We start from the raw sequence: 59,114 nt of genomic DNA, 5'->3' as shown, positions 1-59,114 counted from the left end.
AGTTGACCTTTGTAACGGCTAGAACCTGATCCCTTCTTGTTTCTTTAACAACGTATCTGGTTCCTCGTATTAATTTGTCAAATCATCAGAACATAAAATAGCATAACTTATCAAAGTTCTATTAGACCTAAAAAATATATGAATATCACAAATTAAAGATTATAAAGTAAATATACCATAGACATGTAGAGAGACTGGTATATTATTCAACTTTGAACTGATGTACAAATGAACTGAATTGATCTCCTACTCGACTACTCGTAGAGGAAAAGAGGTTGTTGTGAGGCTTTTTAGAAGCTGCTATCAAGCTGATACAAGTTATCTACTTGAGCTACTTGCAAGCTGCCTGCTTGATTGCAAGTCTGAGAAAGCTGTTACAAGGCTTTTCAGAAACCTGCTAGCAAACTGTCTACTTGAGCTACTTGTAGCTTATCCAAAAAATCGTATATTTAAATTGACATCCACGATACAATAAATTCATGACAGGAAGTGTATATAAGCGTGCACCAAAATCCTTTCCCCAAATTATATCCCTCCACCTTAAATTCTAAATAGGATTATATTACTATAAGGTGCCGTTTGGCCATAAAAATTATTCACCTTTTTCCGATTTTTTTTTCACTTTTTTCACTTTTGGGCGTTTGACCATAAATATTCCGAATACAACTTGAAGTTGTATTTCAGAATACCAAAAACTCAAAAAACTTGTTTTTAAAAAAAAAATCATTTTTTTTCACTTTTTTACAACTACATTTCACTAAAAACTATAATTTCAAAAATTATGGCCAAACACAACTCTAATTCCAACTCCAACTTCAAAAATTTCAAAAAAAGTGAATTTATTTTTGGTATCTATGGCCAAACGCCTACTAAATTTTGGGTCAAACTGCCTCACATTTTTCATGGAAGCAAAATGGATAATACCAAAAAAATAAAAATGTTGGAAACCAAAACAAAAACATAAAAAAAAAGAGTTATACTTCCTGAAGTAAATTATTTCATTCATTTTAGTCCCCATAAAAATGCTTTCCCACATTTCTCACACCTCTTCTTCCACCGCTGGTTTCTTCCTCTCTTCCACCGCCAAATCTCTTAAACCCAAATTACCTTTTTACCCTTTTCATTTCCCAATTCAACAAAAACGACACCGTTTTGTTTTTTCTCCAACTATGGCTACTTCAATGGATTCAGTTCTTGATGATTTAAAGAAACAAAACTTAAAAGGAACTGAAAATGTTAATATTAGGAGTAAATTAAGTCTTGAAGAACTTAATTGGGATAATTCTTTTGTTCGTGAATTGCCTGGTGATCCTAGAAATGATAATATTCCAAGACAGGTTTGTTTAATTTTTGTCCACTTTTTTTTTTTTTTTTTTTTTTTTTTTTTTTTTGTATTTCTTGGTTATGCATATTAAAGATTGAATTTTTTATTTGATTTAATGTAAAGGGTCCTTTCTTTTTATTGGGAAAATTACTTTTTATGGGGTTAAAGATGTTTATTTGACCTGTATATTGTATTAGTGATAGTGGAAGTATCTTACTTTCCTTTTCGGTCTGTCCCGAAAAGTGCATTTTTTATACTAACATTGTAGTAAGTTTAAAACTTAGTATCTTATGCACATCTTTAATTTAAGACGACAATATTCAGTTCTTGATGATTTGAAGAAACAAAGCTTAGAAGGAACTCAAAATGTTAATATTAGTAGTAAATTGAGTGTTGAAGAGCTTAGTTGGGATAATTCTTTTGTTGGTGAATTGCCTGGTGATCCTAGAAGTGACAATATTCCAAGATAGGTTTATTCTTGGTTATGCAGTTTAAAGATTGAATTTTAATTTGGTTGAACTTAAAAGGTCCTTTACTTTATTGGGAAAATCTCTCTTTACGGGGGTCTAGGGATAGTGGACGAAGATACTAAAATCGGGGTTGAAAAGTTGTTTGAGAGAAAAGATGTCTCGTAAAGGCTGAAAATTTAAATAGTAATGCATATTCAAGATTGATTTTTTGTTTGGATACTTGAGAAACTAGTTGCAATTTCTTGAATTACTCCCTCTGTCCCATTTTGTGTGACTGTACTTGAATTACAACAACAACAACATACCCTGTGTAATCCCACAAGTGGGGTTTGGGGAGGGTACAATTTACACAAGACTTATCCTTACCTCGTGGAGGTACAGAGGCTATTTTCAAAAGACCCTTGGTTCAAGTAACACATATCAAAGCAGTTTTAAAAAATAAAATACAGAAGTAAAGCAGACATAACAAATAATAGAGAAATCAGTACATCACATTCACAAAAATGGAACAGTAACAACAACAAAATAATGCGATAACCAAAGCAAAAAAACAACAGGTAGTAACAGAAATCGAAGGACAAGAAACTACGAGGCTAGCACTAATGCTACCGGTTTGCAAAGAGACAATACTCAACTACCTACTAACCTTCTACCCTAATACTGGATCTCCATATCCTCCTACCTTAGGTCATGTCCTCGGTGAGCCGAAACAATGCCACATAAAAGCTCTAAATTTAAGTAGTAACGCGTATTCAAGATTAAATGTTTTTTTTGGATACATGAGAAACTAGTTGGAATATCATTAGTTACTCCCTCCGTCCCATTTTGTGTGATTTTGTTTGCCAAAAACAGAGTTCAAGTTCTTTAATTTGCCTTTCTAAATTGTATTAGTGGCGGTGAAAAAAAAATGTCAAGTGAATGGTTGAAAAGTCAGTTTGATAAATCATATATCATATTTTAAATTTTCATACTTAAGGAAATTGAATTCTTGAAAGTTGTGTGAGAATGGAGTCAATTATCTTATATCCAAAAATACAGTGTGTCGTGTAAAATGGAACCCAGGAAGTATCATATTAGTGAGCGTCGAAGAAAATATTGAGTACTGGTTGAAATGTTAGTTTGATAGAGAAGCCGTCACGTTGAAGTGTTAAATACGATAAGTATAAATGTGTGATGAATTCGATTTACTTAAGTTGTTGGCATGGACAAATGGAATTATGTCAAATATTCTAGATGTCTCAAGGTGGAAAGAGTATCATGATGGAGGAATTACTATTTATTCGTAACTAGATAACAAGTTAAGTTTATAATTCGATTTACTTAATTATGGGGGAATAGGTGGGCTGATTGAGTTGAACTGAAGGCAAGTGGTACTAGGGGTGGTATTATCATTATTTGGGATAAGAGATATTGGAAGTGTTCCGACTCCTATCCAGGTAGCTGCTCTATCACTTGTTTCCTTGAAAGTCTTCATGAAAATTTTAGATGGTGTTTTACGGGGGTTTATGGACCCCACTCTAATGCAGAAAGGGAAGAATTTTGGGAGGAACTAGGAGCAATAAGGGGGCTCTGGGCTGATCAATGGGTGATAGGTGGTGATTTCAATGTGTGCAGGTTTGAAAACGAAAAATTTAATTGCACTAGAAGATCCCGGGCCATGGTGAGTTTCTCAGACACAATCTCAGACCTACAACTGGTTGATCCACCCCTTCAATGGGCTCAATATACCTGGTCAAGGGGGGAAGACACCCTCCAAGCTTCCAGAATTGCCAGGTTCCTCTTCTCGGCAGAATGGAATGACAGTTTCCAATCCATCAAACAATTAGCTCTACCAAGGGTTATCTCTGATCATAAACCCCTACTGCTGGAAAATGGAGATTGGGCAACAAGAAGTTCCTATTTCAAATTTGAGAACATGTGGTTGCAGCAAGAGGGTTTCATTGACATGTTAAGAGGGTGGTGGCAAAGCTATACTGTAGGTGGTTCCCCAGATTTCATCCTTGCTCAAAAATTGAGGAATCTGAAAAAAGATATTACCATCTGGAATAAGGAAGTTAATGGCAGGGTTGAAGAAAGAAGAGGCAGAGCTCTGGCAGAAATATCAGCTTTACAACTAGCTGTTGAGAACAGAATCCCCACTCAAATGGAAAAGCAAAGGCTTATTAATCTGAAGTTGGAGGTTCAGGATTTGGCCAAAGCTGAAGCAATTTCTTGGAGGCAAACGTCCAGATGTTTGTGGCTTAAAGATGGTGACCACAACACAAAATATTTTCAAGCAATGGCTAACTCTCACAGAAGATATAACCACATAGATAAACTCAAGGTGGATGGTGAAATAATTGAAGACAAAGTGCAAATTAAGGAGGAGATACTACAATATTACCAGAGGCTGTACACAGAAACTGAGACTTGGAGGCCTACTACCAATTTTGGAGATGTGCTCAGCTTATCAGGTCCTGATGGTTTCACTATGGCTTTCTTTCAAAAAACATGGGATTTTATCAAGCCAGAAGTGATGGGAGCTCTCAGCCATTTCCATCAGAATTGTCATATGGTTAAATCATGTAATGCTTCTTTCATTGCATTGATACCTAAAAGGAAAAGAGCAGTGGAATTAAAAGACTACAGGCCAATTAGCCTCATTGATAGTACATACAAGATTGTGTCTAAGCTGCTAGCAGAAAGGCTTAAGAGGATTATTGGCAAGCTTATTTCAACTCATCAGAATGCTTTCATAAAGCACAGACAAATCACAGATGCAGCATTGATAGCAAATGAAGTGCTAGATTGGAGGGTTAAAAGTGGTGAACCTGTGTGATGTGCAAACTTGACATTGAGAAGGCTTTCGACCAGCTCAACTGGTCTTACCTTATTTCTATTCTTAGAAAGATGGGATTTGGAGATAGGTGGATTAGATGGATCAGATTTAGTATTTCACAGTGAATAGAGGACCAGTGGGGTTTTTCTCTCCTCAGAAAGGAATCAGACAGGGGGACCCTCTCTCTCCCTTTTTGTTTATTATAGCAATGGAGGGTCTGAGCAAAATGTTGGACAAGGCCAGACAAATGCAGTGGATTCAGGGTTTTAGTGTGGGTTCCAGTCCTGGGGCCTCAATCACAGTTTCACATCTGCTATACGCTGACGATACAATCATTTTCTGTAAGGCTGACTCAACACAAATGCTATACCTGAACCTTACTCTCCTCCTCTTTGAAGCGCTATCAGGTTTGCATGTTAATGTGCTGAAAAGCATAATGTATCCGGTCAATGCTGTCCCAAACATTGAAGAGTTGGCAAGTATCATGGGGTGTACTATTGGAACACTTCCGACCACATACCTAGGTTTACCTCTGGGTAGCAATTCAAGAATGCTGAAATATGGAATGGGATCATAGAGAAGGTTGATAAAAGACCGGCCTCCTGGCAGATGCCATATCTATCAATGGGTGGAAGACTAGTCCTTATCGACAGTGTGCTTGATAGCATACCGACATACTACATGTCACTTTTCCCTATTCCTAGCAAGATCCTTGGTCGGCTGGACAAGATTAGGAGGGATTTTCTATGGAAAGGAAATAGCAATTCTCACCGATTCCATCTCGTCAAATGGGAAAAAGTTATACAGCCAAAGAACAAGGGAGGATTGGGCATTAGAGATTTAGCCTCTCACAACAAAAGCATGCTCATGAAATGGTTATGGAGGTTTAGTACAAATGACTCTAGCCTCTGGAAAGAAGTTGTTGCTGCTAAGCATGGAAGAAGGGACAAATGGAGCACAAATACTTCCAATTTACCCCATGGTGTTGGTCCCTGGAAATACATTAGTAAGCTGTGGAGCGAATTTTTTATGAAGGTCTGGTTCAAAGCAGGAGATGGCTCACATATTAAATTCTGGAGTGACAGATGGCTAAGTAACACTCCGCTCATGGAAGTCTACCCAAGCCTGTTTCAGATTGCTTGAGACAAAAACTCCACAATTGCACAGAATAGATGTGGCAATAGCTGGAGTGTAGTGCTCAGGAGAAATGTGCAGGATTGGGAGATAGGAAGTCTGCTTGAACTACTTGCTAATGTGGAGAAATATAACATGAATGACACATGTGCTGATACATTGTTATGGGGAACAAATAACTCTTTCACTGTGAAAGATTGTTATCAACGTATATGCTGCCAGAATCAGATCACCGAGCTTTGGCCCTGGAAACTTATTTGGAAGACCAAAATGCCTACCAAGATCATCTGCTTTTGTTGGATTGCCGTCCAGGAAGCATGTTTAACAATAGATAATCTGAACAAAAAAGGGCTCGAACTGGAAGATAAGTGCTATATGTGTCAGAATAGCCCAGAAACAGTCAATCACCTGCTCCTTCACTGTGCAGTGGCAAAGGACCTATGGAACATGTTCTGCTGTATTTTTGGCTTACAATGGGCCATGCCCCGAAATGTGAAAGAGGCTCATGCAGGCTGGAATTCATGGAGAGTTGATAAGTCCATCTAGAAAGTCTGGGTGATGATCCCTGGAGTTATTTTTTGGAGTTTATGGACTGAAAGGAACCGTAGATGTTTTGATGGGATTTCAACTCCAAACCACTCTCTTAAGGCTAGTTGCCTATTTCTTCTGTTCAGTTGGGTTAATCTAACCCCTGTATTTAGCACTGAACATTTTTTGGACTTTGTTAGCGCTCTAGTGCTAGTTTGACATATTGTAAAGAAGCTAACAACTATTCCTTGTGCTCTCTGAGAGCCCTTTTGTTGCCCTTGTAATTCTGCATCTACTTGATGCCTATCTATTAAACACCGTACTTCATCAAAAAAAAAAAAAAATCGATTTACTGAAGTTGGCATGTAGAAATGGAATTATGTCAAATATAATAGATGTCTCAAGGTGGAAAGAGTATCATGATGGAGGAAGTACTATTTATTCGTAACTAGATAAACAAGTTAAGTGTATAACAGACACTCGTGCTGGTTTGTCATAGAAGTTGTTCCTACATAGCAGAAAAAAGTGGGAAATGGATGTTACCTATTTGATAAGCGATGTAGTTTGCATTGGATTTGAAATGTAAGTAGCCGGAAAATTGAATCCTTTTGCTAGTCCTTTATCTGTGTCAAATATTGTGCTTGTAGGTGTTGCGTGCTTGCTACACAAAAGTGTTACCCTCTGTACCGGTCAATAACCCTCAGCTTGTAGCATGGTCAGAATCAATGGCGGAGTTACTTGAATTGGATCCTAAAGAGTGAGTTTTCAAAAGCTTACTGAATGTTGTTGTCATGCTAATTGTGGCTAGATGAAACTGATAGAGAGTTACTTTAATCTTTCAGATTTGAGAGGCCTGATTTTCCCTTTATGTTCTCGGGGGCGTCACCATTGGTGGGAGCGTAAGTTTCTCTAAGCTTGTCGACTTTCGGTGTGTTTAGTATGACGGAAAACGTTTTGCTATTTTTCCTTGTTTGGTTGCACTAAATATCTTGAAAAATGTATTCCTATGGAAAAGGTTTTCCTCAAAATCAGAGAAAATGGAGGAAAATGGTTTCCTTAAAAATTTGAGGGAAAACATTTACCGGATCGAAAGAACACACCAATGCATCCCCCACCCAGCCCCGCACTATCCACCCAGTCCACCTACTGCCTAACCACCACCTGAAGTTGCAATCCGAACTCAAAAACCTCGTAGTGTTTTGTTTTGGATATATGCAAATGCTCTTAAAATGACATTTTTTTAACTTGCATTTTTCAGAAAATAAGTTATTTTCTGAAATACTCTTTCTTGGAAAACATTTTCCGTCATACCATACGCACCCTTTGTCTTTGAATTTTTAGTAATGAGACAACATCTAAGGTTGGACTTGATTCTACAGGATACCTTATGCCCAAAATTATGGAGGACATCAGTTCGGCACGTGGGCAGGTCAGTTAGGGGATGGTAGAGCAATAACTCTTGGAGAGATTTTGAATTCAAAGTCGCAAAGGTGGGAGCTGCAGCTTAAGGGTGCCGGAAAAACCCCCTATAGTCGCTTCGCTGATGGTCTTGCAGTACTTCGTAGTAGCATCCGGGAATTCCTTTGCAGTGAAGCAATGCATGGCCTTGGAATCCCGACAACACGAGCACTTTGTCTAGTGACGACAGGAAAAAATGTCATGAGGGATATGTTTTATGAGTATGTTCCTCAGTGACTATTTTTTATTTTGGTTGATAAGCTGCATAATAGCATGTTTGGCCAAGATTCTTCAAGGCCAAGCGTACTTTCTTTTTTAATGCATTTTTTTTTTTTTGTTCAAAGTTGAGGTTTTTGGCCAAGCTTTTAGGAGAAGAGTAGTGCTTTTGAGTAGATGCAGAAACTGTTTTTTAGAAGCTGAAAAGTAGCTTCTCCCCAAATGTTCTTTTCTTAAAGCACTTCTGAGATATTTTGAAGCACTTTTAAAAACTTGGCCGAACACTAATTGCTGCTCAAAAGTTCTTTTCAAATTGATTAGCTAAACACAAACGGTTTTCACCAAAACTACTTTTTTGAAAAGCACATTTGGCAAAAAAAAAAAAAAAAAAAAAAAAAACTGAAAATAAGTTGATTCAAGAAGCTTGGCCAAACATGCTATAAATCAGCAAGAAATCATCTAGCTAGCCTTGAATTGCATTTTGTGTCATCTTAATTAACTAATAGCATAGAGCATGTTTGCCATCTTTGCTTCACAAAACAATTAAATCTTCTATCCTTTTAGAAGAACGATACTGTGAGCGGTTCTATCGATGAGGATGATTAGAAGCACCTATAGACATCTTTCGGGGGAGGTTTGGACTACATAGGGATTCATGTCTTGGAATTATACTCCAGATAATCATTACTTCGTCCATTCTAGTGCATTTTTGTTTCCTTTATTGATTATTGTCTTCCTTTTCGTGCAGTGGAAATCCCAAAGATGAACCTGGTGCAATTGTTTGCAGAGTTGCCCAATCTTTTCTGCGTTTTGGTTCTTATCAATTGCATGCCTCCAGAAGTAAAAAGGATCATGAGATCGTCCGTGCTTTGGCAGACTACGCCATTAGATACCACTTCCCCCATTTGGAGAGTATGAGTAAGAGTGAAAGCATATCATGCAACACGGGCGAGGAAAATTCAGCTGTGGATTTAACTTCAAACAAATATGCAGGTAAATATATAGGTTAATCTTGAAGAACCTAAAATTTTAGAATTCTAGTGGTCTTGTATGTATAAGTGGAAAGTGTTGATTGATGGATTAGTAGACAATCAGAGACAGTGGGATCAAAATTCCGTAATGACTTATTTCAATAATTTTCTCTAGTGGGGCTTTTTATATGGTCCTACTAATTGTCTGCCAGATTCTACCATCTAGATAATGATCAGTAAAGGATGAAACTCCTCTGTCCATGGCTTTAAAAGTTCTTTCCTCAAAAAGAATGGGAAGTTTCTTTATTGTTGTTGAAGATCATTGTTAGAGCTGATAGTGGACAATGCCTTTTCTGATTGCTAAGTATATGCTTCTGTTTAGTCCTATATTTAGCTTACCCTTGTAAAAAAGAAAGATAGGTGTTGAGGTCCATGCATAGTTTGACAATTTGCTTTCTCACATGCATTGATGAATGGGTGCATTTATTTCAGCATGGGCAGTGGAAGTTGCTGAGCGGACTGCTTCCATGATAGCCAGGTGGCAGGATGTCGGTTTCACACATGGAGTGATGAATACTGATAACATGAGCGTGTTAGGACTTACCATAGATTATGGCCCCTTTGGGTTTTTAGATGCTTTTGTTCCGAGTTACACACCAAATACCACTGATCTTCCTGGCAGAAGATATTGTTTCGCAAATCAGCCAGATGTAGGTTTATGGAATATTGCACAGTTTGTCTCTGCCCTATCTACTGCTGAGTTGCTAAGTGATAAGGAGGCAGATTATGCCATGGAAAGGTATCTTAGAATACTAGTATTTGGCCATTTGCTCGATTTTTTTCTCTTATCTTATTGTTGGTGATGTTTATCTGTTGACTTCTTCAGATATGGAAACAAATTTATGGATGATTATCAAGCTATCATGACTAGAAAACTTGGTCTGGCGAAGTACAATAAAAAGTTGATTGGTGAACTACTCAAGAATATGGCCATGGATAAAGTTGATTACACAAATTTCTTTCGATCTCTATCAGACATCAAAGCCGATCCTGCAATTCCAGAAGACCAATTGTTGGATCCTCTTACAGCTGTTCTCCTAGATATTGGTAAGGAACGCAAGGAAGCCTGGACAAGCTGGGTAAAGGCCTATATACAAGAGGTACATGACGGTGAATTTCTTTCCTAAGATAGTAGTGAAGCATATTTTGGATTAAGTATAATCATCTTGAGCTCAAGGTTAAACAGTATTGCATAAATAAGAGTGATATATAAGGTCCTTTGAAACTAGACTTTGTTCTAGGAGTGCCCATATGGTTATAATGGGAAGGGTCCAAATATGCCCTTAAAATATTCGAAAGTGAGCAGATATGCCCTTCTTTACTAGTTTAGCTCACACACGTCTTAAGCGTTTAATAGTTGTTCTATGCCCTTAATTTAATTGGAGCCCCCAATTAACCTAGTTTGCTGATTAGTAAGTGAAAAGGATAAATATGCCCTTAAACTATGCAGAAATGAGTAGATATGCCCTTCATAAAATCGTGCTTCTGACTTATTTGTGCAGCTGATTTGTGTATAATCTTTTCTGGAAATCATCAAGTTCGTATGTGAGGTATATAAGGTGTCACTTTTCTACTTTTTGCAGCTTTCTACAACCGGTATATCAGATGAGGAGAGGAAAGTTTCAATGAATTCTGTAAATCCGAAGTACATCCTCAGAAACTATCTATGCCAGAGTGCCATTGATGCAGCAGAACAAGGCGATTTTGGGGAGGTTCGGCAGCTATTGAAGGTTATGCAATGTCCATTTGATGAACAACCCGGCATGGAGAAATACGCACGCTTGCCTCCAGCTTGGGCTAATCGTCCTGGTGTATGCATGCTTTCTTGTTCCTCATAAGGCTTCCACTATGTAATACAAGAGTTTTAACTTGTATATAACAGAAAAAGTCAGTTTTTCATTGTTGTAGTAATATGTAAAAGGTATAGCTGCCTCTTTTGCCATGTTCTTGTTTTCTGGTCATAAGTACGCAACAATGTAATGTAAGTAGAGTGGTCTTGTAGCCCCGATTCATGGAGATTAAAGCTGTTTTACGCTAAAAGAAATCTTGTGATTGCATTTCCACGCACGGGTTGTTATGGGAGCTTTGATTTTAAGTCTAGATAATAATTTCGCCTTTACGTTTTTTTTCTTTTTTTCTTTTTCTTTCTGATTTGTTTATGTTTTCGATTCTCTATAATGCCAAGAGAAGAACTATAGTCTACATATGATGCCAGCCGATTTTTTTTCTGAGCTGTTGAATTTGCAGTATTGGTCTGATTTATAAGTATTATACTGAACTTCACGAAGAAAGAGGGATTAATTAAACAAAGAAGAGTATTTATTTAGAAGTTTAGGGCAATTCGCAGGAATGCCCCTTATTCTGGGCGGTCTTTAATTTTTGGCCCTCAAATTGTTGGTCTTTAATTCTTGCCCTTTGCGTAGAATATCATGAGGTTCTGCGTTCGAATCTCGGTTCAGACATAAAAATTTAAAAAAATTGCAAGACAAGGCTTTAGGAAAAGTATGCCTTAAGCGACATATGTTGCCTTTAGGCATAATTAAAGTTTTGCTGGATCCAGCAAAGGTTGCCTTATAAGTCAGACTTTTAGTTATGCCTTAAGGCGACCTCTACCGGAGACATCATAGGTTGCCTTAAGGCATAACTAGAGTTATGCCGGATCCACCATAGATTGTCTTATAAGGCGAACTTTTAGTTATGCCTTAAGGCAACTTATGTCGGATCCTGCATAACTTTAGTTATGCTTTGAGGCAACCTATGCCGCATAAGGCAGACTTATCTCAAGGCCTTGCCTTGCCAAATTATTTTTATTTTTATGCCTGAGCGGCAGGTTCAAACCCAGAACCTCAATATTTTCGGCTATCTTTTCAAGCGAAGGACAAAACTTAAAAATTACCATTTGAGGGCCAAAATTTAAAGACCACCCCAAAAGAAGGGCAATCCGCTCAAAATGGTTTAGTTTAGACAATCTTGTGATGTCTTGTCGAATCCATGTTATATAAGCTAACGATCTTTCTTCATGAATTTTTTTTTTGGTGGGGGGGGGGGGGGGGGGGGCGGATAGGACCTCACTATTTTTTTTATTAAGAAAAGCATAAACGTATAAACTAAAAATAAAAATTTCCACTATTTTTTGGTATAAAAATTTCCACGAATTATCATCATATACAATAGGGATAAATATGATGCCTTTAAACGATTATCTACCAGAAGTTTAACTGAAAAATGAAGAAATATTAATGTGATTTGCTAAGAAATAGAGGTCTGGTCTTTCACTTCCAGCAATGAGGAGAGTTCCCAATCCATAAATGTTGCTCCATTTATATACAGTGAATTTTTCAAGTAAGTTTATTTCTATCTTTTTCATCTATATTTAAAGCATAATAGCCATAATACATCTGTGTTACTGATCTCTATCTATAATGAAATTTGGACTGAATATCAGTTGATAATTGGAATGAGCACATTGCAAAAGTATCAAAGACCCTTTCAATTAGAGACTTTTTTTTATTTTCATCTTGCTTTACACCTCCAATGTAATCTTTAGAAAGAAAATGTAATCTTTATGAATCTTGGACCGATAATCAGATAACTTGGGAATAATTACATTGCAAAATGAACACAAAGCTCCTTTTTGATACTTTTCTTGTTGGAACAAATGCTCTACAAATATGTAGTCAAAGTTGTGATTTTTGAAGTATGGCTGTCCCCAAAATTTCAGTTTTCCTCCATATTACTTAATTATTGAATGAGGCTGAGTTCAATGTTTGTCACGCCCCGAATCATGGCCTGGACGTAACACGACACTCGGTGCCTGACTGCATGTGACCGAGCGAACCACATGGCTTGCTGTACTATCATGAGGCATACATGAGCGGAAATATAACGTGAATGCATGATGAGCCTTTATAAAACGTAATGAGTCATAATACTTAATAAAATACTTGTTAAACATGAGTGAGCCAAAATGGCTATACGACTCCAATTGTTTGGCATGACATAACTGACTTGTCTAGTCTATGAAACCTCTATCATGAGTCTGAATAGAAAACATAATTACTGGGACAAGGCCCCCAGCATACCTTTACATGCAAAACTAAATAGAGAGATACAATGTTTAAATCCCGAATGAGGTGGGGTTCACCAATAAACTGGTACGAGCAAATCCTAATGATCAGAAGCGTCGTCCTGTAAATCCGTACCTGCATCGTGAAATACAGGCCCCCGGGCAATAAAAGGGGACGTCAGCACATTGAATGTACTGGTATGTAAAGCAACCGGAAGAGACAACATGGAACGTGGAATAACATGATAAGAGCTGAAACTGAAAACTTAGACATGAACATGAACATGAGCATGAGTACTTATACATATATAACATGAGTAAAACATGATAAGTAGGGAGAGCATTTCATAAACCGACAACATGATATCACCACGTGGATACGTGGAGTCTGGTACCTCGCCGGACCAGCAGAGCCCCTATACCTTGCCAGGGTATAAGGTAATAAAGTACCTGATGGAACCATTCAGTGTGAAATTAAGGTATCATCCTAACTGGGCGGAGTGATCCTTGTCCTATGGTGGCTACATAGTTTCAGGCTATCTGAGCCTTCTCGGTAATTCGTGCAACTCCCAAAAACATGAACATAATATAGTTGGCTAAGAAGCCCATGAATTTCGTGAATTTACTTGTACTTGTCTTGGAATCACGATTTCACGAAATAACTTGTAAACATGGTTTCATGAAATAGCTTGTAAACATATTCTTGATTTATGAGAAATACAATAGTTCAAAATCATATTTTTGTAGTTGACTTGAAAACATGTTTATAACTTGTAAAATAACTCGTGCAGTTTCATATGAACATAATAAGAACACATGAGGAAGAATTCATGATTCATGGATTAAGCTAGGATTCCTAATGTCCGTAATGGAAAGTTAGGAACACAATGACGAACATATATATACGTAAATTCATGTACATACATACATAATCACGGGCTACCAATATGTTGGGTTTAATGCCCTAGGATTTGAACTTCATGGGTTTTACGAAACGGATCATAGGGAAGAACGTAGAGGTTCCCACATGTGGGTGGAAGTTCTACATACCTTAACCTCCCGCTTTTGAGCGTATCACAATGTCTTTCAATCCCTTCAACTTCAATCTATAGCAATACAAGTCATAGGAATTCTATATTAGCAACCATATCCATGTTTTGTTCATCTAAGCATTTTATCGAACACTTAGTAGGCATGAAACTTTATAACCCTCATTAATGGTGTTTTCTTCACCAAATCCCCATCCTTTTACTTCTAGCTAATTATACAATCTCCATTAGATGTAATTAACATCATTTTTTTCATCAACCATATGAATACAACAATCCCAAGTCAACAATCCAACAATTCTAGCATAGTTCATATAATCATCCTCAACAAACCCAATTATTATACTCCCAAGAATTCATCAATTCATAACTATAAGTGATTGGGGAGTAGAAATATTACCTTTTAGGTAGTCACCACGAAATCAACACCCCCAAGTCCGATCTTTGGCTTAAAATGACGGCAATAATTTGTACTACACTTTATCCTTCACGAGCTTTGGGATTCGGGGCCTTAAACTTGGTTGATTCTCTACTTTGTCTCTCTAGTTTCCCTTCTCTCTCACTTTCTCTCTCTAAAATCTGAATTTTGGAGAAGAAATGAGGCTTCTAGGGTTTGCTTTCCCTTAAATACCAAAGGGAAGTGGGTTGACCCAACTTGAAAACGGGTCGGGACTGTTCTGTCTTAAAACATCCATATCTCCCTATCCCGACGTCGCATGTGAACCCACAACCTATGGTTGGAAAGGTATTTCAATTATATACAACTTTCATTCTTTGAGTTTTCCCAAATTCTCAACTTACGATGGGGTTATGGCCTCCCGAAGTCAGGTGACCCGAAACTCAACTGCGGACCAAAACACGCCCATGTTACGGTCCCGTAACACAAAGGACGGACCGTAACTTGGCGTCGTACCTTGTTGAAAATTTCCAGAAAGTTTCTGGAAATTTTCCCCATGTTACGGTCCACTGTTACGGTCCGTAACACAAGGTACGGCCCGTAACACGAAGGACGGACCGTATCTTGGGACCGTATCTTGATGAAAATTTCCAGTGAGGTTCTGGAAATTTCGTCTATGTTACGGCTCACTGTTACGGCCCGTAACACGAGTTACGGTCCGTAACTCGTCACCGTAACGCAGACAGATTTTCCAGCGTACAGGCTTCAGTCAAATGGGCATAACTCTTTGCACAGATGTCCGTTTAATCCCCATAATATACCGTTGGAAAGATATTTAATAGGGCTATAACTTCCATCAAGGAAGTTCTTCCATATTCATAACGGATCAAGGAGTTATCACTGCCCGAAATAGGCCTATCAACTCACTAGAACTTTAATGATTTAAGCTTAACTCAGCTCCGAGATGAGGGGTGTTACAATATCTCCCCCTTGGGATCATTTGTCCTCGAATGATGGGTAATGGTTAAGAATATGGCTGAACATAGCTTGACTACATGAACGTGAAGGAAACATGACATGAAACATAGAGACTGAACTAACATGACTTGGTTACATGGAAACGTGAATACATGAACATTGAACATGAAACGTGAGACATGAATACATAAGGGACATGACATGAAAACTAAAGGTATTTACCTTGAAGTCTATCTGCCTGCTCTTCAAACAAGTGAGGATATCTGGATTTCATGTCTTCTTCGGCTTCCCATGTGGCCTCTTCAACCTTCTGGCTCCTCCACAAGACCTTTACTGAGGCTACTTCCTTAGTTCTCAACTTGCGAATTTGACGATCAAGAATGGCTATAGGGATCTCCTTATAAGTCAAACCATCCTTAACTGTTATAGTGTCAATAGGAACAACCAACGATGGGTCTCCTACACACTTCCTCAACATGGACACATGAAACACGGGATGTACCGCAGCCAAGTCTTGTGGCAACTCAAGTTCATAAGCTACTAGACCGACCTTTCGTAGAATTCTGTAAGGTCCAATATATCTGGGACTTAGCTTCCCTTTCTTGCCAAATCTCATAACACCTTTCATGGGTGAGACTTTAAGGAACACCCAATCATCAATTGAAAATTCTAAATCCTTTCGTCTCACATCTGTATAAGACTTCTGGCGACTCTGAGCTGTTTTCAAACGCTCCTGTATTAACTTGACTTTCTCCATAGCTTGCTAAACCAAATCTGGTCCTAACAACTCTGCTTCACCTACTTCAAACCAACCAATTGGTGATCGGTATCTTCGCCCACTCAGAGCTTCAAATGGGGCCATCCCAATACTAGCATGATAACTGTTATTATATGAAAACTCAATAAGTGGTAAGTGGTCATCCCAAATTACCTTTGAAATCTAAGACAGATGCTCGCAACATATCCTCCAGAGTCTGAATAGTACGCTCTGCCTGGCCATCCGTTTGTGGATGAAAAACTGTGCTGAGGTTCACCTTGGTACCCAATCCTTTCTGAAAGGATTTCCAAAAATTTGCTGTAAACTGAGCACCACGATCTGAAATAATGGACAATGGTGTCCCATGCAACCTGACAATTTCATTAACGTACAGCTTGGCATAATCTTCAGCTGAATATGTGGTCTTGACTGACAAAAAGTGTGCTGACTTAGTAAGCCGGTCAACGATCACCCAAATAGAGTCATGTATCCTAGCTGAACGGGGTAAACCTGATACAAAATCCATATTGATAATTTCCCATTTCCAAACAGGAATATCAATATTCTGGGCCAAGCCACCTGGCCTCTGGTGTTCGGCTTTCACCTGCTGACAGTTCGGGCACTTAGCCACAAAATCTGCCACTTCCTTCTTCATATCGTTCCACCAGTAAATCTCCTTGAGGTCATGATACATCTTAGTGGAACCTGGGTGAATGGAATACCTGGAATTGTGAGCTTCTGACATGATTCGCTCTCTGAGCCCATCTACATCTGGGACACATAATCTGCCTTGGTACCTCAAGGTACCATCATCTCCCCCTTGTTCAAAAACCGTTGTCTTATGTTTGTGAATCCCTTCCTTCAGCTACAATAAATAGGGATCACTAAATTGTTTCTCCTTGACTTCAACGACTAAAGAGGAAAGAGCACTATTCTGAACAACCACACCACCATCCTCGGATTCCAAAAGTCGAACTCCAAGATTGGCCAAACGGTGAACTTCCTTTGTCATGACTCTCTTATCCACATCCACGTGGGCTAAACTCCCCATGGAATGCCGACTAAGAGCATCAGCTACAACATTCGCTTTTCCCGGATGATAAAGAATATCCACATCATAATCCTTAAGCAATTCGAGCCATCTCCTCTGTCTAAGATTTAGCTCCCTTTGCTTGAAGATATACTGCAGGATTTTATGATCCGTGAAGATATCAACGTGCACCCCATACAAATAATGTCGCCATATCTTAAGTGCAAAAACTACAGCTGCCAACTCTAAGTCATGAGTCGGGTAATTTCTTTCGTGAACCTTGAGCTGACGGGATGCATAAGCTACAACCTTACCATGTTGCATTAAGACACATCCGAGACCAATTCCCGAAGCATCACAGTAAACCACGAATCCTTCAGTTCCCTCTGGCAGAGTCAAAATTGGAGCAGAAGTCAATCTCTTCTTCAACTCTTTAAAGCTTCGCTCACAAGCATCTGACCATTGAAACTTAACTTTCTTTCGAGTCAGCTTAGTAAATGGGGCAGAGATAGAGGAAAACCCTTCTACGAAGCGTCTATAATAGCCTGCCAGACCCAAGAAACTTCTTGTCACACCCCATTTTAACCGGATCGATTTAAGGAGTATGACGTATTGATGATTCCTATTTATTTTGTTTTAAGGAGTCGCCACCTAATTAATTTCACGGTGAATTAGGACACCTAGAGATTAACTAAGGTAAAGTTAAAACTAAACCTCCGTTAATAGTCTGCTTAACCAGTGTGATTCTAGGTAAGGGCTCTATATTATCCTAAAGGGAAGGGGTTAGGCATCCTTTAGAATCCGTTAACTTACGGTTATCCGACCAACTTAGGTTGATTAATTAAGGCTAGGGATGCAAATATAATATTTAAAGTTAAAGAAAATAGCTTATAAATACTACTGAAATTTTAAAAAAAATATAAACTGTTGCTTGATATAAGATTTAGAGAAAATATAATAATTTATATAAAGGAAGATTTCAAACGTCATTTTGAATAAAACTTATAAAATTGCTAAAAGGATTTAAATAATAATGCTTCTTAAAATAAGATTTGCATAGAATATACAAATAGAAGAAGACGCGGGTTTGTACAGTATTTTAATAAATATTTGAAACAAACCAAACGGAGAGATATTAATAATTCTTTTCTGTGATTTTAAGAGCATAAACAAATATAAAATAACTAATGTGAATCTTAAGTAAACTCATATTATATCAATACACTTATATTATATCAATACGGTGTTATAGAAATGCTTAGACTTATTTTTCTTTAGAAGAAAATTATGATCAAAAAAAGAACATAAATTTCCCTCCTTTTTCATTAATTTTTATTAATTATGTTTAGCTAAAATGATGTGCGATTGATTCCAAATTTTGAAGAGTTATTTATAAACGTAATACTTGATTTTATATTTTTACATACTAATGACATTTTGAAGGTTTAGATAAGAAGAACATAATTTCTTTCATTTATATATATATATATATATATATATATAATCATTTTTTATTTTTTTGCAAATAGATCTTTAAATAAATAAATATTAAACATTATAAATGGTTTTAACATGAAAAGAAAAAGAAAGAGTAAAATTTATAGAATTGTTTGTTTGTCTTTCTTGAACTAATTACCCTTTGCTAAAACTAACCCGCTAATTTATTAGAGTTCATCTAAGTTAAGAAAGCAAAACAAAGTAAAAGGGGTTAGTCGAATAATACAAACTAAATACATAAAGTAAAATAAGATAAAAAGGATGGAAATTAAATGGATCAGCCCGTTTTAGGGACTGCGGCGGCTGTTTTTCGTTCGCTATTGGGCCTTGGCCCAAAAAGTCTTCTATTTTGTTGCGGGTTGGCTGGACACAAGAGAAAGTCGTGTTGGGCTTTTAGCCCAACCAAATGTGGAGGAAAAGTGAGTCCCTCGAACTCGTATGTGATGATCATGCATAAGACGAAAGGAAAAGGATTAGTATGCAACCAACGAAATGGTGAAACATGTAAAAATATACACCAAAAATAAGTCGGTTAGGTGATATATAATAGGCATATTTCATGTATACGCAATTCAGCCGCTACATATTTACGATATATAAACAGGGCAACAAACAAACTGAATCAAACTATATGGCACCTATTGTGCACCACACGTATGAGAGTTCGGATACGTGCGACAACTGATATATGTAGAGTATTCAGAGTATACTTGGTATATCTGCAAGAGTATACGCTGATATGCGACCCTTGTATACACTTGGTGTACACCAAGGTTCATATATTATGTATACCTCGAGATATATTATACCACAAACAGAAAATCAGATTAGAGAGTATACGAAGATAAGTCAACGTGAGTGTTTGGAGCATCAGTATAACCAATCAGACAGCGGGCATCAAAGATTAATTTCTGATAACTAAATGAGTAGCCATTTATCAGGAATGCATATGAGATTTCAAACCAATTTTCAGATAAGGGAGTTGAAAGCTGCAGACAAAACAAGCAGAAGCCAAACTGGACTCAAAATACCCTTTCACATTTTACCATTCTACAGACCATTAAAAGCCTCCGCAAATTAAGAAGTAAGTTTTAAAACTACAACTATAGTAAGGAATTAACTGGAAACTAATCTTTCCCTTTAAAGAAAACAGACTATAGGCCTGAGTGCAAATTCAACTTGTTTCGAAGGAAAAGAAGAAAGAAAAAGAAACACAGAATCTATCTTTGATTCAAAAAGATATAAAATTGATTCTATACCCAAAAGAGAATAAACCAAATACGTAGTTGTCGTCTTCCTAAAGCAGTTTTAGAAGGCAAAAAGGCCTGTTTTCATCACTACCTATTTTCAATCCAATATACGAATTCAGGCAGCGTAGTACTTTGAATACACTGAGCTACTTTGGGCTCTTCCAAATAAATATTCAACCTCACGGCCACATTTCTTATCAACTATCTCGGGTAAACACACACATGGGCAGCTTCATTTCTTAATCAACAGGCCAATACAAGACAAAGAAACATACATTCGTCTAATCCTAATATTTGATGTTCAATCCAAATGCATATTAACATCTGCCTTTGTCCAAAAAAAAAGCTGACATTTGATCTTACTAAAACATGCTTTACACAATTTAACAGAGTACCTTACACATATGTGAACGACCTACAAACACATAAAGAATATAAACCAGCTTGAAACACATAAGGCAATGGCCACACACAGCCTTAAGATTGCTAATAATATTCAAACGATATACTGAGGATCAAATTACCCATCGGAGAGTGAAATGTACCAAACTCAAACTAAACAAAATAAAAACTAAACCAAACTAATCTAAGCAGAACTAGAATGACATCTATCAGTATTATCACATTACCTCAACCCATGAAAATGTAAGCACATGAAAGCAGATGATACCAAACAGAGGCTGATATAAGCACAACATCGATCAAACATGATTATTCAACATACCGAATCTCTACTAAACAAGGCCTAGGCTACCAAATAAGCAGGAATTAAATACCCTCAGGCATGATTAAATTCAGCCAATAAGAAGAACACAACCAACTTTCACATATGCAATCCTAATTTAAACTACCGAACAACATAATTATACTAACAAACTTCGACATGCCCAAATCAAACACCTGACGATTCTTACTCCTTAACTAATACTGAAACCGAACAAATACATGACGACATGGGAAACTAACTCCTACAAATATCACATCAAAAAAAATGAACTTCAAAGAAGAGGGGAAATTGCTGACCTTCTTCGGGTGCAGCGAAGTGGGTGTGGGGTTTCGATATCACTCGAACACTACAAACTCCGATCTCGAATTTATTCGGGCTCGAAAACGGTTGCTGGAAATGAAAGAGGACCAGAATAATCCTCTATTTCGAATCAATATCAAAACAAGATTAAAACTTATGAAGACTTAGTAATTTTTAGACGGGAATTTGAGGCGATTAAAAGAAACTCAAAACTTTAGGGGATTTCTGCAGCTAAACAAAATTGTTCTTGGGGAATTTTATAAATCAAAGATCTCGTTCCTGGGAGGTTCTTCCCGATCCAAAAAAAATCCCCTCTTTCTGAACCTACTCCATGACTATTTATAGGTTTTTTTTTGTGTTAAAAAAAAAGATAGAGAGAGGAGCGGGGGACAACTAACAGTGGAGATGACAGTGGGCGTGGGGAACAGAACGTGAGGGTGGTAGAGGTAGTGGAGGTGTCAGACACGTGGGAAGGCGGTGATATGGTGGAGGATGACGATGAAAGAAAGAGGACAAGATGTGGTGGAACAGAGAGATGGCAGAGGTATGGGAGTGGGGATAACGTGGGAGAGAGAGTGATGATGAAGAAGAGGAGGGCGATGGGGAGGTGGAGGAGGCACGGTGGAAGGCGGTGAGGAGCGGCGAAAAAATGGGGAGGAGGAGGATGAAGGGAAACGGCGGAGGAGGAAAAGATGGGGGAAACCTTCCCTTATTTTGTTTGCTACGGGTCGGACCCAGTCCATTTATGGACTGGGTTGATTTTTTTAGACCGAGTATTAAAAGGATGGCTAATAAATTAAAAAATGGATTGGTCTAAAAATTGAGTCAAAAATATGGATTGATACAAAAAAAATATTTATGAGTTGATTGGACTTCGATTTGGGATCCGGTAAGTCAAAATACGGACCGAGTGCAAGAAATAGTTTGACTTTTAAATTTGAACAAAAGGCCCATTTTAATTGACGATATACCGAGGGTGCTTAATACAAAAAATATGTTATTATTAGGATTCGGGTAATAGAATTATATGATGCTATAATAGCCGTGTAATTTTTTTTTTGAAAATCCACAGTAAAATAAATACTATTATTTAATTGTGCAAAAAAAAAAATGTGATGTGTGTGCGCAAGCTGGTAAAAATGCCGAAATGATAAAAATTGTGAATTATAATAAAGTAATAAATAATAATAATAATAATAATAGTAATAATAATAATAAATACGATAATAGTAATAATAATAATAAATACGATAATAGTAATAACAATAATTGATAGAATAATGCAGTGGCGGTATTGATAAGAGGCTAATAATTTAGTAAAAAATAACTATATATATTTTGATTTTTTTCTGAAATATTAGAAGCGTAAATAGGTATTTTGGAAGAGAGGCGGGACAAAATTGGGTGTCAACAACTTGTCCCTCTTTGCCCGGTAATGATGAAGAGAGTTGTCGGGCAAAGACGTTGACTCAATAGTCTATTTTATCCCGGCTAAAGGAAACTTGAGAGGATTATGACCGAACTCCGGTCTCTGAGTTGCCTACATATCTCGGGCTGTACGAGAATCAGGTCGAGTGTAGTTCTGGGACAATTACGACACCTGAACTAATGAATCTCGATTGCGCAATCTTTGCAAAATATTGTCCCAATGTCGAATCATGATAACACTGAGTATTATGATAGAAACTTGTGAATTCTGAAGATTGAATTGATAGAATGCAAAAGAATACTTGTGATTAGAGACGAGTGTTCGAGGTAGATCTTTGACCCGTGTCGAGAAGTCTGATTATCCTTCCCGACAAATTGCCCCAGTTCGCTGCCGAAGAAATAGTTCCACGATTTGATGTGTGATGCCAACTTTGATATTGTCAAAAGCCATCAGCTAAAAACAAATGTTAGCAATAAAGAAATATATGTAAATAAGGCAGGGTTGGAGAAGTTACACTTGCAACCCCTGCTTCGAAAGTTGAATCCACATTCGGAGGTGATGCCCGAACTGAAATATAAGATACCCGCATTCGGAGGTGGATGCCTGTACTGAAATATAAAATACCCGCATTCGGAGGTGGGTGCCTGAACTGAAATATAAAATACCCGCATTCGGAGGTGGGTGTCTGCACTGAAATATAAAATACCCGCATTCGGAGGTGGGTGCCTGCACTGAAATATAAAATACCCGCATTCGGAGGTGGGTGCCTGCACTGAAATATAAAATACCCGCATTCGGAGGTGGTGCCTGAACTTTGAATATAAAATACCTGCATTCGGAGGTGGGTGCCTGAAATAAAATATAAGATTCCCGCATTCGGAGGTGGGTGCCTGGACTGAAATATAAAATACCCGCATTCGGAGGTGGGTGCCTGAACTTGAAATATAAGATACCCGCATTCAGAGGTGGGTGCCTGAACTGAAATATAAGATACCCGCATTCGGAGGTGGGTGCCTGAACTTGAAATATAAGATACCCGCATTCGGAGGTGGGTGCCTGAACTGAAATATAAGATACCCACATTCGGAGGTGGGTGCCTGAATTGAACATTGAAATACCCGCATTCTAAGGTGGGTGCCTGAATTGAAAATTGACATACCCGCATTCTAAGGTGGGTGCCTAATTTGAACATTGAAATACCCGCATTCTAAGGTGGGTGCCTGGATTGAAATTGACACACCCGCATTCTAAGGTGGGTGCCTAAATTGAACATTGACATACCCGCATTCTAAGGTGGGTGCCTAAATTGAACATTGACATACCCGCATTCTAAGGTGGGTGCCTAAATTGAAAATTGACATACCCGCATTCTAAGGTGGGTGCCTATATCATGTCCACTTCCCATGGTGCAAAAATGTAAATCCACATCCACTTTCAGGGTGCAGAAAAATAAATCCAAGTCCACTTTCACAGTTCAAAATATAAATCTACGTCCGCATTTCACGGTACAAAATATAAATCCACGTCGACTTTGACGTCCGTATTATACGGTACAACAGTAAATTTACATCTACTTTCACGTCTGCATTATACGGCGCAAAAATAAATTCACTTTTACTTTCGAAAACATAAATCTGTATCCACTTTCTACAATTATATGTATATTTTTGTAATATAATTCTACTCCCACTCCCATGCTCGTATCCACAATATAAATGTAAATCCACGTCCACTTTAGAGATAATATTGTAAAAAGATATCCACATCTTACTCCATGTCCCATTGTGACGGGGGTTAAATCTATAATTAACCCCACAATTTGATATACGATGCCATATTTCGATCTGGTTATCTTATTAAAATACCTCATTCTAAAAGAATTTGATAATGATTTGAACATGTATGAAGTGATGATGAAATTGAGGAATTCTAACCAATAACAGGTGATCAAGGTCAGTGTCCATGATTATATGTATTCGATCCATCGAGGAATGTCACGAGCTAAAACAACTGTTAGTGATAAGAATAAATAGCTGGGTCTGAAAGAATTATACTTACAACCCTTGGTTGAGAAGATGAATTTGTGTCCACTGTTGCAATCGAAATTTCGTGATGAGTGGAACGACGTCCGCCGTTCGGCATAAGCTACCTTTGCATCCACGTTGAAGAATATTTACATTTTGAAGAAAGTTAACTCTTTGATCACGCTCATAATTTAATATATGCACCATGTTCATGTTAATTGGACCTGCCTCATCAAAGAAAAATCGTGAGTTTAAAAGAAAAATTAGTTGACTTGTGCGTGTCGGGGAACTTGGCCCTTGAATTGATCTTGTCTCGGTCGCATCCTTCATTCTTCGATGCTTCACCACACATTTTGCTTTGCCGGGGAGTTTCAGTTATACAAAATGTATTTTGAAAAATAAAAGTAATGAGATTTGGATGATTTTGAAAGACAATACTTAGTGGCTCTAATCTGTAAAATGACTTGATTTTTGAATTTATTTGCATTTTTGAAATATGGATAGATTTTTATTAAAAAATGGTTAAATATTTAAGACAACTTTTATGCCATTTCTAAAAATTTGTCCCAGTTTCAGTCCTGGAGATGCTTGATTCTGGACAATTGAAAAGCAAGAACTTATAATGAAAGTTTTTTAAAGTGATTTGACCGACTTCAAAATTTTGTCCCAGTTTCAAGTCCTGGAGACGCTTGGTTCTAAACAATCGAAAAGTGAGAAAATTGTAATAAAATTTTTTTGAAAGTGATTTGACCGATTTCAAAAATTTGTCCCAGTTTCAAGATACTAAGACACATGAATTTAAGCGGTGGGGAAGACCAAGTTTTGTATAAAAATCCTTATGTATTTTATAGGAACCAAAATGTTTGGACAAACTGAAAAATTTTAAAATAGAAGGGCCGAACCCGCCTCGGGTTGCCTACGTATCCCCAAAGGAATCAGGCCAGACGTAGTTCGTGATGAACATAAAGATTTTTGAGTTTGTTTTGTTTTTTAATAAAGGGGCCGAACCCTATGTGGGTTGCCTACGTATCCAAAAGGAAATCAGGCCATACGTAGTTCCACTCATACAACAAAAACACTGAAATATTTTGAAAAAGTGGCCGAACCCGATGTGGGCTGCCTACGTATCCAACAGGAAGTCAGGCCAAACGTAGTTCCAACCACAAACAAAGATACTGAAATAATTTGAAAAGAGTGGCTGAACCCGATATGGGTTGCCTACGTATCCAACAGGAAGTCAGGCCAAACGTAGTTCGTTACAAACAAAATGACAGAATCTTAATTTAAAAAGGCCGTAACAAAACATAGAGGCAACATGACAAAAGGAACTAAATGTTCTAGTTGATGTCTCCGGCCTACTACAAAAAGGAAATTTAAACTTAAAATACTGAAACTCCCGGCGAACCGGGGCTAAGATAGAAGTCCAATTTTGCAACTCAGGTCCTGGCTCACCAGCCTATAAAGTCAATATTTCAGCAAAGTCTTTGATTATCATAGCATGATCATCTTCATCTTCCACGAACAGGTTCTTGACTCCTTCCACGATATCATCATAGGCAACCTCAATAATCAGATCTGAAGGTTTTGAGAAAGTTTGATCAATGGTAGGAATAGGTTTCGGCAATGGAACCTCCTTCCTTTTATTCTTTCGTGCTTTCTTCACTTCTTCCTCAGTTGGCTCATATCCCGAACCGAATGTAAACTGTTGCGTAGGGAGAACGACTGGCTCAACCCGCCCATTTAGTGTTTTCCCTAGCCCAAATCCAGGTTGGTACCCATTTCTCACCATTTCTTTTGCAACCATAATTGCGGCACATGATCTTTTGAACTCTTGAGTTTGACATACTTCACTCTCCTTAGTGACATTCACAACCTCCCAAGCGTGGTAAACTGCTCCGTCGAACCCTCCTTCTGCCTCGACGAATGGGGTGGATTGCTCTAGATAGAAAGACGTGTCTCCTTCTCCGTGTATACATATTTGTTGCTGATCCCACTCGAATTTGACAGTTTGGTGCAAAGTAGATGGTACGGCCCCAGCCAAATGGATCCACGGTCTACCTAACAACATGTTGTATGTCGTGGAAATATCAAGTACTTGAAAATCTATAATGAATTCAACAGGGCCAATCAACACTTTCAACTCTATTTCCCCAATAGGGCGCCTTTGAGCCCCATCAAATGCTCGAATATTCATATCACTGGTCTTGAGCTCACTAACATTATATCCGATCTTCTTCAGACTTGCTAATGGACAGATGCTGAGTCCAGAACCCCCATCAATCAATACTTTAGCCACAAACATGTTGCGACACTTGACAGTTATATAGAGCGCTTTGTTATGCATACATCCTTCTGGCGGCAGTTCTTCATTATCAAAGCTGATTCGATGGCTGTCAAGTACGCGCTCAATCATCCCAGCTAATGCCTCACTAGTTGTTTCGCTTGGGACATATGCTTCATTCAAGATCTTCAACAGTGCATTTCTGTGCATATCCGAACTCAAAAGCAAAGAGAGAATAGGAATTTGAGCATTGGTCTTTTTCAACTGATCCACAACTGAATACTCACTAGCCTTAATCTTCCTCAGAAATTCTTCTGCTTCGAATTCAGTCACGACCCTTTTGGGAGGTACATTGGTTTCCTTAAATTGCCCCAATCTAACTAGCTCTTCTGGAGAATAGCATCTTCCAGACCTTGTCATTCTTGATGTCTTAACCTTGTCAGTGATCGTGTCCTTTCCTCGACATTCTATCACAGTTTGTTGATAATTCCATGGTACGGCTTTTGTATCGAGCACTGGTAACTGATTTGGTGCTTGAACTACTTCCACAGGCGTTGATGAAGCTCCTAATATCTCGACAGGCACACAACCCCTTATCACTACAGCCGGAGAAGCAACGGCTACAAAATCATGATCCTCCACACGATCCACAGGCACTATAAATTCGGCGGGGTCGTCAACATTTTCATCTATTCCAATCATATTTATCGTGGCCCCATCATGGGTCGGGAGTGGATTGTTAACCACATTTGGTGTTGGTGGTTTGACCGTGATCTGTTTTGCTTCAATAAGATCCTCAACCTTATGCTTCAATGCGTAACAACGATCAGTGGAATGGCCTTTTACCCCCGAATGATATGCACATGTTTTAGTGGGATCAAAGCTTCTGGGTAATGGATCTGGAATTCTACCTTCCACAGGATATACTAAGCCTGAAGCTTGCAGTCTTTCGAAACAACGCTCAGTGGTTCTCCCAATGGTGTGAAATTGCGAAACGGTTTATTTGGGCGAGGTGCGGATGCATTGTTTGGATGATGAGGTTGTGATGGTGGAGCTGGATATGTTGGTGGTCGTAGAGCTCGATATGCTGGTTGTGTGTTGTAAACGGGGTAGGATATTTGTGGTGATTGAGGTTGGTAAGATGACAAAGTTTGGTCGTATGGATATGGAGAATATTGGAAATATTGTGAGTGAGGAGCGTTAGGCTGGTATCGTGGTGGTTGTTGATGGCGGTACGAGGTGTTTCCCAAAGCCATTACCGAGGCTGCTTCCTTTTCTTTTTTCTTTCCGTTTCCGAGAGTACCTGTTTGTATAGCCCTACTAGTAGACTGCAAAGCCGCAAGACTTGTTATTCTCCCTGTCTTAATGCCATCTTCGATCATGTCCCCAGCTTTGATCACTTCTGCAAAAGTTTTTCCACCCATTGTCACCAAACGTTTATAGTATTCCGGTTCTAGTGCTTGAATGAAGAAAATAACCATTTCTGTCTCCTCCATGGGTGGGTGTACCCTAGATGCTTCTTCTCTCCACCGTATAGCATATTCTCGAAATGATTCGATCGACTTTTTCTGCAACTTTGTAATTGAGATTCTATCAGGAGCGATCTCAACATGAAACTTGTAATGATCCACAAAAGCATTTGCCAAGTCATCCCAAGTACGCCATTTGGTTGTATCTTGCTTGGAATACCACTCCAAGGCTTTTCCACTCAAACTCTGATTGAATAGTTTGACTCTTATCCCTTCATTCTTCCCCACACCAATCAACTTTTCACAATAGACCTTCAAATGGAAGAAAGGGTTCCCCGACCCATCAAACTTCTCAAATTTTGGAATCTTGTAACCTGGTGGCAATTCTACCTCAGGAAATGCACATAATTCTTCATATCTCACGCTTTGGTTACTACCAAGTCCACGCAAACTTCTCATGGCATCCTCCAAACTTTTGAGCTTTCTATTTATCATTTCATCATTAATTGACCGTGCCTCATTTTCAACTTCGACATAATGATCAACATCTGTGCGACATTGTCCCTGGATTTGTGTCATGGGTGGAGCTGTGGTATAAGTGTATATTGGTGGAACTTGATGCGTATTGGTAGCATCATGTGTCGTCGGTATGAACTGAGCTTTTGAAGAGGTGGCTGTAAACAAAAAGGGAGCATTTTGAGTGAGAGGTTCGGAACGAACTGGCTGAGAAGTGGTGAAATAATTTGCTTGGTTAAATTCGTCCAAATTTGGGAATGGAGGTGGCACAGGCAAAGTTTGTCGAACTCCCTAGGACGGAGTCATATGTGGCGGTGTTTGAGAAAATGACCGGTTATGAAGTACCATATGACTTAGTTCAGCAACTCGTCGCTCCAGACGAGCAATGGTCTCCAAATGTGTTTCTGGTTCATTAGAAGATGTGGGATCACTCGTGATCAGTAAACTAAGAGATGGCTCAGATGAAGTGGTTGCATTGATCAAACTTTGCTCCATTTTAGAACGAGTCTTTTTAGTTAACCAGATGATTAGTGATGAGTCAGAGTCTGATTTCTTGGCTCTAGACCGTGTGAAATATGGATGCTCCGCCAGTTCCCCTTTAGCACAAGTCAACCTTCTTCGTTTTGAAAATAAGTTTAAAAGAAAAAAGATAAAACAATAAAAGAAAAAGAAAATGAGTCAGTATACGGTAAGGACATATTATTGCATATAAACACATTATTGCACATAATACATCGCGTTCTATAATGCAAGGGACCTCTTTATGCCAGAGGTAGGCCTAACGAACATTTGAAGGACAAACATGTTTTTTATGTGTCATTCCATAACTCTTTCTAAACTAATTTACAAGAATAATAAAAATTTATTACATGCCAGTCAATAATACAATTCAAAATTAATCTAAGATATCTAATACTTCAACTCCACTAATTTCCTTTGGCTGTCTTAAAACCTCCGGCATTAATTTTGGATGCTCCACAACAACCTGCAACAAAAGGTTAGTTTCCTTGAAATATTTATCTATGGAGTATTAGGTCCACATAATCCACATATTTGTCCTTCAAATAATGCACATAAATAGTGAATAGTGTCACTTAGAGTCATAGACTCATTTGGACATTTGGTAAGGTTGACTAATGAACTTAATACTCCAAGGGTATTAAGCCTCCTATGTTTAAAATGATGCATGTCCTTAAAAGGTTTTAGTTTTCGCTCTACCTAGGTAGACTAAGAATGGTTTCCTATGACACAAGGCTCCCCAAGCGGACAACTTGGAGGTGGAAAGTCCGTGGCCGTCGACTGCACCGCCGATCGACTAAATCCACAAGACCAATCCAACTAAAGGGGTAATTTAGTAGTGCACGGGCGCAAACTGCGAAGCCGCTTTAAGTGTGTGAATATGTGTGAGTTTTCCAGGAGTGGAAAAAATATGAGCGGAATGCCAATTTAAGGAAAACAATAACATACATATTACATAGAAAAATGCATATAAAGAATAAAACAATAATAAAACATTTAAAAACATATAAAGCAAAAAATACAAGAAAAATAAAGCAAAACAAACAAAACATCCAACAAATTATTTATTAACCTAAGTTGTTATGGTTAGAGCCTAAAGTTCTCCAGCGGAGTCGCCAAGCTGTCACACCCCATTTTAACCGGATCGATTTAAGGAGTATGACGTATTGATGATTCCTATTTATTTTGTTTTAAGGAGTCGCCACCTAATTAATTTCACGGTGAATTAGGACACCTAGAGATTAACTAAGGTAAAGTTAAAACTAAACCTCCGTTAATAGTCTGCTTAACCAGTGTGATTTTAGGTAAGGGCTCTATATTATCCTAAAGGGAAGGGGTTAGACATCCTTTAGAATCCGTTAACTTACGGTTATCCGACCAACTTAGGTTGATTAATTAAGGCTAGGGATGCAAATATAATATTTAAAGTTAAAGAAAATAGCTTATAAATACTACTGAAATTTAAAAAAAAATATAAACTGTTGCTTGATATAAGATTTAGAGAAAATATAATAATTTATATAAAGGAAGATTTCAAACGTCATTTTGAATAAAACTTATAAAATTGCTAAAAAGATTTAAATAATAATGCTTCTTAAAATAAGATTTGCATAGAATATACAAATAGAAGAAGACGCGGGTTTGTACAGTATTTTAATAAATATTTGAAACAAACCAAACGGAGAGATATTAATAATTCTTTTCTGTGATTTTAAGAGCATAAACAAATATAAAATAACTAATGTGAATCTTAAGTAAACTCATATTATATCAATACACTTATATTATATCAATACGGTGTTATAGAAATGCTTAGATTTATTTTTCTTTAGAAGAAAATTATGATAAAAAAAAGAACATAAATTTCCCTCCTTTTTCATTAATTTTTATTAATTATGTTTAGCTAAAATGATGTGCGATTGATTCCAAATTTTGAAGAGTTATTTATAAACGTAATACTTGATTTTATATTTTTACATACTAATGACATTTTGAAGGTTTAGATAAGAAGAACATAATTTCTTTCATTTAAATATATATATATATATATATATATATATATATATATATATATATATATATATATATATAATCATTTTTTATTTTTTTGCAAATAGATCTTTAAATAAATAAATATTAAACATTATAAATGGTTTTAACATGAAAAGAAAAAGAAATAGTAAAATTTATAAAATTGTTTGTTTGTCTTTCTTGAACTAATTACCCTTTGCTAAAACTAACCCGCTAATTTATTAGAGTTCATCTAAGTTAAGAAAGCAAAACAAAGTAAAAGGGGTTAGTCGAATAATACAAACTAAATACATAAAGTAAAATAAGATAAAAAGGATGGAAATTAAATGGATCAGCCCGTTTTAGGGACTGCGGCGGCTGTTTTTCGTTCGCTATTGGGCCTTGGCCCAAAAAGTCTTCTATTTTGTTGCGGGTTGGCTGGACACAAGAGAAAGTCGTGTTGGGCTTTTAGCCCAACCAAATGTGGAGGAAAAGTGAGTCCCTCGAACTCGTATGTGATGATCATGCATAAGACGAAAGGAAAAGGATTAGTATGCAACCAACGAAATGGTGAAACATGTAAAAATATACACCAAAAATAAGTCGGTTAGGTGATATATAATAGGCATATTTCATGTATACGCAATTCAGCCGCTACATATTTACGATATATAAACAGGGCAACAAACAAACTGAATCAAACTATATGGCACCTATTGTGCACCACACGTATGAGAGTTCGGATACGTGCGACAACTGATATATGTAGAGTATTCAGAGTATACTTGGTATATCTGCAAGAGTATACGCTGATATGCGACCCTTGTATACACTTGGTGTACACCAAGGTTCATATATTATGTATACCTCGAGATATATTATACCACAAACAGAAAATCAGATTAGAGAGTATACGAAGATAAGTCAACGTGAGTGTTTGGAGCATCAGTATAACCAATCAGACAGCGGGCATCAAAGATTAATTTCTGATAACTAAATGAGTAGCCATTTATCAGGAATGCATATGAGATTTCAAACCAATTTTCAGATAAGGGAGTTGAAAGCTGCAGACAAAACAAGCAGAAGCCAAACTGGACTCAAAATACCCTTTCACATTTTACCATTCTACAGACCATTAAAAGCCTCCGCAAATTAAGAAGTAAGTTTTAAAACTACAACTATAGTAAGGAATTAACTGGAAACTAATCTTTCCCTTTAAAGAAAACAGACTATAGGCCTGAGTGCAAATTCAACTTGTTTCGAAGGAAAAGAAGAAAGAAAAAGAAACACAGAATCTATCTTTGATTCAAAAAGATATAAAATTGATTCTATACCCAAAAGAGAATAAGCCAAATACGTAGTTGTCGTCTTCCTAAAGCAGTTTTAGAAGGCAAAAAGGCCTGTTTTCATCACTACCTATTTTCAATCCAATTTACGAATTCAGGCAGCGTAGTACTTTGAATACACTGAGCTACTTTGGGCTCTTCCAAATAAATATTCAACCTCACGGCCACATTTCTTATCAACTATCTCGGGTAAACACACACATGGGCAGCTTCATTTCTTAATCAACAGGCAAATACAAGACAAAGAAACATACATTCGTCTAATCCTAATATTTGATGTTCAATCCAAATGCATATTAACATCTGCCTTTGTCCAAAAAAAAAGCTGACATTTGATCTTACTAAAACATCCTTTACACAATTTAACAGAGTACCTTACACATATGTGAACGACCTACAAACACATAAAGAATATAAACCAGCTTGAAACACATAAGGCAATGGCCACACACAGCCTTAAGATTGCTAATAATATTCAAACGATATACTGAGGATCAAATTACCCAACAGAGAGTGAAATGTACCAAACTCAAACTAAACAAAATAAAAACTAAACCAAACTAATCTAAGCAGAACTAGAATGACATCTATCAGTATTATCACATTACCTCAACCCATGAAAATGTAAGCACATGAAAGCAGATGATACCAAACAGAGGCTGATATAAGCACAACATCGATCAAACATGATTATTCAACATACCGAATCTCTACTAAACAAGGCCTAGGCTACCAAATAAGCAGGAATTAAATACCCTCAGGCATGATTAAATTCAGCCAATAAGAAGAACACAACCAACTTTCACATATGCAATCCTAATTTAAACTACCGAACAACATAATTATACTAACAAACTTCGACATGCCCAAATCAAACACCTGACGATTCTTACTCCTTAACTAATACTGAAACCGAACAAATACATGACGACATGGAAAACTAACTCCTACAAATATCACATCAAAAAAAATGAACTTCAAAGAAGAGGGGAAATTGCTGACCTTCTTCGGGTGCAGCGAAGTGGGTGTGGGGTTTCGATATCACTCGAACACTACAAACTCCGATCTCGAATTTATTCGGGCTCGAAAATGGTTGCTGGAAATGAAAGAGGACCAGAATAATCCTCTATTTCGAATCAATATCAAAACAAGATTAAAACTTATGAAGACTTAGTAATTTTTAGACGGGAATTTGAAGCGATTAAAAGAAACTCAAAACTTTAGGGGATTTCTGCAGCTAAACAAAATTGTTCTTGGGGAATTTTATAAATCAAAGATCTCGTTCCTGGGAGGTTCTTCCCGATCCAAAAAAAATCCCCTCTTTCTGAACCTACTCCATGACTATTTATAGGTTTTTTTTTGTGTTAAAAAAAAAGATAGAGAGAGGAGCGGGGGACAACTAACAGTGGAGATGACAGTGGGCGTGGGGAACAGAACGTGAGGGTGGTAGAAGTAGTGGAGGTGTCAGACGCGTGGGAAGGCGGTGATATGGTGGAGGACGACGATGAAAGAAAGAGGACAAGATGTGGTGGAACAGAGAGATGGCAGAGGTATGGGAGTGGGGATAACGTGGGAGAGAGAGTGATGATGAAGAAGAGGAGGGCGATGGGGAGGTGGAGGAGGCACGGTGGAAGGCGGTGAGGAGCGGCGAAAAAATGGGGAGGAGGAGGATGAAGGGAAACGGCGGAGGAGGAAAAGATGGGGGAAACCTTCCCTTATTTTGTTTGCTACGGGTCGGACCCAGTACATTTATGGACTGGGTTGATTTTTTTAGACCGAGTATTAAAAGGATGGCTAATAAATTAAAAAATGGATTGGTCTAAAAATTGAGTCAAAAATATGGATTGATACAAAAAAAATATTTATGAGTTGATTGGACTTCGATTTGGGATCCGGTAAGTCAAAATACGGACCGAGTGCAAGAAATAGTTTGACTTTTAAATTTGAACAAAAGGCCCATTTTAATTGACGATATACCGAGGGTGCTTAATACAAAAAATATGTTATTATTAGGATTCGGGTAATAGAATTATATGATGCTATAATAGCCGTGTAATTTTTTTTTTGAAAATCCACAGTAAAATAAATACTATTATTTAATTGTGCAAAAAAAAAATGTGATGTGTGTGCGCAAGCTGGTAAAAATGCCGAAATGATAAAAATTGTGAATTATAATAAAGTAATAAATAATAATAATAATAATAATAATAATAGTAATAATAATAATAAATACGATAATAGTAATAATAATAATAAATACGATAATAGTAATAACAATAATTGATAGAATAATGCAGTGGCGGTATTGATAAGAGGCTAATAATTTAGTAAAAAATAACTATATATATTTTGATTTTTTTCTGAAATATTAGAAGCGTAAATAGGTATTTTGGAAGAGAGACGGGACAAAATTGGGTGTCAACACTTCTTATATCAGAAACTGAGGTGGGTCTGGGCCTACTCTTTACGGCGTCAATCTTTTGAGAATCAACTTTAACACCTTCACCCGAGATCACATGGCCTAAGAATGCTACTGATCCGGAAATCTATACACATACGTAAAGAACCATCCTTCTTTCGGACAAATAGGACTGGTGCACCCCAAGGCGAAACACTAGACCTAATAAACCCCTTATCAAGAAGATCTTTCAATTGGGCTTTTAACTCTTTTAACTCCGCTGGGGCCATCCTGTATGGCGGAATACATATCGGCTGAGTATCGGGAAGTAGATCAATTCCAAATTCAATCTCCCTGTCAGGAGGGACTCCTGGGAGATCTTCTGGGAAGACTTCCGGAAATTCATTTACAACTGGAACAGATTGGAGAGTTGGAGTCTGAGCATCTGAATCCTTGACTCGAACTAGGTGATATATATAACCTTTGGAAATCATTTTTCTGGCCTTTAAGTAAGAAATGAATCTACCCCTGGGTACTACTGAATTACCCTTCCATTCTATGACTGACTCATTAGGAAACTCGAATCTTACCACCTTAGTTCTACAACATACTGTGGTATAACATGAAGCTAACCAATCCATACCCATGATCACATCGAAGTCTACCATTTCTAATTCCGCTAAATCAGCTATGGTTCTGCGGTGATAGACTAAAACTGGGCAACCCCTATACATATGTCTAACTGTGAGTGATTCCCCAACGAGGGTGGACACTTCAAAGGGTTCATACAATTTTTCAGGTTCAATACCAAATTTCTTAGCAACAAAAGGGGTTACATAAAATAGGGTGGATCCTGGTTCAATAAGGGCATATACTTCGAAAGTGAAAACTGTTAGAGTACCTGTAACAACATCTGCTCGAGCTTCTGTATCCTGACGGCCTGTCAATGCATACATGCGGTTTCGCCCCCCGCTTGTGTTCCCAGACCTAGCTGCATTGTTCCCCTGCTGGGCCTGATTATTACGAGGGACTGCTGAATTTATGGGTGGCCTCATATTACCTCCAGTACCCTGCCTGGTTGATGGACAGTCTCTCTGAAAATGGCCCTTCTGACCACATTTAAAACAGGCATCTGTACCCACACGACAATTACCTAAGTGTCTCTTGTTACACTTGCCGCACATCGGATAAGTATAAGTCGACTGACCCCCACTAGCTTGAGAGTACGAGCTTGATGGCCTGAAATTCGGCTTCTTATCATTGCGGAACTTAGGAAGTGAGGCACTTGCTGTGGGTGGAGCAGGTACTGCTGACCTGTTCTTAAAGAAATTCCTGTTTCGGTTCCCGCTAAACTGTCCGGTATACTTGACCCTCTTGTTGAACTCCTTGTCTTTCTCTTTTTGTAAGGTTTCTTCCTCCTTTAGCCTTGTTTCCTTGCCCTGCACAAAAGCAACCATCTTGGAAATAGTCATGGTCCCATTTTGTGCAACAATATTGGCTCCATCATACAAATGGGAATCAAGACCTCCAACGAATCTTCTCACTCTTGCCTTCATATCCGATACCATGTGTGGGGCATGCTTTGCCAGGTTAACAAACTCCAAATAGTATTCTTGAACTGGCCTGCCATTTTGCTTGAGTTTCAGGAACTGTTCAGCCTTAGCCTCTCTGAGCTCTACTGGCATAAAGTGGTCTAGGAATGCGCTAGCAAATTCATCCCATGTAGCATCAGGCGCATTCTCACCTCGGGACAATTCCCAAGATTCATACCACGTGTTAGCAATGCTCTGTAACTGATGAGCTCCAAAAGTAGCTGCTTCGATTTAGGTAACTGTCATAATCCTGAAGATCTTTTGGAGAGCATCAATGTAGTCCTGAGGATCTTCATCCTTTTTTCGTTCCCGTAAATACTGGGGGATTCATTCTGAGAAAATCCTTCGCCTTAGAAGACTCTCCGTTACCCCCTGAACTTGACCCAGTTTCCTGACGTTGGGCCTGAGCTGCTACCAGCTGGGTGAGCATGTTGATAGCACTCCTAACATCCCTATCTGAAGCATTAGGAGGTATAACAGTAGAGGCGGTTGGAGCTGTTTCCTGAGTCGGAGCAGTATCTTCGTGAGCTACTTCGGCGGCAGCCCTTTGGCTGGTGGCTGTGTTTTTCTTCTTGTAAGTTCTTTTGTAAGGCATTTTCTGAAAACACGTACACGCACGAATTAGGAAGCCATCCTAAAAATACTGCTCTAACTGCACGATCTAGATTATGAAAGAAATGAGACAAATCCTGAATGTCTTGGTGGTCAACTGTTTATATGCGTGGGGCCCTCACACATATAAAAGAGACCCCACTAGACACGGTTTCATATACTCCCTAAAGACACTTGAACCTAGGCTCTGATACCAAGCTTTGTCACGCCCCGAACCATGGCCTGGACGTAACACGGCACTCGGTGCCTGACTGCATGTGACCGAGCGAACCACATGGCTTGCTGTACTATCATGAGGCATACATGAGCGGAAATATAACGTGAATGCATGATGAGCCTTTATAAAACGTAATGAGTCATAATACTTAATAAAATACTTGTTAAACATGAGTGAGCCAAAATGGCTATACGACTCCAATTGTTTGGCATGACATAACTGACTTGTCTAGTCTATGAAACCTCTATCATGAGTCTGACTGGAAAACATAATTACTGGGACAAGGCTCCCAACATACCTTTACATGCAAAACTAAATAGAGAGATACAATGTTTAAACCCCGAATGAGGTGGGGCTCACCAATAAACTGGTACGAGCAAATCCTATTGATCAGAAGCGTCGTCCTGTAAATCCGTACCTGCATCGTGAAATACAGGCCCCCGGGCAATAAAAGGGGACGTCAGCACATTGAATGTACTGGTATGTAAAGCAACCGGAAGAGACAACATGGATCATGGAATAACATGATAAGAGCTGAAACTGAAAACTTGGACATGAACATGAACATGAGCATGAGTACTTATACATATATAACATGAGTAAAACATGATAAGTAGGGAGAGCATTTCATAAACCGACAACATGATATCACCACGTGGATACGTGGAGTCTGGTACCTCGCCGGACCAGCAGAGCCCCTATACCTTGCCAGGGTATAAGGTAATAACGTACCTGATGGAACCATTCAGTGTGAAATTAAGGTATCGTCCTAACTGGGCGGAGCGATCCTTGTCCTATGGTGGCTACATAGTTTCAGGCTATCTGAGCCTTCTCGGTAATTCGTGCAACTCCCAAAAACATGAACATAATATAGTTGGCTAAGAAGCCCATGAATTTCGTGAATTTACTTGTACTTGTCTTGGAATCACGATTTCACGAAATAACTTGTAAACATGGTTTCATGAAATAGCTTGTAAACATATTCTTGATTTATGAGAAATACAATAGTTCAAAATCATATTTTTGTAGTTGACTTGAAAACATGTTTATAACTTGTAAAATAACTCGTGCAGTTTCATATGAACATAATAAGAACACATGAGGAAGAATTCATGATTCATGGATTAAGCTAGGATTCCTGTCACGACCCGTCTAGGGGCCGTGACGAGTACCCGATACTTGTACCGAGCACCCCTTGTCTATCGTTTTACCTTTACCTCTTAGCAAGCCATGTAAACAGAGCCATTTTTTTTTTTGAACATTAACATTAGCGGCGTCATTCTGAACATAGACTAATAAACTTCGTTATCACTTATACATCAACATTAGCATGCCAAAACACCATATACCTAACTATACTTAACTGACTGTACATATCTGTCTACGAGCCTCTAGACGTAGTACACTTATACATAGAAAGGGCTGAGTACTGCCATGCCCGAATATATATACACAAAATAGTACCAAGGAAGTGAGGCTCCGGAATAACTGGAGCACTGTCAACACTGCTGGTAGAGCTTCTAAGGATCAAATCCGCCTGTCTGCTGACCTGCGCGGCATGAAACGCAGCGTCCACAAGAAGGGACGTCAGTACGAATAATGTACCGAGTATGTAAGGCATGAATAGTAATATACAGAAAATATGAATCATGTATAATGACATAAGAGAGTTACAACACATGTCCTGGGATAGAAACATAACCTGTATATATATATACCCTTGGCAGGTGCTATGCGTACTTAGCTTTCCTTTAAGAATCTTTCCTTGTTCATATACATATACATATAAAATAGGACATCTCATATTGCCGAGGCGTCGGCAGCCGATCCATTCAACCATAAATATACACATCCCGCGTCCGGGCATCTCGCGTCCGGGACGATATCATATCATGTAATGCCAACTGATCAGGTGGATATGCGTTCATAACGCTCTGCCCTTACCTCCATTTTCCCCGTATACACATGCATATATCATGTACATATATCAGCGTCTATAGCGCTCTAGCTCTTTTATCATATACATATACGTGTGTCGTGTAGGTACATCAGCGTCTATAGCGCTCTAGCTCTTTCGTCATGTGCATGTTTTAAAAAAATATATACACATATCTTACATACATTTACATGTCTTATATGCATTTACGTATCCTATATACATATGTCTCATAGGCACGCAGGAAAGCCCAAAGAAGAATCATGTAGTCATCGGAGTGACGTAAGGTCGGTGACCTCTAATTATATTATAGAATACTCGTGATCGCTTTGTCTCACCTTGAAGGAACGAGTATTTTAAGGTGAGACTACCAACGGGGAATAATATTAAAGTAAACGTAGAATGAAATCGGGGCATCATAGATGACGGTTCATAGACTTTGAAATCTTTTAGAAAATAAAGTCATAGCTAGGAAATATAAATAAGATTCAAAAATTAGTTTATCATTTTCATGTTTACATAAGATACTTAGCTTAGTCATCTTAGTCATAGAGTCGTTCCGGTAGTACGTATCATAGGCATATTCTCTTATCTAACATCATTGTTATCATTATCGTCATGGAAGTGCCCTCGTTAGAGGAGTCATAGTATTTATCATTTGGTATCGAAATCGGGATCAAAGGTTCCCTTTGGATTCACTTCAAGTAAGTCAAGCAAGACTGTAAGGAAAAATTCGAGAGTAGCGGGCCCACCTCGGGCCGGATGAGGTAGCGTATACGATTTACGTATGTTACATGTCATAGCGTTACTTGTGAGGGTCTTAGGGTAATCGGGTCCCATTTATACAAGTTCTAAGGGTGTAGGAGGTTTTTCCAACAATTGGCACACTTTCTAGTTCAATTCTATTGAACAAAAAGTGGAAAACTTTAGGTGCGGATTCCGGGGAACCGAGTTGTCCCCGAGGCTCGTACCCAACTTATTTCAACTAAGACATGCCATAGAAAGAAGGGTGAAGCCTTACATACCTCTTTCCGCTTCTTTTGCTATTCCGAATTCACGTTGCAATCTCCTCAAAATCTGCAAATTGGTCACATTTACCCAAACTTTCATTAGGGTACTTAGAGTTAGAATCTTAAGGAACCACTTGGCTACCGAAATTTCGGCAGCACTTCCTCTGTAAATATACCATCCTCAACATTCAACATAGCCAAATTCTCATCAATCACAATCCGGGAATTCAAACCCGGCCAAACTATTAACATAATTCAACAATCACACTAAAAATTCACATATTCCATTCAAGGTGCATTCCAACACTTCAATTAACATTCTACCTCCTTCAATACTCTCCAATTCCAATGAAACAACAATAACCTTATAATACATATATTCCAACAACATCATAGTAATACCATTACATGTCTTCCATACAAAAACATTATTTTCAATTTACACAAACTTCCAATTGCCAATACTTCACCAAACTTGTCAAGTCTTTATTTGCGATATAACATCTACAACACAACGATTAAGATATTAATTACAACTCGCTCATTATTCTTTCACAACTCACCAATATACACGACTATACATCAAGTATACACGGCCACATATACCATGCACACTCACACGGCTCCAACATGTATACACCACTACAATCTCTCCAAACTCATTCAACTTCCATTTTCCACATATCATTCACAACAATAACAACTAAACACTAATTAAAATAATTGAAGCATGACTCCCACACACATATATATATATACACGGCCATATACTATATTTCTCTCCTTCATGAATTTCATCCATTTTAGCATACTACAACACATATAAACCATATATAACACATAAAACAAGATCAAAACTCACCTTTCTTCTTCAACTTCTCACTTGACTACAACTTGACAACTTGTATGATTTTGAATTTTTCTTGCTCCAACAACAACTCCACCTTGTTAATCACCCTTTACTTGGTAGAAAATGATTTTTGGAGAATTTTTGCAAATTTTTCTTGTGAAAATTGCTCTTGGCCGAAATGGCCTTAAGTTTTTCTCCTCTCTCTCTTGTTCTTGCTTTTCTTGAAATTTCTAGAACATTATGTGGAATAAGATGACTTAGTCATCTTATTTATTGACCAAATTTTATTTAATATGGGCTTGGGTCATAACCATGGCCGGTTTGGTCCCGAGTTGGGCCTAGCCCACTGACCTTTCGACCTTAAAACGTTCATATCTCCTTGTACCGATGTCACCTGGGCACCCACGACCTATGGTTGGAAGGCTAATTCAATTATCTACAACTTCTAGTTCTTGGTACTTTTCCAAATTCCAAACTTATAATACCGTTTTTGCCCCTTGAAGTCAGATCACCCGAAAACGTTTTCTTAAAATATTCGTTTGGAGGACTTCCACTTTGATTTGGCCCAAGGGTCCTTCTTGAGTTGTGTTTAACTTCTCATATGTGATTCATATGAGTTTTCAGATGTCCCAAAAAAAATCTCGATGTGTGGGTCCCATCTCAGCAAATAATCTGACGTTCAAAAATACGGGATACAACAATTCCTAATGTCCGTAATGGAAAGTTAGGAACACAATGACGAACATATATATACGTAAATTCATGTACATACATACATAATCACGGGCTACCAATATGTTGGGTTTAATGCCCTAGGATTTGAACTTCATGGGTTTTACGAAACGGATCATGGGGAAGAACGTAGAGGTTCCCACATGTGGGTGGAAGTTCTACATACCTTAACCTCTCGCTTTTGAGCGTATCACAATGTCTTTCAATCCCTTCAACTTCAATCTATAGCAATACAAGTCATAGGAATTCTATATTAGCAACCATATCCATGTTTTGTTCATCTAAGCATTTTATCGAACACTTAGTAGGAGCTTTATAACCCTCATTAATGGTGTTTTCTTCACCAAATCCCCATCCTTTTACTTCTAGCTAATTCTACAATCTCCATTAGATGTAATTAACATCATTTTTTTCATCAACCATATGAATACAACAATCCCAAGTCAACAATCCAACAATTCTAGCATAGTTCATATAATCATCCTCAACAAACCCAATTATTATACTCCCAAGAATTCATCAATTCATAACTATAAGTGATTGGGGAGTAGAAATATTACCTTTTGGGTAGTCACCGCGAAATCAACACCCCCAAGTCCGATCTTTGGCTTAAAATGACGGCAACAATTTGTATTACACTTTATCCTTCACGAGCTTGGGGATTCGGGGCCTTAAACTTGGTTGATTCTCTACTTTATCTCTCTAGTTTCCCTTCTCTCTCACTTTCTCTCTCTAAAATCTGAATTTTGGAGAACAAATGAGGCTTCTAGGGTTTCCTTTCCCTTAAATACCAAGGGGAAGTGGGTTGACCCAACTTGAAAACGGGTCGGGACTGTTCTGTCTTAAAACGTCCATATCTCCCTATCCCGACGTCGTATGTGAACCCACAACCTATGGTTGGAAAGGTATTTCCATTATATACAACTTTCATTCTTTGAGTTTTCCCAAATTCTCAACTTACGATGGGGTTATGGCCTCCCGAAGTCAGGTGACCCGAAACTCAACTGCGGACCAAAACACGCCCATGTTACGGTCCCGTAACACAAGGGACGGACCGTAACTTGGCGTCGTACCTTGTTGAAAATTTCCAAAGTTTCTGGAAATTTTCCCAATGTTACGGTCCACTGTTACGGTCCGTAACACAAGGTACGGCCCGTAACACGAAGGACGGACCATATCTTGGGACCGTATCTTGATGAAAATTTCCAGTGAGGTTCTGGAAATTTCGTCTGTGTTACGGCTCACTGTTACGGCCGGTAACACGAGTTACGGTCCGTAACTCGTCACCGTAACGCAGATAGATTTTCCAGCGTACAGGTTTCAGTCAAATGGGCATAACTCTTTGCACAGATGTCCGTTTAATCCCCATAATATACCGTTGGAAAGATATTTAATAGGGCTACAACTTCCATCAAGGAAGTTCTTCCATATTCATAACGGATCAAGGATTTATCACTGCCCGAAATAGTCCTATCAACTCACTAGAACTTTAATGATTTAAGCTTAACTCAGCTCCGAGATGAGGGGTGTTACAATGTTCTTTTGTCATATTCTAGTTTACTGAATTTTTTTATAGTAAAAAGTCAGATAATATGGGAACAAGTTATTTGTGTCTACCTTGGATGAAAACCCCGGTTTATTATTCTTGTTTCCATCTTTGTTTTACAATCTCAATTGTGGGACAGAGATTTTTTAAAATCTGCAGTCAATTAAATTAATACAATATTTGAAGTATGATTGTCCCCAAAACTTGATTCTGATTTTCGTCCTCCCACTGTCGCATTGATAAGTGATGTATCTTCTCATTCTCCTTTGAGGCTGCGAGATATCAGTTTGACTAAATTTTTTGTTGAATACTTTTGTAATCTCCATTTTCCTTTTTGTAATAGAACCTTGTATTAGCATGAATATTAGTGATCATGTCGTTTCCTAATTTACTCTAAAAAGGGCAGCCCGATGCACAAAGCATGCATCCCACTTTCACGTCAGGTCCAAGGAAGGGCCGCACCTCAATGGGGTGTGATGTAAGCCTACTCTGGCGCAAGCATTAATGGTTGATTCTATGGCTCAAACCCGTGACTTATAGTCACCCGGAGACAACTTTATGTTGCTCCAAGGCTCCCTTTGTTTCCTTATGTACTCCAATACACATATTATAGTCCATCTCTAAAATAGTACCAGCATTCTTGTCTACAATAGCCTATGCATCTTTTATCAAATTATAGCAATATGCATCTTATCACTATCCTGCTGATTGTGAATCATCTTTCCACTCTGCAACAAACAGGTACTTGCTAAATATTCCAAAGCTTTCGATGATTGTTCTGTGATTCACGTGAAAAATGAGGCGTAGCCTAGAGGTTTGGAAAATGGGCACTGTGAACTACCTCGAGGCACTGAAGCTACAAGAGAAGCTGGCAACTGATAGAAAAGCCCTTAAAATTACCGATACCTTATTATCTCTCCAACATCCACCAACATACACCGTTGGCAAAAGGCAAACCGTTCACAATCTACTCATTCCTGATTCCGAGTTCAAAGCTATAGGAGCAGAACTTCACTACACACAAAGGGGAGGAGACATTACTTTTCACGGCCCTCATCAAGCGATCTTGTACCCAATTATCTCATTGAGAGATATCGGTTTGGGAGCTTGAAAATACGTGGAGAAACTTGAGCTAACGATGATCGAATTAGCATCAATGTATGGTGTGAAAACACAGGTTGGACAAAGATGTGAAACAGGAGTTTGGGTTGGTCATAGAAAGATCGGCGCGATTGGAGTTCGGATTTCATCTGGGATTACATCTCATGGATTACCATTCAATGTGGATCCAGATTTAAGCTACTTCAAGCATATTGTGCCTTGTGGGATTGCAAATAAAGATGTTACATCTTTGAAAAAAGAGGCAGATGTTGGGCGTCCTGCTCAAGTGGTAATCCAGGAACAGTTGATTTCTTGTTTTGTGAGAATATTTGGGTACAGTAATGTAGTTTTTAAAGACCTGTAATTTGATAAGCAGCACTGTTGACACACATTGTCATAGACAAAACTGTACTTCTTGTAAAGAAAAATAAAAATGCTGGTCAATCTATGAACACTTCTTCTGCTAGTGATCATATAACACTCGGCAGGAAAAATACTTACTTGGACGCGGTGCATACTGCAAGAAAGCAAATAATTGAATGCAATGTGTTTTCTTAGATAAATTTTATTGTTTCATCGTAGGTAATTTTAGCATATATGTTTACCTTAACTTATCATCTAACTATGGAATTAGCTTACTATAAATCGATGCATATTCCTTTCTCGATGGATCCATTAGGGGTGTTTCTGCCCCTTAGCCTACAATGCGATCGTTGGAAGACCTTGGATCCGCAATATTGCAAGTCCTCCCACGGACATACCATCAAGTGATCAAGTTCAAGACGCCCGGGATCCAGGAGATACGGGGATACAACGAGTCGCTCATGACTGCTACATGGCGACCCTCAAACCATGTAATACAAAGGATGCTGCAACTATAGTGATGAAAGAAAATAGTTGGAATGAGAAAACGATTTTTAGGAAACAAAGTTGCAATAATCATGAGAGTACGTGGTGTGGAACAACGTGACCCATCAAAGTGGAGTGTAGACGGTGGTACACGATTTTGCACGAGCGCTGTAAGTTTATTTGTTCAAAGGAAACCTTGGAGCAACAGTAAAGTTTTTTCTGTGTGACCTATAGGTCATGGATTTGAGTCATGAAATCAACCACTGGTGCTTGTGTTAGGGTAGGCCGCCTAAATTACACTCCTTTGGGGTGCGGCCCTTTCCACGACCCTGAGTAAATGCGGTATGCTTCATGCACCAGGTTTCCCTGTGGTGTAAGCGTATTTGTCACAATTCCTCTGAAAAGTAGGTCTTTCAGACTGATAATTTTTGGTATGAATGGAAAATTCTAGTTGCATTATAGTTATTGGGATGAAGGGGGTAATTCTAGTTGCGTAATATGATACTCCTTATGTAATATGTTGTTGTAGAAAACATGTACTTCTTAAAGTGGTAGCCCGTATACAGTAGTTTTATGATCAGTCTCTTCTTCAGTTATCCTCATATAGATCTTCAGCAGGTAAACTTTTTCATCTTTTCTGGAAGTTAAATACCAGGCAAAAACAACAACATACGCAACAGTTACAACTGCAACTACTCCAAGAAAATCATGCTTGAAACCGAAGTAACGTCTCAAGAATTGCTCCACAGTTTCGTCATTAGCAAGTTTGTTTTGAAGGTCCCCGAATTGTGATGCAACCAAACCATACAATGTCCAGGCAACAGGATTAGCCCAATAGTACCATCTCCACCATATGGGCATACGCTGTTTTTAAAAAAACAACGAAAACATGTCATCATTTTCAAGCTCTAAATTGATGTTCATTTGAACAAAATGAAAGTGTTTTAGTAACTTACAGGTCGTGGAACAATGAATCCTGAGAAAAGATTCCATATGGCATAGCAGAAGACAGACAATTTGTGCGACATTTAGATTGGGGGTAATAGCAACAACCATCATACCTGTAACATCCCGTACGTTTACGTTAAGATGCGTTACGAGTTGATCAATATGAATTCAGAGGATTAACGTCGTACATGAGGTTATATATGTAAGATCTATAAGTTTGACGAGTTTCGAAACTATTATATATAGCCTTGATATGGTATGTTCTTTTAAGTGAAACCTTTTAGTAAAAATTTGAAAAGTATGATTTCAAGTACTTACTATTATTGATACTACTTTTTGAATATGCTTTAAATTATACACATGATATGAGGAAGTTTATAAATGAAATTTTCCTTATTGTAATGATAGAAATTATTTTCTCATAAGAAAAGAAGATTATCTTTCTACCGTTTTGAGAATTAAGGATACAAAAATTGGTAGTCTTCATATGAGATTGGGAAAATTAGAAGTTGATAAAATATATGTATTTTTACATGGATGTTTTAACGAAATATTAGTGTATGTATTAATTTTATATGATACCATGATTCATTAATATTTTAATAATAGTACTTGAGATAAGGCTTATATTCTTTAATTGTCTCATGGTGTATTCACGTGTCATGTCTACATAATTGACATAAATGTAGTATGTTAAAGAATTAATGGATTCGTACCAACATATGCTTTCCACCGCCTAATTTTTCATCAGTACTAATAGCAAGTATCTTTGTTTTCTTCTTTCAAGTTCGTTGATAGCAGCAGCAAGTATCTTTGCTTAAATTAATCAATAGTATCAGCAAGTATTTTATTCCTTCTTTAAATTTACACTGTAGCAGCAACTGATTCTCTTCCTCTTCAAATTAATGAAGTGCTACAGGAACATTGTTCCTTCTTGGAATTTCAACGTAGTGCAGTAGAAACATATTAAAGGTTTCTTTTATGAAATTTTCTCAAATTCTCTCAAGCCCATCCAAGATCAAGTATAACTTTATTCCTTCATCGATTTCATGATTATAACTTTGGTCCCCTCCGAATCTTAGCAATTTCGGGATTTATTTTGTGTTGAAGTTGAAGTTGAAGCTGAAGCTTTTTCTAGGTGAAGTATCCTAAGATTAAGGCTGTTCTTGTGTGAGTGAGGTAAGATTACATCTTTTCTGTATGTCCTTCAGTTAGTTGGATCATTAGTCAACTTGTGAGATAAAGATATTGTGGAGGACAATTTAGGATACATGCTAGAGCTATTGTTAGTTTTATGGGCTGATTTGGAATATGATCTTGAGGCATTATGGCTGGATTTTCTAAAATATAGGTAGGGGTTGACGTTATTGTTAAGTTGTTGTTCTTGAATTTGGAAGAAGAAAGTGTATAAATATATCGTATACGAGGCATATATTAGGCTATTTTGGTGTATATCTTTGGAAGATGATGTCTTGAGTTTAAAGAAGCTTATATGAGGTTGTTTCTCTTCTTGTTGTTGGTTGTTGGTTGTGTTGTAGTGATTAGGGAATAGGGGAAATGTTTCTCGTTTCATTTTAGAATCGATTTATCTTTTAATATACGCGATATACTAGTGTCGTCTAAGATCATATATGTATCCCTTTGTTATAGGGTTGGCACGCTAGTTACGACGAGTTCATTATTGGATCATATTTGATACACGAGGTATGTTAAGGCCATTACTTTTATTCTTTTGGCATGAATCATATGAGAAAGAACGAAACGAATGAACGAGCGTTATCCATAACGATTCCATTCTTAGAATGTTAGAAAGCTTATGTTTCTTTGAACTCCTGATAATGTTATTGCTTCATGCTTATGACTCTCATGATCATTGATCCAGTAGAGGTAAGAGATGTTGATGATGTTAAATCCATAGCGACATTTGGAGGTTATCGACTCTACGTCACTTCGAAAAGTTCAGATGTCATTTTCATGAGTCCTTCATGCATTTATATATATGTATAGCTATTTTCTCACACCGTGCCGCGCTATAATCGGCCGGGCAGGCACGTAGATGTGCACACCACTGCAGTGGGCAGATTATGATGATACCCCAAATGCGAGATGATATGATATGGATCGGGCTGTACGTTCCTCAGCACTAACAGTTATGATATATGTATATGATTTTTGAAAGAAAGCATGCATGTCATACGCCCTCAGAGGCACTTCCAGTTATACAAAGTTATACAGACACTTTCAGATATACAGTCATAGAGATATAGTCAGACATACAGATTGACTTTCATGTCATAGATTCCTTTTATGATTCTTGTGTATATGCTATTGTCATGCCTTACATACTCGGTACATTATTCGTACTGACTCCCCTATTGCTTGGGGGGGCTGCGTTTCATGCCCGCAGGTCTGCAGATACAGGTAGGTGATCCATCTATTAGGATGTCAGCTCAGCAGATGTAGTTGATGCACTCCATTCGTTCCGGAGATGCCAGGAGTCAGCAGGCCATATGTATATATAGATATGTACGCACCTATGTATGGGTATGGCAGGGTCCTGTCCCGGCCACGTTGTGTTATGTTTTCCAGTAGAGGCTTGTAGACAGTTATGCACAGTCAGATGAGGTCCAGACTTGAGATTTCATATGTCATTACAGATGGTTATGATAGCCTTACCAACTCATTCAGTATGTTCAGTATTTCACAGACGAGTCTTTCAGAACAGTTGATACATGCATGTTACTTATGAGAGTCATATGATGGCCCTACTGGCCCACCTATGTTTATGTTGTTGTCACAGATGTATGTCAAATGGTACTTAACTAGTACGGTCAGGTACCCGTCATGGCCCTTCAGTTTGGGTCGTGATAATACCATAGAAAGTGAAGTATAAGAGAGTGAAATACATGATGAACAAGTACCAAAAGAACTTGCTTACTGTCCATTCAAATCCAATCATGGCATAAACAATGACACCATAGAAAATTGCTTGCATAAAGACATACGACATTTCAATGAAAACCTGCAATACAGAAAGAAAAAATTATAAATAATTTAGAATTTTTAGATTAGAAATTGACTTATAAGAAGTTAAATCCTCTGCTCAGTTGTCCAAAGGCATAGGGACTGGCAGAATACATTCCAACAGCTCTTTCTCTATAGAATATTGTACGCTCAATGGCTACAACAGGCATCACTGATGATGCATTTTGAAAACCAATGAAGAAAACAGAAGCATACATTGATCCCATAGCGTTAAATAGATCTTGGCTCTTTCTCCTGTAACAAAAACAATAAGCTTTTAGCATTAGGAACTAAAAGTATTTTCCAAATTATATGAGTTTCATCTTATGTTTGGGCTTACACTTTAGTACCAAGATCCCAAAACATTGTCCTGATGGCCAAGGCGATGAAGATTGTAAAGAGAAATCTTACTTCAGTATAAGCAAGATTACGCCAGTATGACCAACGTTGCTTCCAAAGGCAAGCCATACATTGGGTCCAAAATGACTGTGAGTATTGATTGTCGAACTGAATTCACTAATCAATGCTTTATTCCTCCTGTAAAGATCGGATTTCTTGTATAAATCAGCAAAATCAACCCCCAACAACATTTCCTGAGCCGGGGTTGTGACTTCTAGCATCCAAGTTGCTGGATTATAGCCATCTTGTATTTTACTTACCCCAGAAATTGGCTGAATACAAGAGGACTCAGTTCAATATTTGATCATATTAACTCGAAAAAAAAGGAACATTCATTGCTGGCTCCATTTTGAACCAAACAGTCTATCAAAGTTAGAATGTTTGTACCAAAGTTTAAAAGCTAAGGATTATTATATAGTAGCAAGTATAAAAGAAGGCGGGCTATTTAATAGTACATGGTTAATATTTCTATTTCTTAAGAATTCACATTAATTGGAACTTAAAATATTATTTTATTCCGGTTTATTTATGTTGGGTCTAGCATTTTAGTCTACTGTAAATCTTTTAAAGATATGCACAAAAGTCTAAACAATCTATAAGAGTCTATAAACTTGGGTTCACCTATTGTTAACATTGCATATCTGCGTATTCTTTCTTAATCAATGGCGGCTCAACAGAATTGGCAGTCTAATTAGAGCCAAAATTTAATAAAATGTTTTAAACCTTCTTAATTAAAATGGAAAATTATTGAGATTTTTATTTTTGTTTCGAGCTTTTGCAGATGTAAAGTTGTTGATAATTTTCTTTTATAGTCAATTTCTTTTAATAATGTTTTTCAATTGCTAATATAGCCAATATATCCATTTAATTACTCTTGAGGCACTATTAAAGACCACCAATTTGAGGGGTAAAAAATAAAGACCACCCCAAAATAAGGGCATTACAGTGAATTGCCCGATATCTATTACTACTTGTAAAAAATTGGGCCTCTAAAATTTTGAGGCCTGAAACGTTTGCTTTATAATTTGTTTCAAAAAATTGTGCGAATTGGCCTTCATATGGTCTTGTCTTTAATTTTTGCCCTACTTCTCATTTAATGAATTTGTGGGCCAAAGTATCCTTATTCGCATCTATGAAACCAGAGATTCTTGGTTCCAACCCCATCAGAGTAAATTACGCAAGACAAATGTTTCATAGCAAACTATGTCTATTTGGGCAAGAGTATCCTGCAGAACTATGTGGACAAGGCAGAAAATATGCTTTAAGGCATAGTTCTATAGTTCTGTAGGATAACTTAATTTCTACCGAACCATACCTTAAGAAATTATGCCTTTCTGTAGGATAACTTAATTTTTACAGAATGATGCCTTAAGGCATAACTTTACTCTGAACAGACATAGTTTGTTATGAAACCTTACCTTGCGATTTTTTTTTAAACTATGCTGGGATGCTACCGAAGTTATGCTTTAAGGCATAACTGTTGTCCGAATAGATATACTTTGCTATGAAATCTTGCTTTGCATTTTTTTTTACTGTGTTGGAGTTTGAACCTAAAACCTCAGAATATATTTTCTTCCACTTTTTTAGATGAAGGGAAAAAAATTAAACATAACCAATTTGAGGGGAAAAAATTAAAGACCACCCCACCCCAAAATAGGTGGGTCGGTCTCGTTATAGCTTTATGGATATGCAATGTCATATCTCTGCACCCCCTTAATTTACTATATTAATTTATGGGATTCTTATGCAGATATACAATTCAAACAAATAGTTGACACAGTGCATAGCCTTATAATTATTTACATTTGGACTAGTCAACATGTATTTACATTGAAGCTCAAGGAGTCAAATCTCTCTCTCTTTTTTTTTTTTTTTTTACCTCTTAGCCACCCAGAACCCTCTTCACTTATTCGTTATCCATTTCTTAAATCTTTCTAATATGATGTATAACATTGTATATACGCATTTATACATTTTTATGCAATACTGATACACCCTTATACATTATATATATAGTGTATCAATAATGTGTATGTGTTGTATAACCATGTATAAATTATATATAAATAGAGTATGCCCGTTGTTATACACAAAATTTTAGATCTGGAGAACCCAAATTCTTCGAAACATGCAAAAATAATTTGCAATCCGGAGATCAAAAAACGATTAAAACTAAATCGGGAACCTTGATTAGTCAAAGGCTACACATGATGTGTGTAAATTCAGAATTAAGTGCTATAAGTCTCTGGATATCATAGCACCATCCCACTAATTACACTTTCCCTAATTAATGGAATGTAAAATTGCACTGACGATTTTGTATTGAATAGAAAAGACGAACTTGGGAAAGTAACTGAGTATAAAGAGGGAGAGGCGAAGTGCAGAAAGAGGATTGAAGAGTTAATTTTTGTCCATACTTCTCATTCAATAAAATTTTGTGGGTCAAACTACCCTTATTCGCGTCGAGGAAATCAGAGATTCTTGGTTCGAACCCCAGCTCAGTTAAAAAAAAAAAACAATTTCGCAAGACAAATATTTCGCAAAAGTTATGTCTTAAGACAGAACTTCTGTAACTCTAAGTTATGTCTGCTGTAAGTATAACTTTTGCCCATCTGATGGGGTCCAAACCAGAATGCCAGAGATATTTTTAGTCACTTTTTTATGCAAAGGAAAAAAATTAAAGACCACCAATTTGAGGAACAAAAATTAATAGGGACAATCATGTGAATTGCCCCATGTACCAACTCTACTGACTTTGTTCTCGTCAACTTTTTTTTATTATACAAATTCAAGACATTTTGTTGGCGGTTAGGCCAGACCCTACCTCATACATTAATAACAACCAGAAGCAAAATACATATACGAGAAAAATATGTAGTTTGACCTTTTCAAAAGAAATGGTGGTACCAAATGCTCAATAGTCAATTATCTATATTCCGAGGATGATGAGAAGACACTTCTGATCATAAAAAAAGTTTAATGTCTACCAAAAATGTTAAGCAAGTGCAAGCTATACATGACGTACATTAGCGTATACAATGACTAGTTTTAGTGGTAGCGTCGTTAATTTTTGGCTGCTTCTGGAAGCTCTAGCATGGACAGTGCTCATATCATAGGAGAAACAAAGTTTTTGGAATGTTCGTCTTAGTTTCTTATGACCTTTTTTAAGAAATTGATCGTTTAGAAGTTGTGTAGTTAAGATTTATCTCAGCACAACAATGACTACTTTAGTGGTTGCAGCGTTAATATCTACCTCCGATCCTGTAATGTCTTTAATTACCGGTTTATAAAAGTTCTTCGTTTCAGCAAAGAATAAAAATGTCAAACAATGGTAAGAATGCAAAATTTGGAAGAAAGAAAAGTAGTAGGAGTATCATACAATTGCGGTACCTTACATACATTTTTTTCTGCGTGTTTATGTATATCGAATTGTGGAGGGTCTTTCAGAACAACTTCTCTATCTCCGTGAGGTAGGAATAAAGGTATGCGTACACTCTACCTCTACCGACTCTGCATGTGAGAATACACCGAGTATATATGTTATTGTAGTTTTTATATTTAATTGAAGAAACTTTTGAGTTGATCTTTTTATCTACAAGTAGGCATCCCCTTCTCAATTGTAAGAGTCTGTTTGGATGGGCTTATGCCTATAAGCTGTTTGCAGCTTATAAGCTAAAAAAAATAAGTTGGGGTAGTCTAACTTATTTTTTTTGGCTTATAAACTGTTTTCAACTTATAAGCTGTTTTAGATAAGCTAAGTCAAATGGGCTCAATTATTTTTTTGAGCTTATTTTAAGCACAAAATGGCTTTAAGCTGGCCAGCCAAACACTCAAAAAAGCTGAAAACAGCTTATAAGCAACTTATAAGCCAATCCAAACGGGCTCTAAGTCATCCCTCATCTATTTGCCTAACATGCTTCCCAACATAAATATGCGATGAAAGAATCATTAATTGAACGTCCTTTCTGAAAGAGATTAAGTCCGTGATTATTCTCATTGATGGAATTGATAAATATACCATAGTTACAATGTCCTATTAGGATACAAAATATACTAACCTAAATTAGAAGATTTACAAAATATTCTATGACTACATATTTACATCATTTATCATACCCCCGCAGTCGAAACGGGAGGTTGACGAACGCTGAGACTGTCCTGAAAATCCTCAAATAAGACCTGTGACAGTCCTTTAGTGAAAATATCGGCGAGCTGATATCGAGACGGAACATGAAGGACGTTACTTGGCCGCGCGCCACCTTCTCACGAACAAAATGGATATCCATCTCAATGTGCTTGGTGCGCTGATGCTGGACTGGATTCCCTGACAAGTAAATAGCACTGACATTATCGCAATACACCAAAGTAGCCTTAGGGATCGGACAATGTAGCTCCAAGAGTAGGTTACGTAGCCAGCATGATTCAGAGACAACATTAGCAACCCCCTTATATTTTGCTTCCGCACTGGAGCGGGGAAAGAGTAGGTTGGCGTTTGGATGACCAATATATCAAATTGTCTCCCAAAAACACGCAATAACCCGACGTTGAACGTCGTGTGTCGGGACATCCCCCCCAGTCAGCATCAGTATACGAAACCAAATCAGTAACCGAAGATGGATAGAGATGCAAACCATGATCAAGAGTACCCTGAATATACCGAATAATCCGTTTAAGAGCAAGCATATGCGTATCTCGTGGAGCATGCATATGAAGACAAATCTGCTGCACGGCATAAGAAATATCCGGTCTGGTGAAGGTAAGATACTGAAGAGCACCTGCAAGACTCCGGAAATGAGTGGGATCTGCACAAAGATCGCCAGAAGCGGCACTGACCTTCAGTTTAGTGTCAACCGGAGTGGAAGAAGGCTTACACGAGGACATGCCTGCTCGCTCAATAATCTCCGTAGCATAACTTCGTTGTGAAAGAAACATACCACCCTTGTCACGGGTCACTGCAATGTCAAGAAAATAATTCAAAGGACCTAGGTCCTTCATTGCAAATTCTGAGCCAAGAAGGTCCATAATCGAACAGCGGAGAGTATTTGAAGAAGCAGTAAGAATAATATCATCCACATATAGTAAAAGGTAAGCCAAGTCGGGACCTTTGCTGTAGATGAACAATGAGTTGTTGGACCTGCTATTAACAAAACCAATGGAATAAACAAAGTCAGCAAATCTTTTATACCAAGCTCTCGGTGCTTGTTTAAGCCCGTATAAGGACTTGCGCAACAAGCACACATAATCGGGATAAGATGGGTCTCGAAAACCCATTGGCTGATGCATATATACTGTCTCCTTGAGCTCGCCATGAAGAAATGCATTTTTGACATCCAACTGATGAATGGGCCAATGCTTAGAGAGAGCTAGACTTAAAACAGTGCGAATTGTAGCTGGCTTTACGACCGGACTGAAAGTCTCACCACAATCAATGCCAACCTGTTGTGTTTTGCCATCACCTACAAGACGGGCTTTATGCCTCTCAAAATCACCATTAGACTTTTCTTTATGAGTAAAAATCCACATAGACCGAATAACATTCACATTAGGTGGACGGGGTACCAACTCCCACGTCTTATTTTTAATAAGAGCATCATATTCATCATTCATGGCCAATTTCCAATTCGGGTCACGTAGCGCATCCAACGGATTACGAGGTATGGGGGACCTGGTAACTGCCGTATGTAGATTAAATGGGTGCTTGGGCTTAAAGATCCCGCGCTGACTACGAGTGACCATGCGCGTTTGGGTAGGGGGCTGCTGGATAGGAGGAGTAGTGGTGGAGTTCGGTGGGCTGTTGGCAAGCTGGCTGGGCATATGTGCGGGCTGGTCTAGCGTGGAGGACGGGAGACGCTGCTGCCCAGCCGAAGGTGGCGTGGGCAGCTGGCCTAGAGCAGGCGGAAAACCACTGGGAAGCGGGGGAGGGGGACATGGCTGCGGTGAAGAGGGGCTAGTGGCGAGATGACGGATCACGTAAGGTGAAAAACCATCATCAAGGAAGTTATACGAGGTGGGAGTGGAAGTGTGGATTTTAGAGAACGGAAATTGAGTGTCATCAAACAACACGTGACGACAAATAATGATTTTATTTGAGGATAAATCAAAGCATTTGTAGCCACGATGGCTTGGTGGATATCCCAAAAAGACACATGGAGTTGACCGAGGTTGCAACTTGTGAATATTAGTAGACGGAAAGAGGGGATAACATAAACACCCAAAGACCCGGAGATGAGAATAAGATGGTTTCCGTTGATAAAGGACCTCTAAAGGGGATTTGTAACCCAACAACTTGCTTGGTAGAATATTAAGGAGATAAGTTGCCATTTGTAATGCATGATGCCAAAACGATGGAGGAATGGAGGCATGAGCAAGAAGAGTGCGGATGACATTATTGATGGAACGAATTTTTCTTTCGGCTTTCCCATTTTGAGAGGATGTATGAGGACATGAAAGATGGAAAGACATCCCATTGGACGCACAAAATTTTCCGAATTGACCATTATCATATTCTTTCCCATTATCGCATTGGACATTTTTGATAGGACGTTCAAATTGAGTAAGGATATGGGACTTAAACTCTATGAACTTTGAGTAAACCTCAGATTTTCTAGCCAAAGGGAAAGTCCACAAAAAATTAGTAAAATCATCCAAGAATAAAACATAATAACGATGCCCCATAGAGCTCAAAATAGGAGACGTCCACAAATCACTATGAATAATGTCAAATGGAAATAAAGTTTCGGAAATAGAACTAGCAAAAGGCAACTTAACATGTTTACCAAGAACGCAAGAATGACAAATACTAGATGAACTAGAACTATTACATTCAATGCTCTTATTGCGCCTAAGAAAATCCAAAATAAAAGCTCCCGGGTGGCCCAAACGATCATGCCAACACGTAGAAGACAAGGCAGCAAAAGTTGATGGTGAATGGAAGTGGTGTTTGAGGGTGGACAATGGATAAAGAGCACCCCTACTATTACATCTCATGATGGCCATCCCCGTCTGGAAATCCTTCACAGAAAACCCATAAGGATCAAATTCAACACTCACAGAGTTATCAGTAGTAAATTTACGAACCGATATTAAATTCTTTATGAGTTTTGGAGCAAGAAGGACATTATTTAATAACAATGGAGGGTTCGGGGGAGGCAATTTAGCACGACCACAACCTCGAATTGGAATTGACTTACCATCACCAACAACAATGCCAGTATTATGATCGCTCAAATTAAAATAAGATGAGAGAGTACCTTTTGTGGATGTCATATGGGATGTGGCGCCGGTATCCATATACCAATTTGGATCGGGTTGGCTCAACGTCATCGTGTGCATGGCCTATTCAATATCAGTCGGAGTCCACGGCGTCGTTGGGCCTGCTGCTGTGGTCGCGAGCCCAATATTCCAGGTTGGGCCATCGACCTGCCACCAGAAGAAGGTGGCTGCGTCTGCGGCTGCCACTGCTGCTGTGGCCGAGCCCACTGCTGGGTGGGATACGGGCAAGGGGGAGCCCATTGCGGCATCCACCCCCATGGCCACGGTGAAGGGGACTGCTGCCACTGCTGTAGTGGTGAAGAGGACTGCTGCCACTGCTGCTGCATGGGGGCCTGCTGCCGGTCACGACCACCATGGCGACGGTGTGCACTGCCGCCGCCAGAACCACGGCCACCGCCGTTATTTTTCCCGCCGCTAGAGCCACGATTTTTGTGGTTATTTTTGCCCCTATGATGGTGAGCACGACCAGAATTTTCTATAGGAGTGGAGTCATCAAACTCACGTTGGGAATTAGCCACCATAGCCGAGGGCGAGTCATCATGCATTTCAGCCAACGCCTTTTCCTCAAGGCACAGACTTGACCGAGCTTCGGAGAATGATGGAAGAGGCTTACTTTGCCGGATGTAGGTTCCCACATTCTTGTACGCTTCGGTGAGGCCAGCCACCATTTGAAGAACGTGGAGGTTGTCGGTCACCGGAGCCCCCACGTTCTTGAGTTGATCGGCTTGACAATACGCCGAAGCGTTTGGAAAATCCCGCAACTTGACATGAGAGAAATCATGTTCCAATGCAACGACACGGGAGTTTTTGTTGTCTTGAAAAAGATTACGGAGGCGATCCCAAGCCTCCTTCGCCGATAGATCTTCTTCGATGATCGTATGCAATAAGTTCGTGGAGATGGTTGCATACACCCATTGAAGTACCATGGCATCCAAGGTGGACCACAACTCCTTTTCTTCGTTGGTGGAAGGAGCTTTCTCTTTTCCGGTCGGGAGAATATGGGAAAGGACACGGTGAGACCGGGCATGAAGCTTGAATAATTCGGCCCAAGCCGAATAATGATCCGTTTCCATCTCAAGAACAATAGGAATGTGATTCTTGATGTTGGAGACAGCCATAGCAGGATGAAACTTGGTGTCTGCCATTGAAGAAGAGCAAGAAGGTGGACGGAAAAGGAGAAAAAAAGAAGGAAGGGGACGACGGAAAAAAAATTAGGGTAGCGGAAGAGGAGGAAAGAAAACCCTAGTATCTGATACCATGAAAGAGATTAATTCCGTGATTATTCTCATTGATGGAATTGGTAAATATACCATAGTTACAATGTCCTATTAGGATACAAAATATACTAACCTAAATTAGAAGATTTACAAAATATTCTATGACTACATATTTACATCATTTATCACTTTCACCTCCTTTCTTCAATCTATTGATTTATGATCCAATTTTTCTTCAAGGGTTAACCATAACTATTCATCAATGATCAAAATTTAATTTGATCCACCTAGTAGGCTAGTTCAATTTGACTTTAATTTTACAAGTGCTAACTTATTTTTCTTCACTTTTTCATGGATAGTGAGACCTTTGACTCTGGAGTTGTTCTATCAATTAGGTTTCCGTCACAATCCCACAATCAATAGACCAAAAGTTATTTGGAAAATAGCTTGGAGTACACCTTTCCTTGCAGCCTATATAAATTTGGCTTACTTGGTGTATTTGTGATCATCTTTTATTGAGAAATTTTGGTGAGTGGCCGTCGGTTTTCTTTCCCTCGAGGGTTTCCCACGTAAAAGTTGTGTATTCTTTCTTTTCGTTATTATTTCTTTCATTAATTGTTGTCTCATAACAGTTCATTTTCGAGTCACCAAAAACACGACGGAAATTGTACTAACTATATATTTCAGCTTTTTCCTTGGCCGTGCGCAGGACCAAGACGATAAATCGATACTGGCATCATGTCCATATATAGAGAGAGATAGAACACTTCAGAGCAATAACCCTTTC

At 38.2% G+C, this 59,114-nt stretch overlaps 1 protein-coding gene, 1 long non-coding RNA gene and 2 pseudogenes across 2 annotated transcripts; 3 read left to right on the top strand and 1 right to left on the bottom strand.

Annotated features, from left to right (window-relative positions):
• The first annotated feature begins 993 nt into the window (after positions 1–993).
• LOC132604606 (uncharacterized) lies at positions 994–11,056 on the top strand. Its single transcript, XM_060318178.1, has 8 exons — positions 994–1,337; positions 6,922–7,031; positions 7,117–7,173; positions 7,654–7,953; positions 8,697–8,941; positions 9,412–9,718; positions 9,806–10,079; positions 10,563–11,056. The coding sequence occupies exons 1-8, from the start codon at positions 1,023–1,025 to the stop codon at positions 10,815–10,817; spliced, it is 1,863 nt and encodes a 620-aa protein (XP_060174161.1). The 5' UTR covers positions 994–1,022; the 3' UTR covers positions 10,818–11,056.
• A 1,072-nt stretch (positions 11,057–12,128) lies between these two features.
• LOC132602708 (octanoyltransferase LIP2, mitochondrial-like) lies at positions 12,129–45,119 on the top strand (annotated as a pseudogene).
• An 891-nt stretch (positions 45,120–46,010) lies between these two features.
• Positions 46,011–57,631, bottom strand: LOC132602003 (pleiotropic drug resistance protein 1-like; annotated as a pseudogene).
• Positions 47,163–49,114, top strand: LOC132602707 (uncharacterized). Its single transcript, XR_009567868.1, has 3 exons — positions 47,163–47,594; positions 48,066–48,119; positions 48,823–49,114. It is a non-coding gene; the product is annotated as an uncharacterized LOC132602707 (long non-coding RNA).
• Positions 57,632–59,114: the final 1,483 nt, after the last annotated feature.

This window comes from Lycium barbarum, chromosome 7 (assembly GCF_019175385.1).
Source record: "Lycium barbarum isolate Lr01 chromosome 7, ASM1917538v2, whole genome shotgun sequence".
Lineage (NCBI taxonomy): Eukaryota > Viridiplantae > Streptophyta > Magnoliopsida > Solanales > Solanaceae > Lycium > Lycium barbarum.
The sequence above is the reverse complement of the archived record's forward strand: the minus strand, read 5'-3'. Positions and strand labels throughout refer to the sequence as shown.

Coding starts and splice junctions, on each gene's coding strand:
- LOC132604606 (XM_060318178.1), top strand. CDS start 1,023: ATGCTTTCCCACATTTCTCACACCTCTTCTTCCACCGCTGGTTTCTTC. Junction 7,174..7,653: donor GCGTCACCATTGGTGGGAGC/GTAAGTTTCTCT, acceptor TTGATTCTACAG/GATACCTTATGCCCAAAATT. Junction 8,942..9,411: donor AACTTCAAACAAATATGCAG/GTAAATATATAG, acceptor CATTTATTTCAG/CATGGGCAGTGGAAGTTGCT.